Source organism: Esox lucius, chromosome 25 (genome assembly GCF_011004845.1).
Source record: "Esox lucius isolate fEsoLuc1 chromosome 25, fEsoLuc1.pri, whole genome shotgun sequence".
Classification (NCBI taxonomy): Eukaryota; Metazoa; Chordata; class Actinopteri; order Esociformes; family Esocidae; genus Esox; species Esox lucius.
Window position 1 is genome coordinate 14,591,112 of NC_047593.1, and position 57,103 is coordinate 14,648,214.

At 45.1% G+C, this 57,103-nt stretch overlaps 3 protein-coding genes across 6 annotated transcripts; all 3 read left to right on the forward strand.

Annotated features, from left to right (window-relative positions):
- The first annotated feature begins 12,640 nt into the window (after positions 1–12,640).
- abce1 (ATP-binding cassette, sub-family E (OABP), member 1) lies at positions 12,641–21,243 on the forward strand. Its single transcript, XM_010888310.5, has 19 exons — positions 12,641–13,123; positions 13,849–14,002; positions 14,210–14,295; positions 14,631–14,728; positions 14,820–14,937; positions 16,468–16,605; positions 16,756–16,825; positions 17,000–17,096; positions 17,275–17,364; positions 17,625–17,746; positions 17,949–18,022; positions 18,107–18,254; positions 18,869–18,928; positions 19,039–19,097; positions 19,218–19,328; positions 19,532–19,674; positions 19,893–20,015; positions 20,255–20,366; positions 20,698–21,243. The coding sequence occupies exons 2-19, from the start codon at positions 13,900–13,902 to the stop codon at positions 20,743–20,745; spliced, it is 1,800 nt and encodes a 599-aa protein (XP_010886612.1). The 5' UTR covers positions 12,641–13,123; positions 13,849–13,899; the 3' UTR covers positions 20,746–21,243.
- Positions 21,244–29,981: 8,738 nt separating this feature from the next.
- Positions 29,982–46,523, forward strand: smad1 (SMAD family member 1). Its single transcript, XM_013140626.3, has 7 exons — positions 29,982–30,088; positions 39,183–39,762; positions 41,627–41,908; positions 42,162–42,278; positions 43,794–44,015; positions 44,191–44,447; positions 44,686–46,523. The coding sequence occupies exons 2-7, from the start codon at positions 39,363–39,365 to the stop codon at positions 44,827–44,829; spliced, it is 1,422 nt and encodes a 473-aa protein (XP_012996080.2). The 5' UTR covers positions 29,982–30,088; positions 39,183–39,362; the 3' UTR covers positions 44,830–46,523.
- Positions 46,524–47,152: 629 nt separating this feature from the next.
- Positions 47,153–53,282, forward strand: mmaa (metabolism of cobalamin associated A). Of its 4 annotated transcripts, none has more exons than XM_010888307.4 (7): positions 47,153–47,420; positions 48,159–48,581; positions 48,777–48,899; positions 49,442–49,612; positions 50,018–50,103; positions 51,021–51,170; positions 52,699–53,282. In XM_010888307.4, the coding sequence occupies exons 2-7, from the start codon at positions 48,179–48,181 to the stop codon at positions 52,996–52,998; spliced, it is 1,233 nt and encodes a 410-aa protein (XP_010886609.2). In that variant the 5' UTR covers positions 47,153–47,420; positions 48,159–48,178; the 3' UTR covers positions 52,999–53,282. The 4 variants fall into 4 exon arrangements, with proteins under 4 accessions (XP_010886609.2, XP_010886608.2, XP_010886610.2 ...); XM_010888306.3 differs by lacking the exon at positions 47,153–47,420 and adding an exon at positions 47,427–47,720; XM_010888308.3 differs by lacking the exon at positions 47,153–47,420 and adding an exon at positions 47,427–47,569.
- Positions 53,283–57,103: the final 3,821 nt, after the last annotated feature.

Genomic DNA, 57,103 nt, shown 5'->3' on the forward strand with positions numbered 1-57,103 from the left:
TCCTCTACTCAATGTCACCTTCTTTCCTCTCCCTCTCTCGCTCTCTCCCTCTCTCCCTCTCTCCCTCTCTCCCTCTCTCGCTCTCTTCCTCTCTCCGTCAGCCACCACCAGGGCTCAATCGTGCTCTTTGAGTCGGCTGCCAAACCTCAAATTGTGTTTCTCTTGACCACAGTCCAGTTGGAAAATGTGGAGGCTTGACACTTGCACACAGGTCAGGATCATGATGCGACGAGAAGGAATGGTGGCCCCTCTCTCTCTCTCTCTCGCGCTCTCGCTCTTATTCTGTCTCTCTGTCTCTTTCAATCTTTATATATTTATTTCCCTCTCTATTTCCACTACCCACTTCTTTCTGTCTCCCTCCCTGTTCCCTCTCTGCCTCTCTGTCTCTCTCTGTCTCTCTCCTTCTCTCTGCCTCTCTGTCTCTCTCTGTTGCAATATAAACCACTGCAAGTGTATTGCTCTGTGCAGTTTCCTGAGACTCTGTGTGTGGCATGGCCTGCTTGCGTCAGATGATGAGGCATAAAGTGAATGTGTCTGGCTCCGTTGTAAATAACACCAACTCGGGATGGAGGTCTAGCTAACTAAACAAGCAGGGTTTTCACTGAAAATGTTACAGTGGATTGTGGAAGGGAAAGGCTGTGTTGAAAACAATATTGGTTACATCATAGCTCGACATTTATATATATAAAAAAAAAAAAGAAAAGAAAAAAGAAGCATGTCCTGGTGCAGTAGTATAATCTGTCTTGAGTGTTTACAGATACATTGCAGATGTGAAAAAAAGAGACTACTGATAAGGTTTAGCCGGCCCTGATGACTCGAACCTCCCTTAGGGAACCACAGAGGCCGCTTTCACACAAACACACACACACACACACATACATACACACACACACACACATGTTTGTTTTTATATCTTTGCTGGGACCTAGAAATTAACCTTAACCCACAAAATTATGTTCTCTATTCCCTATCCTGCATGCCTAAACATGTCCGTAACCCTAACCGTAACCCTATTCTCAGTGACCTAACCTTGTGCCCAAACTTAACATTGCCCCTAAGTTGGATAAAGGGCGTTCGCCGCAACTAGCAATCAATGCAACGGTTGATATTCCAGTCGTGTCAGGAACAACTGTAGCAAACCCTTGGCAAACCCTTCTCTAATGCATATCCTAACATTATCCAATGTTATCTGAGTCAATGAACCTGCAACACAAAATCACCTAACCTGTTATGCCCATTCATCTAAAATTCCTAATTTGTGTCTTCTAACATCTTTTTACAGATACACAGCTAAGAACTAAAATTTTCGTTGTGGTCCTCTTTGTAGACTAAGGGCAGTGGGGCAAAAATAAGTGTCACATGTTCAATCACAACAATTTACAAATACATGCAAATAGCAAATACACACACCTCGCAAATCAATCAGTGTGCTGGGGTTTCATCATTAACCAACCAGGAACCTAGTTTGTATCACAGCCCTAACGTTTCTGCTTCTCGCCCACTGACGAATATGCATGTACAATAAATGCGTTGCATTGTCCAATCAGGTAAGACGCGTGATACAATACGTCCTCTGCTACGTATGATAACTGTACGACCGCAAATCCTTTTCTACGTTAACCTAGTGTAACATTATATTTCACACATAGTTGAAGGGAACAGACACACGTACCAAGTATGACTAATATCCCTGAGAACAAGTTGCACAGAGAGCTCTCTCTCTCACACACACACACACACCAACAATGGAGGTTAAAGTATGATATCTGCTGCTGTAACATCACACCAAAGGTTACCATAATACTATAATTATGATTCACTTGACATATACTCCTTTCCCCTCCTGAATGGACCTCTGGCTATGAGCCAAGTTATCCTTTTACTTCTAATGAGGCCAACTGAAGGTCTGAGGAAACAATGAGGAGAAATGCACTCCTGGCCCAGTGGCACTCACCGAAAACAAAGTTCATTTAAATGTTCTAGTTTCTCGGTTGTCTTCTCTATATCGTTACATTGCCGAATCACTAGCTCGAGAGGTTTTCGCCAGACCAGCATGTTCAGCTAGCCGGGAATTCCAACGCAACCAAACTGCAATGGCGACAGAAAATGGGAACAGAATGGGAGGCTGCCGTGAGCCGCAAGCGATGGTATCTTTGGTTCCGAGTCAGCAAAGACTCAAAAGCCATTGTGGTGACTCAGACGAAACAAAGACCAAGAGGCGGTTGGTTATGGGGAGCGTCGTGGTGTGACACGGAGGTCACCGGACGGACATAACCTGAGGACTAGGGGGGGGGGGGGGGGGGGGGGGGAGTGGCCAATGTCCAAGAAGAAATCATGAAAAAATTTAAAAGTAAGAGAGGACGGAAGAAGAAAGAAATCCCCAGAGAGCTTCCTTGTGTTTTGTGTCATCTGTGTGGTAAACTAAGGAACAGAAGGGAGGGAAAAAGAGAGGGAGAGCGGGAGAGAGAGAGCGAGAGCGCAGATGGACCACACCGACTGGACTAATACGGACGTTCTCTCCGGCGGGGTCAGATATTTACTCTTAATTAGCCGGTGGAATGTGACGCATGAGAGCGGAACAGATACGTTACCATTTGGCTGGAATTTCCTTCCTCCTTGCTGTGGCATGCGCTGCTTTAACCTGATTAGGTATGGCACTTATCGGAAGATGAAAGGGAGACGTTGGGGGAGCAGTGACTGAACCCCCACCCCCCCCCCCCCCCCCCCCCGAGCCCACCCTCCCACCCCCCACCCCCCCCACCACCACCGTTACTGCCCCACAGGTCATTACTGGGAAAGCTATGTCACATCACTTCACTAGCTTACAGTAACACAAAACACCCTCCCACCATGTCCTTTTATTTTTGGGCACCGTCTACGGTTTTGTTGGGAATCATCGCCCATGACTGTCGGGAATGAGCGAGCAAAAAACAAAAAGATCTCCACCAGGCAGGGAGTTCCATCCTATTAAACATTATTTTTATGGAAGGAAACATAACAGGAGATAAACAAGTTTTACAAGGTTGTGTGAGGGCCATAGTGTGCTAAAAGAGGATAGGAAAAGAGCAGGAGAGACGAGAGGAGGGGACGAGGAAATAAAAGGAGAGGAATAGAGCGGGAGAGGAGACGAAAGGATGAGAGGAGAGGAGGAGAGGGGATGAGAGGAGATGGGGATGGCACAGAGCCCTCATGGACTGAGCCTGTTCTGGTGGCAATATTATAAAATAACACACACATGTCTGTTGGCATGTTGAAGTATGAAAGGAGAGGATGGGATGGGAGGAGAGAGGGCGAGAGGAGAGGGGATGAGAGGGGATGAGAGGAGGATGAGGAGGGGGAGAGGCAATGTAGTCAGAGAGGAGATATAGAGGAGAGGCAATATAAAAAGAGAGGAGAAGAGATGGAGAGAGAGAGAGAGAGCAGATGAGGAGTTGAGATGGGGAGGGACAGAGGAGGTGATGGATTGAGAGAGAGAGGAGATGGAGATAGAGAGGCGAGGGACAGGAGATGGTGCGGGAGAACAGCTTTCTGGCCTGTTGGACAGCAGGGCAGAGACATGATGCCATAGTGCCCTCATGGACTGAGCCCAAGTGCTGGTGGCAATATCATATCATAGCCTGACAAACCATGAGATCACTTCAGTGTTGGTCCGTTGGAACTAGCAGGCACAGTTAACTGGCTGGAATAAACCAGACTCCCGGGCCTCATGGTAATTGGGGCAGGGCTCACCATTGGTGATGTAATGGGAAATGTTGATTAGCGGGTGGGGTCGATGCGTATATATATGGACACACGTCCCATTTAGCATACAGAAACTGACGCCGAGAAACACGTAAAAGACGTTTGAAGACGTGTAAACCAGTGAGGTGGTCGCGGCGCTGACGCCACGCATCAAACCAGCAGAATCAGTCAGTCAGTGTGATCGGGGGACGCAAACCACCCTGAATGTGGAACACATCGAATTACACGGCTCTCCTATCACAACACACAACACAGAGCCTTGAAGTCGGCGGAAGAAAGACAAGAAAAAAAGAACTTAGATCACGAGTCTTCCTCTTTCTCCTCCCTGATGGAACGGCAGCGCGAGCTGTCTCCCTCCTGTGTCCCTCTGTCCGTCTGGACGCTCACTTCAGAGAGGAAATGATGTCAGATTCCCAGTACTGCTTTCATATGCGGGCTGGGGGCTATCACCTTTTCGATCCCATGGCTACATCGGTTGTAGCCCAAGGCACATCTGTGCACCTTCTGTGGCAGTCCGCTCTCTCATCCTGTCTGTGTGTGTGTGTGTGTGTGTGTTCAGTCACAGGTGTGTGCTCCCTGTGAATTCACCATTACAGAACCCTGTCTTTCTCCTCATGAAGCATGAACTTTGAGGGGGTGTCAGGTCACATCTACAGTAGGCCTACAGTTGATACAGTCTTACTGGTGTTGTGTGTGTGTGTGTAAGCTCCTCATCTCCACTTCTGAGCAGCCAAAACGCCTTGACTTGGATGGGCCATGTTGTCGTGCGTTACACTGAACTAATTCCCTCTGAAGTGCTGTCTGTGCCCTGCACACAAACACACACGCACATACACACATTTCTCTTTCTGTCCATTTCTCTTTCTGTCCTAGGTAAGGACCTGAGCCCTTACCTAGATCCAGATATCAATGTTCCCTATTCCCTAGGCTTTACCTTAACCTTAATGACCTATCATTTATGGATAACTTAACCTAGTCCTAACCCACTGAGAATAATTATTTGAAAGACATCTTTTCAACCAGGAAAACGTCTTTTCAAAGTCTTTTCAATGTCCTTTGCTCAGTGGAAACCCTGAACCTAACCAGTAATGCATAAACCTAAAGTAACACTATTCCCAATTGTGGGTTTTTCACCATAACCTAACCCCTGTGCTGTAAATCTAATTTTTCCCAGTCGAGACCAGCCCAAAATTCTTTGTAGGGACCTATTTTTTAGGTACTATAATTGTGGGGTCGGGACTTAGCCGTGCAGACACACACACACGCACACACACACACACACACAGCCCCACTGGCCATCCCGGTTCACCCAGCAGATAACCTTTCAGTATCTCCACATGGCGGGACCACCATGACTCTGGTTTGTGATTACTGCTGCGAGGGAAAGATGACAAGAGGAAGGAAAGTAGGAGGGAGAGGGTGAGAGAGAGGAAGGAGAGGGAGAGGAAGGAGAAGGAGAGAGGGGGACAGAGGGAGAGAGGAGTGGAGAGATTAAGGATAAGGGAGGACAATATGGGCATTGGGAAGAGGAGGCTATGGCAGAGGCTCTGCTGCACAGAGCTGTTGATAAAGGATTGATGGCCTGACACCTAGATACACAGACCCACAGGCATCCACTGTGGTATCATAACTCAGCCATTGAGCTTTCACTTACAAAACACGGGATGTAGTTCATACTCTTGATTAAGCCCCTCACACCCAGACCTTTTCGGGTTCTTTCTGAAGGCAGATACATTTACCAATTACCAATTAGTCTACTATAATATCCATATATTTTGTAGCGGGTAGTGAACACATATGATGTAGTATTGAAATATCTCTGTGATGTATTATTGTAACGTTCACATTCTAATGTACTATTGTAACATTCCCTCTGTAATGTGGTATTGTAACATTCCCTCTGTGATTTAGCATTGTAACGTTCCCACTGGGATGTAGTATTGTAACATTCACACTCTGATTTACTATTGGAACACTCCCTCTGTGATGTGGTATTGTAACATTCCCTCTGTGATGTAGTGTTGTAATGTTCCCACTGTGAAGTATTACTGTAACGTTCCCTCTGTGGTGTAGTGTTGCAATGTTCCCACTGTGAAGTATTACTGTAACGTTCCCTCTGTGGTGTAGTGTTGTAATGTTCCCACTGTGAAGTATTACTGTAACATTCCCTCTGTGGTGTAGTGTTGTAATGTTCCCACTGTGAAGTATTACTGTAACGTTCCCTCTGTGATGTAGTGTTGTAATGTTCCCACTGTGAAGTATTATTGTAATGTTCCCACTGTGATATATTATTGTAACATTCCCTCTGTGATGTATTATTGTAATGTTCCCTCTGTGATATATTATTGTAACATTCCCTCTGTGATGTATTATTGTAATGTTCCCACTGTGATGTATTATTGTAATGTTCCCACTGTGATGTATTATTGTAATGTTCCCATGTGTTTCATAACTTCATTCTGGGGTCCTGGAGGGCAGCCTGGCTAGAGTACTATCACTCCATGTGGCCTGTTCCAGTAAACCCTAAGTAAATACACACTACCCACAGACAGTCAAATGTGTGTGTGTGTCTGTGTGTGTGTCTGTGTGTGTGTTGTCCACAGACAGAGCAGCCGGTTACCCTGGGCCGGGACTAGCTACCCCCGGACAACCCAGTGTTCATTCCATGGAGACGGGGTTTAAATGGATCTATCCACCAGCTACAGTGATTTCCACATGTCATTGTCAAATTCCTCAACACAGTATTTCTTCCAGATTTTGTTTACAATTGCCTATTCTGTTATGATGTTTTTTTTTAATCTTTTTTGTAATATATGCTCAACTTTATAATTCAGTGAGACATAAACCTTATAGCACACTTATTTATACAGCATGTTAGGGGGACACACTGTTTGGCTCTACCTCTGATTATAATGATTGAAACAGTTTATTATTTGTAGTGAAGTTTAGTTCCCTGTCTGAATGAGGAAACTATGCCAATATAGAAAGCAGCAGGTTTCTTTTATCAACAGGAGTGTGTCTTTGTGTAAGTGTTTGTGTGTATGTGTATGTGTTTGCGTGTGTGTGTTTGTGTGCGCGTGTGTATATGTGTATATGTGTGTATGTGTGTGCGCGTATGTAGTGCGGTTGTGTGTGTATCCATTCAACAGTGTGTGGGTGGCATTAGGGTTCCTATCTTTTTTCTGGGTGGTCATATTTGGAGAACATAAAGTCCAAAAAAGGAGAGTGATACTCCTGCCATGTATTTTTGTCTTTGTGCGAACTCTTCCAGAACACTGTAGGTTTAACACATGCTACAGTTGTACATTAAACAGGCTTTATGTATGTACCGGTTCAAATCTTCTTAATTCATATGAACGATTTAATAAATCTTTCATGGACAGTCGACACGGCTGCCTCAAACCGGGCAGAAGCGAGAGCCTGGAAAGGTCTTGAAAGAACAGACTTACGAACGACCGGAGGGGGGAGAGAGAGCGAGAGAGGGGGGAGAGAGAGAGAGCTGGGAGGTACAAACGCTGCAGCTTCTTGACCTCTTCGCATTGGACCTCTTTTGAATTCATTCCCCAGTGATTACACACTGAGCTGGCATTTAAAACTGCCTGCCATCACCACAGGTCACTTACAGAGCTTTAACGTGTGACTAACACTGTACACGACGCCTTGCAGAAAGTATCGAAAACCTCCAGACGAAATACTACAATTTAACTGAATTACAAAGTTGTGTAATGTACATCTGTACGTGCCAGTGTGTTCATGTGGATGAGTGTTTGAGGGGATAGAGTGTTTGTGTGTGTGGAGGCCGGGGGGGGGGGTGTTGCCCTGTGCATTGTTTAGGAGGGAGAGGAACCAAAAGGGGGCCAGTATAGATGCTAAAGGTATTTCCTGGCTGGAGGTTGGGGTCAGCACAGCAGGTTCCTCAATGTGTAGGCTTATTCCCCTGGAGGCACCGAGCTAACGGAGGCCGGGAGAGGCGGAAAGTAATTACCGATGATATATAAGGACCGAAGGAGAGGAAATTTATCAAAGAAAATGGTTGACCAGGAAGTAGGCAGGGGTCTTTGTTTCCTCTTCAATTAAATAAAATATCCTGGTGGTCTTCTCTCTCCCTCCCTCCGCCGCTCTCTTCCTCCCTCTCTTTCTCTCAACTCTGACCTGCTTCAGGGGCAGGGGGGCGGGGGGGGGGGGGGGGGGGCGTAAAACTGTCAACATCATACACCAGCAGACTGGACCTCAAGGGAATGGGCGGCATCGCTGAGGTAGAGGTCCCGGTAGGTGTTCAGGTGTGGACGGAATGAAGTGGATTGATTTTGTGGGACTGCATGCTCCACAGCGAGGCAGAGAATGATCATGGAAGATATCCTACTGTGAGCTCGATACCTGGAACAGACATCCACAGGCTCATACAAAGAGACCTGGAATAGTGACCGTCACTACTGTCAGTTCAGTGAGTACACCGAGTTGTGTTCTTTGTCCGCTTATTGTGAGGCATTTAAAGCACGTCCCTTTTCAGTGTGGTCTTCAGAATGTTTATCTCACAGGAATGTCCACCCGAAATATTCGGTAAAACCATCCTGTAAAGCCGGGCAAACGTTTCCAATATTGTAATATGTGTGAATTTATATGCATATGGTGAAAACGTGTACCAATCCACCTGCCAACTGGGCCCACATCCCCCAATAGAACGTTCAGAATCACGCCCGCGCCTCCTTCCCTTTGCCTTGTTAAACTGTTCATACTGTATGCTCGTTTGCGTACCAAAAGGAGATAGAACGGCGGTGATGGTGGTGTGTGGGGGAGTGTGGGGGAGTGTGGGGGAGAGGGAAAAACAGGTTGTCAGTGTGGCTCGCAACAAAATGGCGTTTCCCCCCTCCAGCACAGTCTCCACAGATGTTTTATTCAGGCAGGGCCACTCTGAGAAGTGCTCCAGCCCCTGACACAATTCAGCCCCATTGTACTGCTGAAGGAGGGCAGCCCAGCCCGCTGTTTACTGCTAGTCCCCCCCCCCACCTCCACACCCCCCTCCCTCTGCCCCTCTGTGTGTTAGCCGGGGGAACAATCGGGGAGGGTGCGAGGGGTCACAGAATGGGCTGTGAATCTGTGTGCCTCTGAATCCTCCGGGTGGGTGGTCCGGCCGCCCCCACCCCCCAACCCACCCACCCACCCACCCCCACCCACCACGCCTCCTCCTCCATCTCCCCTCCCCAACACCTCAGAAGAGGGAGCGATTAGCTCATCCACTCGGTCAAGGCCGGCCCCCCCTCCAGCCCCCGGAGCTCCGTCCACACGGCATGGGTTTCTGATATGACGGTAAGTGGCCTGGGAGACCTGGTCGCTCTGGGGTCTCCATTCAGGCCTGGATTAGCAGGCCCCAGTCGGTCCACAAGCAGGCAGGCAAGCAGAGCCGGGCCGGGGCCTAGTAATCTACTGGAAGGCTGCCGGTGTCTCTCTGAACCACGCTGGAGACTGGGTGGCAGTTAACACTAATCCCCGCTGCTGGCATGGGGAAATAAACACTCGTAAATGAACCTACACCCCTCTGCTTCTGACACACAAGCGGGGACGTACAGGAACGTACGTACGCATGCACGCATGCACACGTCTCACACACACAGGGGAGCGTACACACGTGTTTCACATGCACGCCATTAACTCACACACAAACACACTCTCAAGACTAATTGCTTACTCAGTCCCGTGCCATTCTTGCTGTAGTAGGTGTCCAGAGAAAACACTGTTTCTCTAGTGCAGGACATTGTCATATTTTACAATGTAAAATAAATGTAGGCATTACTTTTTAACTATATAAATTAAAATTTGTACTGTGTTGAGTAATCTTTTTTTATATTTCTCGGTGGAGCTAAAAACTGAATTTACACAATACATACAAACCTCACTTGACTTAGACCTCCCGATAGCCACTACAATTTCAAACTAGAATACCACGTTATATTTACATTTCGGCTGATTTTCTGACTGTTGTTTTTACACAGCAAAAGTGACCTTGAATCCCGGGTTTGGAATTCCCGTCCGACCTACACATAAGCTACTCTCATAGACAACATTGAGACTGACGCCCTTTCACCGAGTAATGATGACGCATGTCTCAAATAGAACACGGAAGGGCTATGGCATATTTGCAGTACTTTGAATTAAAATTAAATCTTACAACTTTAATGGGAATATCGTACCTGTAATTACCTTTTGGCCAAATTAACAACGGGAAAGACTACCCTGGACCAGGATGGATGGTTTCCTTTGTAAACAGTGACACCTAGTGAGCAGAAAGTAGCATTGCACTTTCTGTGACTTCAAAGCAGTGAGGGTCCTACTAGCACAGTAGGCAGTACCTATTGTATAGTTTTATAGCATTTAGCTACCGTGCTAGCAATGCCACAATTCCATTGACCAACTTTGAACGGTATCCGCAATTTTTAGAGTGCATAAGGATCAAGGTGCGTGTACATTTGCCCTCTGTAATATCGGGAGAGTCATAACCCCCCCCCCCCCGCTGGAATTATAGACAAGTCCCATAACTGTAGAGCTATGTCAACAGTGGTCTTACCCACACGCTGACACATGACAGCAAGCTGTTCGGGGGACCGCTTTCATAACTTCCAGTAGTGCAGCGTGATGCTCATTGTGTAGCACTTTGCTTAACACCAAGGATACAATGGAGTCACATGGTTAAAAGTCATGCTGAGTCAGTTTAGAAAGCTATCATGTATACCAGTATCTCCCCTTCCTGGACCTAACACCAGTCCTTTCTTTTTCTCAAATCAATTGTGTCTCTCTCTCGATGTCCACATTACACAGCCGGATGAAGTGTTAGCTAATTTTGACGAAAACATCCGAAAGTTTGGACGAAAACATTCACTAATTTGTCAGTGACGAAACATTAAATGAGTAAATTGAGAATAAAAAACAATAACTCTGTTAATTAATTTTGGTTGACTTAAACGATACGAAATGATATATGTCATTAAATTGATTAACGTCAAGGTCTGTGATTAAATTGACTAACGTTAATGACATGTCTTTTTGGAATGAGAGAGCTTTTAAGTGCAATCAGCTACTTATTATCTAATTACATAAAACGCTTGCAAAACTGTGGAGCTCGACTTGAAATACGGGTTTGAGTGAGGTAGTGCTGTTTATCCTCTGTTATTCTCTGCGCAACAACAAAACCCAATTGCTGGAAGATTAGAGGACAACTGTCAACATACGAGTCATTAATTGACATGTGTTGAAATATCTTAGTCTTTGAATGGTTGCCATAGAAGAGTTACCATAATCTCTTACCATAAACTCGCCAAATCATTTTGTAGGGCTGAATTTAGATTTCTACCTACTGACTTTACCCGGATTTCGCGGGTGGCTGGGTTTAATTGTATTCCCTGAAGTCAGTGGTACATGTTTAACATAGGTTAATGATGACTAAAATGTAAATAAAATGTAAAGACATGTTGTTTACTAAAATGGCTCACTGCATTGCACTCACTTCTTTTAGAGTTCAGATATGGTGGTGATTATTTTACATGCTTTCAAGATTATTAGTCATGACTGGTTAATGTGTGTTGAGTAAATTAAAAGCTCATTAAGTGAATCAAATCCATTGTATTGTCATTTCAAAATACTCAAACATGATTACAAAAGTTGTGTCTGAAGTAGTACTGAAGTGAAATAGATGGATATCAGAAATAATTTGTCAATGTCCAGAAAAACTGAAATGTTTATGAAAAACTTGTGAAGCTATAGCTAGCAGGCAATGATGGTAGCTGTGGAACAGCCTAGCTCGGCAACCTCAGTAACTAAGTAAAAAATAATATAGATAAAAAATAATATATTAATACACAACCCATTAAAAACACTGCAATGCACCTCTAGCATGTACATATTTATTGTAGTTTTAGTATGCTTCTTAAACTCATAAACTGTAGCAAACGGTTGGAGCCACAACTGTCTGGAAAAGATGATGTTTAAATTTTTTTTTTGTTATTTAGGAAATTAGGTGCACTTTTCTCTACATCAGGCATGGGCAACTGGTGGCCTGCGGGCCGCATGCAGCCCCCAGCCCCTCTTTGTGCGGCCCTCAGATGAATTTAGAAAACTTTAAAATTATATAATCACATTAAATATCATATTTGACCTTAAATTTGTTGTAAAGTTAGTATTGGAGCCAACGTCTATGCTGGAAACAAAATATGAAATAGACTTGAAATAATTTCATATAAAACAGTAATATTGATCAATATTTTAAAATAGCCCAGATATACGTTAACTAGCATCAGACCTAGTGTACTTTTAATGCATTTGTTAATAATTACATATGGACGTGTATTTATGTGTGTGTGTGGCCCCCTGATGACCAGTATATAAATTCTGAGGCCCTCACCACCATCCAAGTCGCCCATCCCTGCTCTACATACTTTCATTGCTCCCTCTTTCAGCAGTTTTACTGATAGTAACACATACGATATAACCTTAGATAATATCCATGAATAAAACGTTCATAGATTGTTCCCGGGACATTCAGTTTCTAATAAGCAAATGGAAACCACAACGAAACCCTACATAACAGCTCACAAATTCATCTGAAAATAATATTATTTCAGTAGATTATGTGAATGTTCTCAAATACATGTGATTCTACCGTACCAAAATAGCAACTGCCAAGGTTCTCTTTTGGTTCAAATAAAAAATTACTTTCCCACAACGTTGTCAGAACGTTCTGTGAAAGTAATTTTTCTTAGAACCAAGGAAGAAACTAGGGAACATTCTGTGCTAGGTGGCTACAGGCTGAATCTCATGAGCTTGAAACTATAAACAGTTCTCGATCATCCGTAAGCATATCATTTAATTCTAAATTTTTGAGACCTTTTGCAAGAAGTGATGCCTCTAATATGATGAATACATTTCAGTATTGTTTGTAAATGTCAGCATCAATGGGCCTATGCAGTTAAAGGAATATATTTTAGATTAACATTTTCGCTATTAGTAAGTGAATGTATTGAGACTATTGATGCTAAGTAGAAATGTAAGCAATTGTATCTCACAGAAATAAAATGACACATTAACTTAAATTAACACAGAAGGCCTCAACTACATTTTTGTTGATGCGCTTAAAATTCAAAGAATTTGAAACAGATGTGCTATTACTTAGCTTGTTATCACCTCAAATAACCTACCCTTGCGTTTTATTCTACGTACGTCACACCAACGCATGGCTTGGACGTCGGCAAACTTGACGCATGGGCACGCCACATTCCCCCCCGGCGTTCGGTGCCCATTGAGAGCACGTTGTTGGTAACACCGTAGTAAAACGACAATTTAAAACCTAAAATATTATATCTGGAGGACAGAAACGTCCGAAGTGTGTTTAGGGGTAAGTTGGATTTATGTTTGAACGAGAGTATATGCAAATTGGTCAAACGAATTCTGTTGATTTGTCTGCGTGAATTCTCTAGCTGGCTCAAGTTAGCTAGTTGAGCTAAACGTGTTAGCACCAACGTCAGCACTGTTCATTAGCCAACTAGCTAGCTAACATGGCAGCTGTTCTAGTAGTAGTTGGAAAAAACGTTTGTAACTCCTCAAGACTGGTAGTGAGTTGGCTATTATTTTACAATCTGCTTATTTAAAACAGTTCGAGCCAAGACAAACTTTGCCCATCTCCTTTGGATGAAGTGACGTATGAATGCTAACGATAGTTAGCTAGGATAAGCGAAAAGCTAATGTTAGTTAGCTAACGAGCTAATTGAATCGAATATCTAGCTACCTAAAAACAATAACTTACGATTGTAAGCTTTCAACTGAGCAGTGTTGCTCTCAATACTACTGTCTATTGTTAATTTCTTTGTTTCGTATTGCTAAATGTTATTAGCTAGTAAGATGGATGTAACTAACGCGACCATCTGTCATTTTTAAGTGGGAGATTGTGGAGGTTATAAAGCCACATCTCTTGGCTTGGCACCCTCCAGAGTAACAGGGCCTATTTTGCTTTCAACCTAATTATCAAAATTACACTTGTGCGCGTGTGCTTGCGCCTTGCGCTGCATACTATACATGCACTAACTCTTGTCTAATCTCAACTGTATTATCTTTGTATTGCAGTGCTCAGGGGAGGGATTCTGCACTGTCTAGAGTCAACGAGCGGCAGGCAGAATGTCAGAGAAGAACACCAGAATCGCCATTGTGAACCATGACAAGTGCAAGCCAAAGAAATGCAGACAGGAGTGCAAGAAAAGTTGCCCTGTGGTCCGGATGGGTAAGACTTATGTTCCATCCATCATACCTCAAACAATACTTGAGAATATAGGCAATATCAGATGGAAACACTATATAACGTATCCCTCCACTCCTAAAAAATAAAAAACACTACTTTGAACAAGTCTTGAGACAGCTGACTATGTGCATTTGAAATGTTCTGTTTTCTCAAGACTCAACTGTCAATTGTCTTTTAATCTCCTCACAGGCAAACTGTGCATAGAGGTAACAGCTCAGAGCAAAATTGTGTGGATTTCCGAATCGCTCTGTATCGGATGTGGCATCTGTATCAAGGTAAAAGAAAGTGCCTGTAAATTCTCTTTCACCTAAATTGCCACCTCAGACCGTTCTGCCAACACTGTGTATGCGCGTTGTCCTCGTTAACATAGAATAACAGTGCAATGTCAAACAACATTCATACGTGGCAACTGTCAAAATACATGTCGCTACAGGCACTACCAAACAGGGCACAACGGCTACCAAACAGGGGACAACGTTAAGTAGCCTTTTCCCCAGATCAGAGCTGTCGTAGCCTACACTGCACATTAACTGGTGGTGCCCCAGTTGGTAGATCAGGACAGGTTGTTTCCCTGTATTGATTACATTACTTTGTCTTCCCCGAATTCTAGAAATGTCCATTTGGGGCCTTGTCCATTGTCAACTTGCCAAGCAACCTTGAGAAAGAGACCACTCACAGATACTGTGCCAACTCCTTCAAGCTGCATAGGTGGGTTCAGGCCACTGTTTGGGAACACTTGGCCATACCTTATCAATGTCTTGGTCTTTAACTCATGAACTATACTTGTGCTATATTCCAGATTACCCATTCCCAGACCTGGCGAGGTGTTGGGGCTTGTGGGCACCAATGGAATCGGCAAATCCACTGCGCTGAAAATTCTAGCTGGAAAACAAAAACCCAACTTGGGGAAGTATGATGTGAGTTTGTAAATGTTTTGCCACACCGCATTGCAGATATTGCAGCCAAATGTCCAATACATTATTCATATGATCTCGCAGTCACTTAGGTCCCTCTGGATAATTAATTTCACCTTAATCAATCAATCAAATGTATTAATGAAGGCCTTTTTATATCAGCAGTTGATAGTACAAAATGCCCAGCCTTAAACCCTAAGGAGCAAGCAACAACAGTGTTGAAGCACAGTGGCCAGGAAAAACTCCCTAAGAGTGGCCGAAATTTAGGAAGAAACCTGGAGGGGTGACCGGTAGGGTTGCACGATATTGGAAATAACTGACATTGCAATATTTTGTTTTTTGCTGCGATATATATTGCGATATGAAAAAATACAGGATGTATTCAGAAAGCTTTGGCTGTCAACCTGACCGTCTGTATCCTTCATTTTTCCCCAGCCCGATCCTCTACAATTAAAATGTATGAAACATCTGAATATTATTTCCGAACAGGTTGCTAGGTATATGTAACAGTAATAGTATAGCAATAGCAACAGTAGTAAAATAGAATGCGCAATATGGCATAACATACCAAATGCAGTCTGTGGCCAAAGCACTGCAATCTGGTCCACTTGTTCAGGTGCAGCCTTCACCATGTTCATGGCATTGTCTGTTATAGAGACTAGACGACTCATCTAGTCCCCAATCAGCTAAAGCTTCTCTCATCCCTGTTGCGATGTTCTCACTTGTATGGTCCTGTGGGAAGAATGCAGTTTGCAAACAGCGACTTTTCGGGTGGAAGTCCTCATTAATAAAGTGTACGGTCAGACTTATGTAGGGCTCCGTTGTCCGGCTGGACCACAAGTCTGTTGTTGCGGTATAATATTCCACCTTTGACAGCTCTGTTTCAACTTGTGCCTTGCATTTTTCGTACAGCTCTGGGATGGCAACTTGAGAAGAATAGTTTCGTGATGTCATTTCATACCTCTTGTCAAGCAACCGGATCATGTTTTCAAAACCCTCTTTGGTAACCGTGTTAATTGGTACCATGTCTTTGGTGACGTGAAATGTTATTGAACTACGTGTTTAAAATCAGCAACGAACTCCGTGTTTAAAATCATCATCATCTTCCGCTTACCCGTGGCCGGGTCGCGGGGGTAGCAGTCTAAAATGATCCGTGTTTAAAATTATAATTATAAATTGTGTATTGAATAACCCATAAATCAGAGTAAATTAACTTATGTCAGACAGATATAATGCTGGTTTTCCATTTGAAAAATATATACATTGTAGACTGATATATGTTTACCTTACTAAATCACACGGTCTGAGATGTGACTATTGCGGATGCGTACATCATAATGTTGATGCTGAAACGATATATCGTGCAGCCCTAGTGACCAGTCCTCTTCTGGTTGTGCTGGGTGAACATTTTAACATCCTGGGGCGGGGGTTCTGACAGTGACTGAAATGCAACTTGTTACGGAAACATTGTGCGGAGTTAAAAATCTGTGTTGTAACCTAGAAAATATACATTCTCTCCCATTCCACCTCCAGGTTCCCCCAGACTGGCAGGAGATCCTTACTTATTTCCGTGGGTCTGAGCTCCAGAACTACTTCACTAAGATCCTGGAGGATGACCTAAAGGCAATCGTTAAGCCCCAATATGTCGACCAGATTCCCAAGACTGTCAAGGTTAGCCATGCCCCTGCGTGCGTGCCCATATGTGTTCTAGTCATTTCTGTTGGAAGGGAAGAGGGGAGGGAACATGTGGATTCCAGTTGCGCTGTTTTGTGTTTTGTTTCAGTCTGAGGGGCTAATGGTGATGTTGTATTCGTCCACCAGGGGAGTGTGGGCTCCATTCTAAGCAGGAAAGATGACTCCAAGACTGAGACCATTGTCTGTGAGCAGCTTGGTATGTCTGATTTAATTTCTCAACCTTTTATCTTCCCTTCTAGCCTATAATGTGGTTCTGATGCATTTAATTTATAGCAATATTTTGCAGTTCATTTTCAGAGACCATTTTTTATAATTTTTCACCTGCCCTACTGTTTCCCATGAAATAACATTCGGCCATCTCTCTTGTCAGATCTGACTCATCTCAGGGAGAGGAATGTTGAGGACCTATCAGGAGGAGAGCTTCAGCGCTTTGCCATCGCTGTGGTCTGCATCCAGAGAGCAGACATGTAAATCATCTGAACCGACTGCAGCCTGACCCTGACTTAGGAGGGCTTTGATGTCAGCTCTGTGTTAATGCGATAGAGGCCTTACCTCATTAGTGGAGGCCATGTTTCACTGGGCATGTCATGTTTGTATTATTATTTTTTTTTTTTTTAATGACTCATGTCTTTGCTGCTATTCCAGCTTCATGTTTGACGAGCCGTCCAGTTACCTGGATGTGAAGCAGCGTCTGAGAGCCGCCGTCACGATCCGCTCGCTCATCTCCCCCGACAGGTCGGTGACTTCACACCGTGCCCTTGCTCTGTTCGCGCGGGTCCAGTGTAGCAGAGCGTTGTCCAAAATGGACCTTCCTTATCGCACCAGATCCCAGTACCGCCTTCCCGTTTCTTCTTTGAATAGGCGTGCCGTTGGGGTTACGTCCCTATTTTGTCCAACAAAATAGCCAAAGTGGAAGCGTGAAATCCAGATTCAACTTTCAACCTGGTGCTCCCTGTTCCAGTGGCCGTTGACATATGTTTTGTCTCCTCTGCCAGATACATCATAGTTGTGGAGCATGACCTGAGTGTGTTGGACTACCTGTCTGACTTCATCTGCTGTCTGTACGGAGTGCCCAGCGCTTACGGAGTGGTCACCATGCCCTTTGGAGTCCGGGAAGGTGAGACTCCCCTTTCACAACCCAGGCTAACACACAAACACTATGCTGTGTGCACGGAGTTGTTGCCTCCGAGCAGTCTGGAATCCCATCCGCAGCCAAGCCCGTGCAACCCCTCCCCTGCCACGGTTATTTCCCCCCTGTCCTAGTCCCTTGACAACTTCCCCTTTTAAACCCCTGTTGTCCTCTTCTACCTCCCCTACAGGCATCAACATCTTCCTGGATGGTTATGTGCCCACAGAGAACCTGCGCTTCAGGGAGATCTCGCTGGTGTTCAAGGTGATGGAATGGAAGTGGTCATGCACAAGCGGCGTGATACGCGGTTTTACCCAAGTCTCATACTGACCCGTGTTGCAATCCCAGGTGGCGGAGACGGCCAACGAGGAGGAGATCAAGAGGATGTGCCACTATCAGTACCCCAACATGAAGAAGAACATGGGCGACTTCTCCCTGGAGATCCACGAGGGGGAGTTCACAGACTCTGAGATTATGGTCATGCTGGGGGAGAACGGTGAGGAGGGGGAAGAGCCAAAGTGTGACGGAGGGAGTGTGAAGTGCTTTTTATTCCATGATGTTCATATCAGTACTAATGAACACATTGGTCGATGTGACCCATTCAGATTGGTTGTCTTAGTCTTCTATGGTGGTCGGTTTTTACTTGGCAATCGGTTAGTGATTCCAGCTACCTCCAATGTCCTCGCGTAACACTAGTCCTGTCTGAACCAACATCCTTCTGTTGTGAGATTCCGGAGTTTGTCAAGTGCTGCTTTTGGTTTAACAAGAACTAAGAATTTGAAAGATGTGCTTGTAACAACTTATGACAGGCTACATGAAGTGTACATGAAGGATGTACATGTTTCCACCTCATAGTGAATGATTTGGTTTATAGTCTGTGGTTTGTGCCAGTGAATGAAAGTCAGCAAATGTGTCCTAAAAGATGACTGCGTCCAACTCTAATGACGAGGTTATATTCAGGCATAGACTAAAAAAAGACAACTGGCCTGCTCTTTTTTTCTTCTCCCAGTTCAGTTCACTTCAGTACATTTTACTACTCTGTCCCTGGTGAGTGTGGCAGTTAGCCTTTGTCAGCTGGGTTTATTTGAATGTCTAAATCTACTCTCTCAGGGACGGGCAAAACCACGTTCATCAGAATGCTGGCTGGCCGTCTGAAACCAGATGAAGGAGGTACGTTGCAAACCTTTGGATTTATAGCCTTTGGCACACAACCCGCGCTGTGAATGCTCGAAGAATTTAGTTTAACAGTTTCTCTAACTGCCAGTGGTGCTTCTCCACAGGGGACGTTCCTATCCTGAATGTCAGCTACAAGCCCCAGAAGATCAGCCCGAAGTTCAAAGTAGGTTCTTCCCCGATCACTGCCTTGAGCGCCGCGTCCAACACCCCCCCCCCCCCCCCCCCCCCCCGACGCAGCGAGCGCTCGTGCCACTCATGTCCTGTGTTTTTATTTTTTTTGTAGGGCAGTGTGCGTGCCCTGCTCCACGAGAAGATCCGCGACGCCTACACGCACCCTCAGTTTGTGACTGACGTCATGAAGCCCATGCAGATCGAGAGCATCATTGACCAGGATGTAAGTCGTTGGATTTGGGGGAATGATTTTTGGAGGACTGCTTGCGCGATTTCATTTCACCAAAACATACGAACTGCATGGGTTATAACCGCGGAAAGAAAATGGTGGTGTTTGCAGCACGGCGTGCCCAAACCATCCAGCGTCATTTAGTTGTCTTTCGGTCAGCGTCTAACCAACACCCGCCCCCCTGCTTGTGTGTGCAGGTGCAGAACCTGTCTGGGGGTGAGTTACAGCGAGTGGCCATGGCCCTCTGTCTGGGGAAACCGGCCGACGTCTACCTGATCGACGAGCCTTCCGCCTACCTGGACTCTGAGCAGCGCCTGGTGGCCGCCAGGGTTATCAAACGGTAACCCCAGTCTGTCGGGTCCAGTGGTACCACCCCCTGGAGACCAGGGTTATCAAACGGTAACCCCAGTCTGTCGGGTCCAGTGGTACCACCCCCTGGAGACCAGGGTTTGATTCCCGTCTCTGCTCGTCCCCTGTCGTCCCCTGCAGAAACCTTTGATCCCGCAAACCTTGAACATCTTGGAAGCTAATTACTTCTATTCATGGTTTGTTTGGCAGATTTATCCTCCACGCCAAGAAGACGGCCTTTGTGGTGGAGCACGACTTCATCATGGCCACCTACTTGGCGGACCGCGTCATCGTGTTCGACGGTATTCCCTCGAGAAAGACCGCCGCCAACACGTGAGTGTGTTCTGTGGCCTCGTCCACCAACTTGCTCACCACATCCTGGCTACCAACCGAGTCAGATTCTGGTCAAACTCAGTCAAAATGGAGGCTCCCTTTGAACAGATACTGTGGACGGTGTTTTTGGACGGTCTGATAAACAAGTGTTTTTAAATGTGGGTTGTGTCTCCACGACGTCATCCACCAGCATGTTTCACTCACTGACGTGTAATGACACCTTTAACTTTTGACCTCAGGCCTCAGACCTTACTTGCCGGGATGAACAAGTTCCTATCGCAACTAGAGATTACATTCAGGAGAGACCCTAACAACTTCAGACCAAGGATCAACAAGATGAATTCCATTAAGGTACAGTGTCATAGTGCTTTATTTTGGTTCCTGTTGACGTTGTTTCTTGCAGCGCCAATCCAGTTTTTGTGTTGAATATTTATTCTGAGTCATGGAAAGTGTTGGTCTCATGTTTCATCTACTAAAATAAGTTGCCACACATTTTCCATGTGTTAGAAAACCCTTTTCTCTCATGTAAATTCCGTAGATTGTAACCTCATGAATTTTATTGCCTATTGACGTATTTCCTTATATGAACTGTAACTCAGGAAAATCTTAAATTGTTGCATTTTGCATTTATCTTGCTTATCTAGGGTTGCAGCTCTCTAACCCATCTATATTGTATGTCTAGGATTGTGAGCAGAAGAAAAGTGGGAACTACTTCTTCCTGGATGACTAGAGGACCAATACCTCCCTCCAACAGAGACCTCCATATCCATCCTTCTTAAGCTCAGAGACCTGTTGGGCTGCGTTCTAATATCCACAGTAGCGTTCCACGCAGAATGCATGCCCAGAACGTTGTTCTATTGTAGGTGGAATGCTAAAGTCGATATTTGGTTCACAGCCCCACCCTGCTGCCTCTCTTGAGGTCCCAACCTGGGTGAACCCCTACACACACACACACACACACACACACACACACACACACACACACACACACACACACACGGCGAGTTTGTTTTGCATCTGCCCATGTCCCGTGTGGACAGAGCTTAAGTAGGGCCGGTGGAATGGCCCAGAGTGTCATTTCCTCCCACACGGTGCGCTGAGCGATGCCCAACAAATACCCACACTAACCTTTGGGAGCTAAAGGAGTGTTTTATCATAGTCATGCTACCCAGTACATGTACTTTTAAAAATATCATCTTATGAATAAAAACAACTCCCATTTCCTGAGCATGGTGGCATTTTTGATTGGTAGTGGGCTTTCGTCCACTAGGCTGGCAGACTACAGCCCTTATTTGGTTACTCATAAAACAATGTGGATTTGGGCTAATGGGTGTATTTTGTTTGGAATGAAAAGCAGTGTACATCCATAATCCTGTAGATTTCCAATTAAAATGAAAACCTTCAGTTATTTTTTTAGGATTGTTGATAACTGTTAATTGTATCCTTTAGGTCAATAATCAAGCGTATATCCTCTGTTTGAAGTAATTCTGTCCAAAGTAAACATTTTCATGCTACGTTAAATTAACTGCATATCGGAAGTAAAACTGTTTTTCTACCGCACTCTGTACTGAAAGACGACCATGAACTCAACCACCAGATGGAGCTGTACATTCAAAATATAAAACTATGGAATACACATTTGCATTGAAAGTTCTTCCTGGTCATGTTATTGAAGGTGACTCAACAGAGGGAGATCCCGGGGTTTCCTCTCAGTATGAGGGGAGATGTTTGGACATCAGGTCTTGGTACTTGGACACGGCCACCCTATGTCCAAAATGGACATTTCTCATACTGCAGGAATGGTGTCTCTGCTCATATTGACTGTACGTTAAAAGGGAGAAAATAGCATAACATCAAACATAACTGGATGATTGGCCAATGGGGGCTGTTCATCTAGGCTCTCAAATGACCCTAGCCAATGGGGAAACGGTTGGTGGAAGAGCATCCAATTAGATTGGCACAGTTCACTGGGCTTGTAACCAGATTATTCTTGACCCTAATGCCACTGCCGCCTCCCTCTGAAGTCCCCCCCCCCCCACTCACACACACACACACCTGCCTTTGGGGTGCAGGGCAGTGGGGGCACAGCTGCGACCACAGAGCCCAAGGCTGGGGGTCTGCAGTGTGGCGGGGATCAAACAGTAATTTATCTTGAGGGGGGGTGATGTCATCAGCTTGTGTGTTGGGGGGGGTGCAGCCTGTCTCCGTTAAGTGTGGGAGGGGTCCTCCCATCTCCCACTTCTTTAACGGGTGTTCCAGCAGCTCGTCTAAATCTTGTGGTGACGCAGATTTCAACAGCTTCTTTTCGCGGTGGAGCACGTTCTTTGCAATAATGTACATCGAACTACTTGGTTTTGTGACATGTTTAATTGCACGTGGCTGCTCAAACTTCAAATGGTTTGACATTTTCTCATGACAGACCTCTGTGCTTGATGTACCCTGTATAAGTAAGCAGTAATGCGCGTGGGTGTGTTGTGTTTGTCTATAGGCTTGATGCATTGCAGTGTTTGGTGGATATTGGACATACACAACTACTACTACCCCCCCCCCCCCTCCCCAAATGTGCTTTACTGCTTATTAACCGGCTCATTTCAGCCAATCAGTGTTTGATATACTTTATCTGATAATGTTGGTCATGACCATCATTCAGTTAAAATAGTAAATATTTCCTTTTGCCCCAAATCTTTATTTGAAAGTCGAACGATGCTGTTGTTTACACAAACATTGGCTAATTCTCTCATTCCAATCACGCCCTCCGTGATTATTTTAAAAACACACAATCAGCCGTCATAGCTTTGTTTGGGAAGTGTGGTCTATTTTCTGCGACCCGCTGCTACAATCTGGTGTTGGGAGGCCAATCCAGGAAAAAGGGGTGATGTCATGATGCTATCGCTTACAGTCCTCTCTTCCAACTCCCAGATCTACACGTGTGTGTCTCATGAGAGATGACCTCATTGAGTTTTATTGAAGGAACATCTGTGCGGGTGAAACCCCAGATTTAGCCCCATTGTGATGAACTGTACTTCACCGGCAGGTTTAGCATGGTATTTTACTGTGCTTCCTCACAGTTACAGGATTTCTTATCACTGTGTTCTCTGTTTATTTCCAAGATTTGGTAGGCCTTGAAGTGTACTGTGTTAGAGATTTGCTTTTGGTTTACTGTCGTCAGAAGACTATGGTAACCTCATACATTTCTCCACATCTTCTCTATTGCAAGACCCGTTTAACTGGTTGAGGTGCCCTCACAGCAAACATTTTGCCACCTCTGACATCACTTTACAAGCAGATTGTGTAGGAATGGTATGACAGACTGTTAACCCCCAGTAAGTAAACTACAGTAACCATTTATTGGAACTTCTTCTGAATTCGCTTTGTGTGCTGTGTTCTCAAAGACTTTGAAGAATGTTCTGTGGTCTTCAAATCGTGTTCATTACCGCTATGGATGTGAAAAGAGATGTACACCTGAAACTGTCATTTCCTCAGAGTTAAGTATGTACAGTGTCTGTCAGAATTGGCACCTTAGGTGAACATGAATAAAAATCACCTTGATATTATGCTCAAAATATCAAATTAATGTATCCTTTAACTGAGCAAAACTGGTTTTTATTACCTTTGAAAACACTGGGAAAACGATTGATATAGTTTAAGTACATCTGTCTTTGGGAACAATTTCAGTGGTCCTCTGTGGCATCTGTTTTCACTGGGGTATAAATGAGTTGACACACAGCCTAAACTCTAAAACCCCTTAGTCATCCATTAATATGTGGAAGGCCAGACAACACGTATGAAATGAGACGAAAGATTGTTGACCTTCACAAATCAGGCAGTGGCTATAAAAAGATGTCCATTTCCACTATTAGGGCAATAATTAAGAAATGTACAACACAGGAACCTGCTTGAGGCTGCATGTGTGTTTTGGCCCCACACTCAGTGAGAAAGATGGTTCAAGTGGCAAAATCTCCCAGGATCATAGAACCTGGTTCTATGGTCTGATTAGACCAGAGGTGGTTTTGGCTGAAAAGGAGCAATGGTCATGCTGATGAAAACCCATCGTGATGAATGGTGGTGGATCTGTGATGTTAATGGTGGGGTTAACTTTAAGGAGGTGGAGACCTTTTTAGGGTTCTTGGGAACATGGAAAATCTGTCTGCCTCTGATGGGAGGCTAAAACTGGGCCGTTGGATGTTCCAGCTGGACAACAATCCAAAGCATTCCTTGAAAACGGTTCACCGACCATAGAATCAAGCTTTTGCGGAGGCCGTCAGAGATCCCTGACCTAAATCCCATTGGAAACCTGTCGGGTGAGCTGACAATGAGAGCGCACAACAGAGGACTGAGGACTCTGAAGTATCTGGAAAGTTTCTATATAGAAGAATGCTCTCAAAACCCTTACCATATGTTCTCCCACCTGATCAAACACAGGAGACCACTCAGATTATGGCAAACTGAGTGTGCCCCAAGTAGTAAATGCAGGGGGTGCCAATAATTGTGGCACATTTGTTCCTGAATAATTTGTTTTCAGTGAAAGGTTAGATTCAAAGATTAGGTGAGATTATACATTTTTTCAATGTACAATCAAGCTGATAAACAACAACAATGTTTTCACAGCCTTTCTGGTTTATATTTCCCCCGGGTGCCAATATTTCTAGAGGGCACTGTATAAGGTAACGGCTACCGCACGCTCATGGTTAGGGCAGGAAGAATGGTGTCACCAACCCTATTCTGTTGTAGCCCTGGACGAGTGGTTCTCAAACCTCTCCTGAGGACCCCCAATCGTCCCATGTAGACATCTGGGGGGGGTCCAGGGCCGAGGTTTGAGAATCGCTGGCCTAGACAAACCTATCCGGGAAGATCCTCGACCGGCAGCCGTGCACTGCAATCTGACGCTCACTCCATTCATCCACCAAATGGCCGCGACAGCTGATGCATCTTCACAAAACTGCCCCCCCCCCCAAACCCTGCAGGGACAGGGACTGCCCAGACCACCCTCGATGATGGCCGGCCTTTGGGATCTCTTGTGGGGGCAAACAGCCCCAACTGTTTTGGGGGGGGGGGGGTCTCGGTTTACATACGGCGGGTTTCACAAATAGCGCATTGTCCTCAGAGACGGACGCCAATCACCAGTGGACCGGCGATCAAACCACATCACAAGGATGAGGAGAGAGGAGGGGCGCGCACGTGTCGGTGCACAGTGGCGTGTGGGCTGCATTATCACTGGGCTGGTTTCTTCCACTATTTATAGTTTATTTCTTTATCGCGAAAACAACAATCCACAGGACAACCAGCACTACATTAGGGGCCACGGCTTTATTACCCAGTGAACCTTTCCAAAGCGTGGCGGTGGCGTACCGCGTGACCCCACAGTCTAGTCAGGGGGGGGGGGCGGGGAATTACAACAATCGAGTCACGACGGCAATAGCCAACGGTGGACGAGCAACACTGTTGTGGTCACTGTAGTGGCCCCCCACGGCTGGGAGGCTGGATACTCTGGGAGACTTGGGTTGTTGTGCCACGCTCAGCGAGTGGACCGGTGACTGCGAGCCAAGAGCCCTTGGAGACAGCATTTAAATATTACCACTCGAGACATTATTTCTAGAAGTGCTCGCGGAAAAGCCGCGCAGAGAGAGGCGCCCCGTTTGAAATGCGAGCGGGCCTGATAAGTTGCCTGCCGCGATTCCTCGCGTTATTGAAAAATCTGCCGCGCCGGCCAAAAGACTTCTGGTACAACTCGAGGGGCCAAATGTATCGCGCGTGCATGAGTGTGTGTGTAATTTAGAGAGAGAGGGGGAGAGGGCCCAGTCCCCCTTGGCGCTAGAGTCCCGGCCGCTCTCACTCCCGTCCAAACACATGCGTGTCAGTCATCGTTCGTCGTAGAGCATTCCGATGCCTGTGCCAATTCATGGAAGTCTGTGGAACGCCGTGCTGCAATCCAACCTTCCATCTATGCTCTTCCTCATGCCGGCTAGCCTAGAGACAGGCTGGGGTCCAATGCTTTTAAATGGGCCAATGGAACGCTGTCCTTGTGACCTCTGACCCTCAAACATGTAGATTAAATAAATGTTGCGGGCTACACGCTCACAGGATAACTTGTGTTAAAGGCACACAGTCACTAACCATTATCTCTACCTCTTGTTTGTTTCTATTGATTGTGTTTAATTGGGGTCATTTTTTGTCAGTATTCACTGAGGTTTTGGATGAAGGCCTGTGTTATGAGTTAGATCCAAGGTGCCACAACAACAGTGATGTCAGTGCCTCGCACTACTAACCATTGGTTCCCATCTATCGGCTTAATTTAGATCGGTGGTCACTAAGGACTGGACCGACATGTATAAGATAGAGACAGGTGTCGTAGGTTGTCTTAGGTCAGTTAAGCGTTTAACCTTTTCCCAGGTTTACAGTTAATGGGAGAGCTGATCGTGGATATATACTTAGTGAAGCAAAGTCTTCCATGAGAATGATTAAGTTCACAGGCTGTGTGGGTGTGTTGTTAGGAAAGTGGAAGGTGATGACCTCTCCAATCAATCTATTCTCCTCTCCGTCACTGTGATATCCAGCTGTGTGATGGACTAACAATAAGACCTGTCATAGAACATCTCAAGAAAAAGACCTACACACACACACACACAGATGCCTGTGGATGATGTGCAGCTCTGCTCTTATTTCTAGCAAGCATGGTGTTTAGACTCAAGCATGGAGGGTTAGAATGTTCTATATTTCACATCTTAGAATTTCTTTTCATGAAATCTCTATTGTGAATATGTTGAGAGTGCGCGAAAAGCTGGACACTTCAACAGTCTAAATAAATGTACAGCTTTTCTGATAACACTAGAGCTCCGCGGCTCCAGTGTTAACCAACTCGAAGAACTATGAGCTTGCATTGAAAACAACAGTTGAATGAAAATGCATACGGGTGAAACATTATGATGCAGTGTTGCACCGGTTTTAGTTTTTGTTCATTTACTCTGCATGACTCTCAGTCTGTATCCTGTTCTTTGCAGATATGTCACCAAATATTAACTCATTTCCATCAGTAACCTTGCAATCAAGCAACTGAAGTTCCCCTTACAAGACAGTTTTTCTGCTGTTTTTCATTGATTCTTATTCTGTCACTGAACACAAGGCAATATACAAATAAAGGTATTGTATATAAACATAATATATACTATATATGCTAAGCCAGCCAAGCTTTATATATATAAGTTGTGTGTATGTGTGTGTATGTGTGTGTATATATATATATGTATATATGTATATATACAGTATATATATATGTATATATGTATACATAACTTATCACTGTGCCGATATGGTGCCATAATGCAAATATTTGCAAAAGCTTGGCTGGCTTAGCATATATAGTATATATTATGTTTATATACAATACCTTTATTTGTATATTGCCTTGTGTTCAGTGACAGAATAAGGATAAATCAAAAACAGGAGAAAAACTGTCTTGTAAGAGGAATTTCAGTTGCTTGATTGCAAAGTCACTGATGGAAATTATTTAATATATGTCTGTGTATACATACATAACTTATCAAGGTGCAGATATGATGGTGATTATTTATACATATATATACACACACACAAATCATTAGTACAGAGAGATGGACACAGGTGGGACATTATGAAGACATGATGACTTGCTGGCTTAGCATATATATATATATATATATATATATATATATATACACACACACACACACACACACATATCACTGTGTAGATGTGATGGTGCCATAATGCAAATATTTGCAAAAGCTTGGCTGGCTTAGCAAAATAATTAATTTACCATGTTTTGACAGTGAGTTGCAGTCTGTAAAAGTAGGCAACCGCCTGAACAAGAGAGCCTACAGACACTATTACTGCTCTCAAACAGCAAAATAATCAAATTTGCTGAACCATTTCATTCTAAATCAAGTCTCCTGCTCCGATAATCCTTGTCTTTCCTCCACAACTACTCTCATCACGCTCCCTCATGATCGCACTGTTTTCCCAGATTTCACATTCACGTGCAGCTTGCTCTCGCCTCACTCAGACATTCTGTCGCCAGGCCCGTGACGTAACCTGCGCAAGTAGCTTCCACTTTCAGCGGTTTTCTTCCGCCGCTAGTGGAGCAGTCTTGGGGAGAATCTAGTTCCTCGAGCGTCGGTTTACTGCCGCCGGCGATTCCTTAGACGTTCGCTGATAGTCATGTTGAACTTGACCGATAAAAGTTGAACAAACTTCAATGAAATTGTAACAAAATTCATGTTAAAGAGAAGATGCTATGATCGCAAATTCCACATACATTGGGCCAACGGTCCTTTCGTGTTAACAATTTCATGTTTGAATAAGGTTCACTATGGGATTTTTTTATTTGTAAAAAAACATATTGTCTTCCAGGATTATATACATAGAGCACTAATATAATTGTAAACGAACAGTAATTAGTATTCGGCATCCAACCTATCATTTGAATCAATACAAATGGGTTTATGTCTGCAGTGTAATATCATCTCTCTCACATCCAGAAAATGACACTTAACGTTCCTGTGCTCCTGTCTATGCAGCCTGCCGGCCAGCCTGCCAGCCAGCCTGCAGCCCTGAAGTCTATTTTCATGCATTAGCATGCAGTATTAATGACACGATTTGATCTATTGTTGAAGCTTGATTGTCGATCCCTGACAATGCAAATATTAACTTGGGTTCATACAAACTAAACTATCTTTTCCCACAAGCACACGGGCCTGTTGTTGATAAATGTTCTAACAAAGCGGACTTTGTCCACTTAAAACACTGTTTTTGGCTCACAGGCCCTACAGAAAGGTGTGAATTTGAAATTGTATGAGGACATGAGAGAACATGTTCTTTGTGTTGACACACGCTCTAGACACTTGTTCAACCCCACAACATAAATAGTGCTTATCGTGCCACAATCAAAGTAGGGAAACTAAGAACAAGCCCAGAACAGTTCAAGAGTTCAGATCAATTCGGATAGCCACACCAGAGTTATCGCAATGTCTCATGTTTCCTTAAGATCAGTCGACCAGTCCAGAGACAACTCGTATATTGTTGATGATTTAGGCCTGTGGTCGCGTCTAGAGCAGGCCCGGGTGCACGGAGGCAAAGCTGGGCATTGCCCCCCTCCCAGATAAAATCTGTGCCCAGCCATTTTTGTTTCATCATGAACACTGCCAATGGTATATGAATTAGAAATGCCCCCCATTGATTAAAATCCCCCACAAGTAATTGTATCCTGGAGCAGGGCCTGGTTGGTTATTTGCCATTCTGTTTAAGTGATATATAAAGACAGTCAAATTGTTTTAGTCAGTTATAAGTACAATCAATTGTTTCTATTCAGTCCTTGAACCCATTAATTATAGGTGTAGCGGGAAATAGGCTACAAGCAGTACATTGAAAATTAACGGAGCGATCAGGTTATTCACCCATTACACACCCAGTTTTTTTTTAAATCTATCAGTCTTACAGTATGTTTTTGTTTAATTAATCAGCAATACATAAATGTAAATAGATTATATTTAAAGTAAATTATCTTTAAGATAAACATAATAGCTGTGTCAATCCATCTGCAAAAATATAGTTTTTCCACAATAAATGAATCCCTAAAAACATGCACGCCCCTAAAAAAATGTAATCGCTGTTGCCTAGTACTTTTCTCATTCATGCAGTTTTCTTTTTATTCAACAACAATCATTTGCTTAAAACATAGATTGCAGTGAGTAGCCTTTCGAAGCAGAAACAATACGCATGGCATAAATACAAACAAGTGTCTCCACTAGCAAAAACATCCCCCTTAAAAAGGTCCACGAAAGAATACATTGTTTCAAAGTTACATAATCCGTTCCACAGTCAGTGCATGAAAACGTAAGATGTGTGAAAGTAGGGCTTGTTGAACGGACGGCTTGTTATTCACGGACCGCCCCAAACTGTGTGCGGCGGCATGATACTGGCGCTTTGCGGAGGGTGCGACGGCCCGCGACTCCCTGACGCCAGTGCGAGTAGACCGGACCCGCGACAGGCAGCTGTGTAGCATGGAATCTTTGGGAGCAAGCTTGATAGTGGCATATAAGGTACTGTAAACTTTATTTTTCACTCGTCGAGACATGAACATCCTTGATGGAATGTGTGCATTTGTCCAACTCGATGTTGTCGTTGTAAGAAAGAAATATGTGCAACTTTTTGAAAGAGGCACATAGACCTTGAAACAGTCTTTTGAGGCTTTCAAACTTTCCTGTCTATCATGTGTGGCAACATAGATGGCTTGGCAGGAGGTAGAATGGTGGATTAACGTCGTATTTACAACATTGTATCATGCTGGTTGTAAGTGTATTCTGTTCTGCAGTTTTTCTGCATTTTTTCGACAAGATGTGCAGAAGGTGTTGATTTTCAACTGTATGCACTGAGGTCTTAAGTGATGCACCTCCGTGATGCGATGCATTGCGTTGGAAAGACGTTTGATATCTGTCTGGACTTCAGTGTAGGACTGCTACGGATGTGCATCTCTTCTAATCAGATATTGTATCAATACCAGACGTCCCAATTGCGATTAAAAAACATTCTGTAAATGTTTGAGGGATCGAAGGTGCCAAAGTGTAATTGTTTGAGTGATGTTCATGTATGTAACAGCGTTGCTTTTTGAATAGTGGTCTTCCTCTCAGCAGCTGTGCCCGTTGGGAGGGAAGCAGTCTTTTTCAGGGCCCGAATTACTTGATTTAAGTGATTTACGATGTTTCTCCATTTTCTTCACCCTGTGAGGGTGTGTTTGTGTGTGCACATGCATGTTTGTTTGTGCATGCGTACACACGTGTTCCCCATGTCTCATATAGATGCAGTGAGCGCGCGTGTGTGTGTGTATGTGTGTGTGTGTGTGTGTGTGTGTGTGTATGTGTGTGTGGGACGCAGAGCAGGCAGGGCCAGATCTCCTGACATCATTGAAGATGACATATCAGATTACTCAAAGGACGGGAATTTGTCCTTGTCCATGATTTAGTACAGTTGTTTTATCCCCCGCTTTCTTTTAAATTCAGCTTTGTGTCTTGATATGAGTTAACAATTTGCTATATAGTTTGGAGTCTGTCACTTTGGCCTTAATAGATGTTAAAATTCTTAAAATGCAGGTGACACCAGTGTTTGAAGAGTACTTTTGATCAGATTTATTCATTTCTTCTTTGTTATATTGTAATTAAGCCTACCATTTCAGAAATGTTTAATATTGTGTATAAAGGTGTGTTATTTCCAGAAAGGCCTGATGTTGATAACAGACAAAAACGGGGTAAAATTACAATGCAGGAGAGAGAAGCTTGTTCAGTTGATCATCTTAAACTGATTATATTGACATTCAAATATCACAATATACGATCTCGGAGAACAACAACTTTGTTTAATTACTGTATTACTATAGTTAACAACACTGTTAGTCCAGTCTTAGGCTGATGTAAAATGGAGCAACTTTCATGCAACTCTGGTTGCTCGCACCTGAGTTCCTGCTTGATGGCTTCGTTATAAGCAGCTCGTCTGCAAATTAGTTTCAGTCAGTTAACAGCCAATGAACAGCCGTGTTTGTCACATGGTTAGTCCGGAACTCTGGTCCAGTTGTCATGTCCCCACAGCTGGAAGTGCTGATGGAACTGTGGTTCTGGTGAACAGGATAGGGTATATATGGATATTTTATAAGATTTAGATGTCATAGAGAGAGAACCTCACATTGCTCAGTTCCTCGTCCGTCAGTTTGTGGGTTAACGCTTTCTGTGTTCAGTCTGCTGGCACACATAGCCAGACATGGCCCTCTTATTTAAACAGGAGTCAACCGCAATCCGGTCTACAGCCATAACACCAGTCTCAATTCAGCCATCCTCAGAATACCACTTCTCCGTAAGTCCCTGACCCACTCCACCTCAGTCCAATGTCCTCTTCACGATGGGTTGGGAGTTGTCGGACCGACCGCCCCATACACAACACCGGGCCAAGCCCCCCTGAGTGCCAGATTCAGTGGGTGACTTATGTCTGTGGCTAGTGTGTGTGTGTGTGTGTGTGCATATGCATGTGTGTGGAATATCTGACTGACACTAGATTTGTTTAGACCTTAGTGGGTCAATGCTCTGTCTGTCTGTCTTCTTGTCTGTCTGTCTGGGGTTATTTCTGTCTGCTGTTATAGACGAGAGACCTGTGTTTGTTTGGGTGTCGTGGTCTAGTTTGTGAGGACTTGCTTGCCGCAGCCTTCACTCTCGAATGTTTTTTGGAGATCATTCATATATAAGAACTTGATTTATATCCAATGTCACTCTTAGTGACCTTTTATTTTTCGGCGTTAGAGAACACGTAATTAATACACCCCCTCAGTGGCATTGGGTCAGGCCCACACAGAGTGAGATGAAGACAGCAAATCAAAGTCAAACAGTCCCTATTTGCAATGGGCGGGACACTAGTGTGAGCTTGACTCTATGTGCAACGTGTGTGTATTAACTAGAATTCACATTCACTACTCTTTCCTCCACACTTGGTCCTCTCTCTTCACTCGCATTCGCTCACACGCACGCGCACACGCACGTGCACACGCACAGCAGCTTACACACGCACCCTGTCGCCTCCCACCCCTCCGTCCGGTCCTCTTTATCTCTCTCCATCCCTCCCGCCATCCACTCCTCCCTGTACAGCCTATGACTCTATTGAGTGTGGGCTAATGGAGGCCCCCGTCCAGGCTTTGCTGATAAATAATGTAACTTCTATAATGCCCGGCCCCTAGGGAGAGACCAGAGAGCACCATTACTGGCTCCTCATCCTACAGCCCCGGACCCTAAATTGATTAACAGCGTCGACCGGAGCGGCCAGCGCAAAATGATCCATGGGTCTGGTAAAGGGGTTGGTAGCTAGCACGCTAACCGCACAGGTGAGGCTAAAGGGGCCAAGCGTTGTGTGCTCGCGGGTCACCATGACGCTCACCTGTTAGACCCTGGCTGGTTCCATTCGTTCTGCCTGGCTGTACGAACTACTTGGTGGTTGGCCCCTGCGGTGTTCAGCCCTCTATCTAAATGAATGGCTGGCAAGGCACTTCTATGGACCTCTCGTGTAAACGGCCGGGCGTTTCAGCTTTAATGGGTGGGGTGGGTGGGGGAGTAAAGTGGGACCTGTCCACTAGAGCTAGTTGTGTAATGCTTCACTGGGCCTGTCCACTTACGCTAGCTTGCTGCGATACAACACAGGGTTCTGGTTAAAAGAAATGCACCATTGTGGGACGCAACCTAAGAATGTGTTGGGTGAGAGAGGATGTGGGGGGGGCTGGGCTGGAATATGTTCAGGAGTTTAATGTGATTTACGTAAGAGAGTGTGCCAGGCTTATCTTCAGAATCGGATATCGGATTGTCACAGATATACTGGGTCGCATGTAGTAACCAATAACCATTAATCAATTAAGGATTTGTCGCGTCTTTTGATCAGATTATGTGATATTTAGCTTGGTACTACTTAGTCATTGTGCCTGATGACTGAAGGGAATACCTGAAAGGTTTACTTCAGGTGAAAAGTAAACCTTTAAATGGTACATGTGTAGTAAGAACACCTTTACCCATCACATTTGAAGGATTTCAGGAAATGGTAAGATCCTCCCAAGCTCCTATCCTAGCTCTAAACAAGCTCCAATATCCTATCCTAACTCCGACCCTAGCTCTAAACAAGCTCCAATATCCTATCCTAACTCCGACCCTAGCTCTAAACAAGCTCCAATATCCTATCCTAGCTCTGACCCTAGCTCTAAACAAGCTCCAATATCCTATCCTAGCTCTGACCCTAGCTCTAAACAAGCTCCAATATCCTATCCTAACTCCGACCCTAGCTCTAAACAAGCTCCAATATCCTATCCTAGCTCTGACCCTAGCTCTAAACAAGCTCCAATATCCTATCCTAGCTCTGACCCTAGCTCTAAACAAGCTCCAATATCCTATCCTAGCTCTGACCCTAGCTCTAAACAAGCTCCAATATCCTATCCTAACTCCGACCCTAGCTCTAAACAAGCTCCAATATCCTATCCTAGCTCTGACCCTAGCTCTAAACAAGCTCCAATATCCTATCCTAGCTCTGAACAAACACAGTGTTTGTCACACCGATGTCTGTCTCACCACCTCTGTAGGCTACTTACAGTTAGACAGTTAGACACAACGCAGGCGCCATTCAATTTTGCCGGTCCAAAGACGACCCCATACAAGCATTGTCTGTCTGAAGACTCAATACAATGCCATCTTGACCTTTTATATAGCGGTGTTGCTGAAATTCTGGTCGAACAGTGGTCATATAGCAGCCAGATATTATAGACCCTACTGAAAGTAGATTCTGATGGTGGTTGATAACATTTTCTGTTTTACCTGACATACTTTATAATTTTTTTAAAAAGTGAGACAACATTGCACCTATTCCCTTCTGATCTGGAGCTTTGTCAGTGTCGTTGTGGGCTCTGGCCTTTAAGAGATTAAGAAAATATTATCCAATTAGACCATGTTGTTGATAGTAGGTCATTGTGTGGAGACGCCTGTCCAGATGTTCTAGTCCTAGTTTATCGTTTTCGACTTTCCTGATTTTAAAATTTGTATTTTTTTTGCTGCTAAACTAAAACATGTGTTGTGATGGGCTGTAGTTGACTGACTGTGGCAGGGTTCCATTTGACATTTACAGACAAGGCACTTTAGTCTTGAGTTTGGTCTCTGTTCCACCTCTACCTAATAACCTACAACTCTGTTTCCAATAGATTTGAGATGCTGCATAAAATGTAAATAAAAACAGAATGCAATGATGTGCAAATCATTTATCACTACATTTTATTGAAAACAGACAAAGACAGCATACCAAATGCTGAAACTGAGAAATTGTATTGTTTTTGGAAAAATACATGCCCATTTTGAATTTGAAGCCAGCAACATGTTACAAAAAATTTGTGAGAGGGGGATGTTTACCACTGTGTTGCATCACCTTTTCTTATACCAATACTCTGTAAGCATTTGGGAACTGAGGAGACCGATTGTTGTAGTTTTGAATGTTAAATTTATTCCCATTCTTGATTGATATTGGATTTCAGCTGCTCAACAGTTTGGAGTTTCCTGTGTCGTAGTTTTTCGTTTTATAATGCGCCAAATATTTTCAATAGAGGACAGGTCTGGACTGCAGGCAGGCCAGTTTAGCACCTGGGCTCCTTTACTACAGAGTCATGCCATTGTAATACATGCAGAATGTGGTTTGGCTTTGTCTTGCTGAAATAAGCAAGGCCTTCTCTGTAAAAGACATCATCTGGATGGCAGCATATGTTGCTCCAAAACCTGTATATATTGTCCCGTATTAATCGTGCCTTCACAGATGTGCACGTCACCCAAGTCATGTGGACTAATACACCGCCATACCATCATGGATACTGGCTTTTGAACTGTGCGCTGATAACAAGCCAGGTAGTCCCTCTCCTCTTTAGCCCAGTGTCCATGATTCCCAAATTTTTTTTCAAATTTTGATTCATCAGACAGTTTTCCACTTTGCCTCAGTCCATCTTAAATGAGCTTGGGCCCAGAGAAGGTGACGGTTTCTTCTTTGCATGGTGGAGTTTTAACTTGTATTTGTGGATGCAGTGACTGCGTTCACAGACAATGGTTTTCAGAAGTGTTCCTGAGCACGTCCGATGTCCACTACAAAATCGTGTCCGTTTTTGATGCAGTGCTGCCTGGGGGTCTAAAGATCACGGCCATCCAATATTGGTTTTCGGCTTTGTCTCTTGCGTACAGAGATTTCTCCGGATTCTCTGAATCTTTTAACAATATTTTGTAGCATTTATAATGATAACTCTTAGCAATTTTATGTTGAGAACATTATTCCTTAAATCGTTGCATTATTTGCCTGCACGGTTCTTCACAGAGTGGTGAACCCCTACCCATCTTTACTTCTGAAAGGCTCATCCTCTCTGAATTGATCTTTTAATACCCAATCATATTATTTTGACATGTTGCCAATTGACCTAATTAGTTGTGAGATGTTCCACTTTTTTTCTTTCTTGCATTACACAACTTTTCCAGTCTTTTTTTGCCCTTTCTCACAACTTATTTGAAACATGTTGTTGGCATCAAATTCAAAGTGGGGATATCTTTTTCAAGAAACAAAAACATTTCTCAGGTTCAACAACTGACATGTTGTATTTCTACTATTTTCTATTGAATATAGAGTTAAAATGATTTGCCCAAGGACTTATAGAACCAGATGTCCTACGTCTTTGCTCAACCACTCTAATACAAACTGAGCAAGATGTCATTTGTAGACCTGAATGTCCAAAGACAAGTTTGCCAAATGTCATTGGAAATTTGGAACCAGGTTGTGGGGTCTGATTTCAGCTTTTTGGGCAACAAACACCAGAGTTGGGTTTGGTGTGAAATATGTGAAGTATGATGGCGGATCTGTGATGTGGTGGGCAGTTTTACTTCAAAGGACTCTGGGAAACTGGTTAGGATACACAGCAACATGAACTCCATCAAGTACCAGGAGATTTTAGGCCAAAATCTGGGTTGTTTTTAGATTTTCCAGCTGGACATCAATCCAAATCATACCCCCAGACCAAGGTTCACTGTGCACCAAAAGCAATCTCACCAATTGTATTTTGTTTTACCAGGTAAGTATGCTAAGAACAAATTCTTATTTACATAAACAACCTGGGAGCATTTAGAGTTAACTGTCGGGCTGTGGGACTGAATGACAGGGGTTTTCCTTTTGTCAGCTCGAAGATTAGAACCAGCGACCTTTGGATTACTGGGCAAACGCTCTTGAATATTGGACTACCCTGCGGTTGGCTAACTGGAGAAAGCAGTGTTCTCATAGGATGCTTTGCCGTAATGGCTTTCATGTATATACACCTTACCTAAGCAAACAGTTAAGCTGATACTAAAGCAGGCAGTAGACACACGAGAAAACACCTGTCCTTTAGAAAAGTGGGAGGGCTTTTGTGAGTGTGATGAAGAGCGCGCAATCAGAAGGCAGAGTGGTTTGCCGTGATTGTATCTACTGGAAACCCTCCAATTAGGTTTGGGTGTGATTGAATGGTGTGTTGAGGTAGTCACACTGTAACTCCATTACATTTTGCTCATGGTGCAGTATACAGAAGATGTCATGGTTTGTGAGTTACCAGAGACCTAGATTGTTCTTGGTAGACAGGGTTACCTGACCTGGTGAAGGTGAGAATGTCCTTGCCTGCCTGACCAGAATTCTAACCCAAACTGCAATTTGTGCTTTTATACTAAAGGCTAAGGATTGGAAAAAGGTCCCCACAAGGTTGAGTTGATTTTGTTTTAGTTAATTTAGATTTTTGATCATCACACACATAGTTAAACAAGGACACACACACACCCAGCTGTTTAAAACAGCACCTGTTCTGTCAGAATGACCACAGCCTGTATGCCTGTAGTAGCAACAGGCCACACATACAGATAGGAACGGCCATCACAATGGTTAAAAATAAACTTCTGCATTTTGTAAGAGGGAAAAACTGCAGCCTGGTGAAAAAAGAGACTGAGAGAACGAGCGGTAGATTATGTTTTTGTTTCTGGTAAAAGGAAATGTAATATTGCTGTATTTACCGTCATAGAGTAAGTTTGTCACTGGCTCTGTGGGTATTAGAATGGGTACCAGCATGCATGTTTACAAAGAAATAGAAGCTCAGTGAAGCAGATATGTGTGGGTATACGAAAAGTGGGTATACGAATATATAAACGGAGTGCTACTTACTAGCATCACTGCTAATATCTTCAATATCAGCAGGACCCATTCAGTCTCTGGTCTCGTTTCCCCTCCAGAAGGCAAGAGGGTGTGCTTCTCTGGGTGAATTAGTGCCTGGGTATCTCACTGAATGGCCCACATTAATCCTGAATTCCACCCTGTATTTCCTCCTTTATTGCCCTGGATGTCAACAGCTGGTTCCTGTACTTAAAGTTATTTGTTGTTAAATATATGCTTTTGATCACATAAAAACCCATTGTAGTCAAAGTGTCTGTGCTGTGTGTCCAAACACTAGTGACAATACCCTATGAAAGACCCTCCCACCAAACTTGTTTTGTAGACTAAGAATTGGCTTCAAATGTGCATGCTCAAAGTCATGTGAGATATGTATTTAGACTTGTTTTCAGACAACTTACCATGGTGCCGTTTTAAATGTATTTGGCAGCCAAAAGGTACCGTTCTGCGAGTTCTTAACTCATCCAGGTGCGTTCAAGCAAGCTGAACTGGACTGCACGAGTTGTAGTTGGAACAGTGGCACACGTGGCTAATGGACCAAGGCCTTCTTAGGGGGGGGGGGGATTTACTGAAAATCACTCATTAACTTTATGCGCACAACATAAAATCTCTGATCTGAAAGCATTGGGCATGAGTAAATCCAAATGAATTCCAGTTGTTTTACAATATCACTAAATACAGCATTTTAATTAGTTTTCTGATAACGTCATGAATCCCATTCCAAAGGACAAGAATGTAAATCTGGAAGTAGCTCTCTTTCAAAGGGTGTTCTGCTTTGTCAGTCCCTTTACGTTTCATGTGTACCTGGCTGATCGACCAAATCTTTTGGACGATGAAAGTTCTTCAGCGGTGAAAGGTTATCTTTACGCAGAGTTCCATGTGACCACTACTCGTTTCGGGCCGGCTCCCACCGTGATCTAATGCCCTTTCTGGACCGCTAATAAGAGCGCATGCCCAAGCGTGTGACTTGATTCTGTGTAGCATGCCAGTGTGAACATCGAAGCGGTGCCTTCGGTGCCTGTGAGCGACATCCGAGAAGGGTTACGCTATGGCGATGAACCTGTTTACAGGAAGTTATCTTGAGGCTGACGGTATTGGTGGGGGTGGGGGTCCGTGTGACTCCGCTGCCTGACAATTCCCTGAAGTCATAACAGAGTGACATAACTCGCCCTGGGCCCTCAGGCGGCCCAGGAATATTCTGTCAATAGAGAGCATCCCTCTGCCTGAAAGCTCGGCGGTGGCACTCAAGGCGGTATGTGTGTGAACCAGTGATACATTCTGAATGGAGCGCTTAAACACAGATTCTTCCAACAAACAGTCCGAATGAAGGGAATCTGTTAAAGAGTGTCCGTCTGTAGTATTTGAAAAACTTCATCCGTCTTGTTAGCAGTGGTTTAACGTTCTCCCTCTTCTTTGTCCTAGGCGTCCGGTTGAGTTATTCTATCCTGAAGCTTTTGAGGAACGAGTAGTAATCACCTGGCCGCGGAAATCGTCTGTACCTTTGACGAACGCCACAGCCTCTTGAGCCTTGGTGGGCCACTCGTCCATCCAGTCGCACTCGACCGCCAAATAACCATCGTCTTTTCAGCGACGAACGCCGCCATGAACGTCACCTCGCTCTTCTCCTTCACCAGCCCGGCCGTCAAGCGCCTCCTCGGCTGGAAACAGGGCGACGAGGAGGAAAAGTGGGCGGAGAAAGCCGTCGACGCGCTGGTGAAGAAGCTGAAGAAGAAGAAGGGGGCAATGGAGGAGCTGGAGAGGGCACTGAGCTGCCCCGGGCAGCCCAGCAACTGCGTCACCATCCCCAGATCTCTGGACGGGCGTCTCCAGGTGTCCCACAGGAAGGGACTGCCCCATGTGATCTACTGCCGGGTGTGGCGCTGGCCCGACCTTCAGTCGCACCATGAGCTGAAGGCCCTGGAGTGCTGCGAGTACCCATTCGGCTCCAAGCAGAAGGATGTTTGCATCAACCCCTACCACTACAAGAGAGTGGACAGTCCCGGTGAGTCCCCCCCCCCCCCCCCACATCCGCCCCACTGGGCCCCCCCTCCAGTTGACCGTGTGCTGTGCAATTGATTCACGGGCCTCCGCTTTTTGGCAAACGTGATTTTCGACGGCTCGTACGGTAGCTCCTGTGAAACCTTCGCATTATTGGTGAACACGCACCGACGGCGAACCGTGGCAAACACAGGCACAAAACTTAGTGTGTGTGTGTGTGTGCTGTCTGAGTATGTGTATGCTTGTGCAAATGTCCGTGCCTGCATGTGTGTGAAACCAAAAATATATATATATAAATTATTTTTTTTGCGAGGGTAGAGACAAGGGACATCAAATAGACTTTATTCTCTGACGAGGGTCAGCTAACCAGACAGAAACAGCTGTCCACAGGGTGTTAAAGAAGAGCGGGGAGAGTATGTTTGTGTGTGCGTGTCGCAGGAAATTCCAGCCGACGAGAATGAGGGCTTTGTTTTGGGCATGCTTCGTGCAGCCGGGGGAACACGCGCGCGCCTACACACACACGAGCACATGTGGCGTTTCTCAGAGGAAGACTAGTACAGGAAGTCTGTCACCCTCACACAATGGGAGGAAGAGGGGCGGGTTGACGCCCTGCACACTTGTTTTAGCAACCAGGGAGTGGGACTGAAACACCTGTCTGTACTGCACCCACCCACCGCCCTGCGCACACACGCACGCACACACACGCACGCACGCAGAGACACATACACACAGTTGCAGACCTTATCCCAAAGCAGCAATACCAGGAAAGGGATATGAAACAGCCTGACACAACTAACTGTACCATAGGGTTTTACATACAGCCTTGGGTGTTTTGGTTACGCAGTGGCAAAGGGTTTTCTAAACATTCTGACCAGGTACGTTAAGCAAATAGGCTGTGAGCACATTATCCTTATTTACATTTTGACCGGTAATCTTTCCACTCGTGTCGTTTTATTGCCATTTATTGCGTTCTGCGTTGATATTTATAGCTGGGTTTGCATCTCATTCCTGAATGTTTCCGCACGACAACACCCCTCCATCATAATAAGTTCTCCCAAGTGATGAATTCTTCCTACAGGGACTGGCTCTGAGATGTTTCCACTGTACAAAATATTCCACTGTACAAAATAACTGGTGCAGAGGCCAAATACTGCCGGCTGAACCAATACTCTGCATATTGCAATTCCAAAAATGCAGGGTCATCTGCAAATGGGCACAGTGAATAGATAGACCAGAGAGAGAGTGGGGGTGGTGAGGAGGGGGAGAGAGAGGGGGAGAGAGAGGGAGAGAGAGAGGGGGCGAGAGAGAGAGGAGTTTTATGATGCTGTAATTAAAGAACTGTGTGTGTTTGTGTGTGTGTGTGTGTGTTAAATGGACTCACGGGGCTTAGGAACACAAAGAGGGGCCTAACCCTGCCCTTGCCAGCAGGTCAGCCACAGCACCAATATATTAGCAGGTATTCAGCTAAATTGGCTCTGTGGCTGGCAATAAAAATGAGTAGTGAATAATACTAATACTTTAGAGAGATATTATGTGAGTGCCGTATTGATTACGAAAGTGGAGTACATGTGCCTTCTGTGTGAGGATCTCAAAATGGAAGCAGGCATCATTTCCCTTGAATGTGTTATGGTCCCTGCTGTACGTATTGCGGCCATTTTGTGCCGACTCTGGCCATAAGTTACCATTAAAATCAGTGGGGAGACCAAGAAACAGATGCTGTCCGGTAACTAAACATGGGGCGTATTAATCTGGCACCAAATGGAGGAAAAGTTATTAAAAGAGCGCGGACGATCTGGACTCAGTTGGTCTGTCATTGTTTAATGTGGTATGCTCTATGGTGCCCCTGATGTTCTCTCTTTTCACCTCAGTGCTGCCCCCAGTTTTGGTGCCGCGCAACAGCGAGTTCAACGCCAAACACAGCATGCTGCCGCGCTTCCGCAACCCGCTGCATCAGAACGAACCCCACATGCCCCAGAACGCAACTTACCCGGAGTCCTTCTCCCAAGCCAACACCCAGATGAACTTCCCCCCGACGCAGACGCACTCGCCCGGGGTCAACAGCTATCCCAGCTCCCCTGGCAGCGGGGGCAGTGCCACGTTCCCCCACTCCCCCGCCAGCTCTGACCCGGGCAGCCCGTTCCAGATGCCAGGTGAGACGCCAGGTCAGATGGCGACTAACTGGTGGCTAACGTTGTGCCGCCTCGGGTATGTGGTGTAAATGGCACAGAGGTTGCGAACGCGGCAATAGTCTTACTGTGTTATATGTTGGCAGAGCTAACTAATATGACAGGACTATGCTGGTAGCAGTGCTGTTTCAGTGAAGGCATTTTTATCACACGGCTAGAAAAACAGACACAGCTTTTAATGTAATGCTTGTAACACCACCACCATCACCACCACCAGAAACCCCGCCTCCAGCCTACATGCCCCCAGAGGAGCAGATGACACAGGACTGCCCCCAGCCCATGGACACGAACCTGATGGTCCCCGCGTTGCCCCTGGAGATCAGCAACAGGCCAGGTAACTACGGCAACCACATACGCCCACAGCCCCCCCCCCCCCCCCCCCCGCCCAGTCAGTCGGTTGTAACAGTTGTTACATCAGCTGTGACATCACCCACTTAGAGCAGGTGGCGGGTTGTAGGTCGCGGAATGCTGTCAGGATGGCGACTGACCTTTAAATACGTCCCCGGGCCGGGTTTGTCTTGCATGGACCAGAGGTCCTGATAGGTGGACAGTTTCCCTGAAGAGAAATGGAACAATAACGTAAGTTCGGAGCTTCGGGACATGCAGTACAAATTCACCCGTTCATTGCTTAAGGCCACACCTTCAAATGGCCGCATACCTTGGGATTTTTTCAAAAACCGACCAATGGCAAAGGTGGTGTTCAGTATCAACATTTCTGGTGTTCAAGTGAGCTGAACACGCCTCTAGCACACAACCGTGACCGACTCTGCTTATGCTTTGATGAGGTGACTACAGTCAGTTACGTCTGAGTTTGTTTCATTTGATGACCCTCGAAATAACACATTAAGTGTTATGCAAAGTTGTGTTTAACCAAATGTTTCACACAAGAATGCGGCGAAAAGTTTACATTAACAGTCCAGATAAGCAGTGTGCCATGTAACTTGTGGTGGAAGTGGCATCATGTCCCAGCGGCAGCAGGGGCGCTCTCCGTTGTGGGCCGGGCCAACGGTTCTGGGAATGACGGAGACCAAACACCTGCTGCCCAGCGGCGCTCCTCTCAGCGGAGGAAGTCGGAAAGAAGTATGCTGCTTGGATGAACATGATTTACCCACCCCCTGTTGGACGGGCCAGCTGGCACGGAACCCACCCGAGGCACCGGGTGGCCAGAGGGACAGGGCAGCGGCTTGGCCTATTGAGCGCCTCCTCGACAGAATGAAGACAGAGACCAGACGAGGCAGACCGCAGTCCGTCTGCTTGATAAAGACCGGCTCTGACCAGACTGACCACAATCCACTGGGCTTGGATGCATTTGTCCAAATTGATTTTGGTTTCCATTGTACTCAGATGTTCGTTCCCTCTCTGTGTACAGCCTCTCTTAACCTAACACATGTTTTATACACATTTTACACACAGATTTTCTCATTGATGTCATGTGTTATTTACATTATCTCATCCTAGTAAGAAAGAGAATGCAGTTGAAGCTTAACATCTGCTTCATCAGACAGCAGCTGATTAGTCATACTAAGCAATCAGGCCTCTTTAACTGTACCACACCACAGAAGTAAAGCCATTTATATGCTCCTAAGCTACTACACTCTGTGTGCGCTAAACACACCTCTAGTACGCAATCATAACCGACTGCTTATTAGCTGTTGAGGTGACGACAGACTAGTTTTAATAGGTCATGTAGTTATAACAGGCACTCGAATAGTTTCCGGGGTTTGATGCCTAGTTCAGTCAGGTTCTCATGGAGGTTGTAATGCTCATAGAAAACTGATGTACGGTAGGGGCCGAATACGTCTTTCATAACATCTCACTCATCCCCGTGCGTCTGACATTGTGTGTTCAGATGTGCAGCCGGTTGCCTATGAGGAGCCCAGGCACTGGTGCTCTATAGTGTACTACGAGCTCAACAACCGGGTTGGCGAGGCCTTCCAGGCCTCCTCCACCAGCGTCCTGGTCGACGGCTTCACCGACCCGTCCAACAGCCGCAACCGCTTCTGCCTGGGCCTGCTGTCCAACGTCAACCGCAACTCGACCATAGAAAACACCCGGCGGCACATCGGCAAAGGTAGGCATCGGGGTTCGGGCGGGGGGGGGGGGGTGGGGGGGCAAAAGCCGCGGTCGCCGTTGTCCTTCGGGGTGCCACAGGCTTGGCCCGGCCACGGCCTCAATGACCACACATTTCCGCTCGGGGTTTGATTCCCGGGTGCGTTACTCTGTGCCTGCCCCCCCCCTCTCGCCAGGGGTCCATCTCTACTATGTGGGTGGGGAGGTGTACGCCGAGTGTCTGAGCGACAGCAGCATCTTCGTCCAGAGTCGGAACTGCAACTACCACCACGGCTTCCACCCCACCACCGTCTGCAAGATCCCCAGCGGCTGTAGCCTGAAGATCTTCAACAACCAGGAGTTCGCCGAGCTGCTCGCCCAGTCCGTCAACCACGGCTTCGAGGCCGTCTACGAGCTCACCAAGATGTGCACCATCCGCATGAGCTTTGTCAAGGTAACCGCGGCGGCTGCAGAGGCTGGGGGATGGGGGTGGGGGGGATGTTGGGGGGTGGAAGGCTGGGCTTTGGGGCTCACCGAGTTCTGGGCTGTTCGTGTTGGCACATCCGTTACAGATAGACGGCTTATGGGGAATATTATTAGAGATAAAACGTGAAATTCTTTGCCATTTCCTGTCAGTGAACGACACCTCTCTCTAAAACAGAGACGGTTATTCTTTTCTCTTGTTCTTCCAGGGCTGGGGTGCAGAGTATCATCGCCAGGATGTAACTAGCACCCCCTGCTGGATAGAGATACACCTGCACGGACCTCTGCAGTGGCTAGACAAGGTGCTCACCCAGATGGGCTCTCCCCACAACCCCATCTCCTCTGTGTCGTAGACTCAACTGTACCCGGGCCCCAGGGCCATCCAAACCCAGCATTTAGGTTCCGATGGCGGGACGGGGTGGGTGGGTATTCAGGGTTGGGCGTCATTTCAAGTCAGGAGGTGAACTGATATTCCACGTTTTCCTCATTAAAAAGCATTGGAATTTCGGTTGCTGTATTGACTGACGTGACTCGACCCCAGCCCCGGCGGGTTCGTACTCTACTTGAAGGAGTGTGTCTGAAATTGGGCACACTGCAGACCGGCATGGGGAGCGAGGCGAGGGAAGCTTCTGGAAGATACTTGATCTTTGTGACCAACTGTAATAATCAGATCATTATAATTCATCATCAGTAAAACAATACGCAAAGTATCCTCCTCACCTGGGCTCATTTTCAAAAAGTCTCAGAGTGGGAATATTCTTTTTGGGGGGGATCCATTTGGCCTTTGTGAACATAGTGAGTAACATGGAAAGTAGGGGAGCTGTCTCTAGATCAGCACTCTGACCCTAAGACTTGAATGTGAGTCCCTGATATTCTTCTGTCAGTTTTCCTCTGTTTTGTTTTCCTCTCCTCCTCTCCTTAGGTTTACATAGCAGTATTCCATTGGAAACCCAATGTAACCAGTTCCATAGGTTGTTACAACTATAATAAACATGTACAGAATTTTAAGGACAGGAGGACGACCAATATGGGTGAATAAAACACATACATGTAGAATCATTATGTTTCTTACAAACATATTTAGAATGTATGGAAATACTGAGGTCAGTAAATATTATTCTCCCCCAGAATTCTAAGAATGTTATTTTATAGGTTTTTGGCCAATGAAAATGTAGCAAAAACTTTGGAGAAAAAGAAACCTATGAAAGAAAATCCCTTTAGATAATGTATAAACCCGGCCATGATAAGAATTCAGAAGAGGGCATCAAATGGAGTGGGGGGGAGGGTTAATGTGGGATTGCGGGGCGTAAAATAAGAAAAGAGAAAAAAAGTACATAAATATTGCTGTTCTTGTGTTACAACTGAATTAAATGATTAGTGTTTTAGGTATACTCACCATTAGAGTAAAGTGCAGTGCAGTCCGTTTTGCAAAGCGTAGTTTGGTTTAGCGTAGCAAATGACCGTTTGGCTGGATTAGGTAGTGATTGGAGATTTACACAGAACAGAGACCGGGACATTAGGATAGTTCACTTAATGCCTAGCTGTGTGCTGCACAGCAAAAAAAATAGTAGTTTGTCAACTGCAGTGTCACATTAAGGACTTCTCTGTGGCATTGTATTGCATCAACTCAGCAGAACTTTCTAAAAGACAGCTATTAAACAATGTTTTATTTGTGCCTGTGCCTGTTACATTTTGGCATCTTTTGGCATAATTTGTTGACTGAAAAAAAGGTATCAGTTTCATTGCTGAGTACTGATGGCCATAAATGTTTTTATTGTTTAGTGAAAATGCAGAAAATGCTTTTTTGCCTTTCAATTATTTTATGCTTAGAAAACCCCCTCCGCTATTAAACTGTTGTATTATTTTTTTCTTCCTTTTTTGAAAGTTTTCAGTTGTTTCTTGTTATCTGCACTTTGTCGTATTGTTCTCTCTTTGTTTTGTGTTTTTCTTTGTGCTGTTTTTGCTGAGTAGTACTCCCAGAAAGCAGTTTTATTCCATGAATATCAAGTCTCTACTGGAAGATTCAATAAATAAAGTTGTTTCATTACTGTGATCAAATTTTTTTCATTTTTAGGAATTGAATAAGTTTAATGTTAGTGTCACAAGCTCATGTCAGTTTCAAGGTGACACTTTATTCCAATCATGTATTTACTGTAGTAAGGTTCTGTACTGACTTTGCCTGAGACAACAGAAGAGAACACTTGGGTTTAAACTAAGTAACCAGAACTCAATAAACAATTAAGATAGAAGTTAGTAATATGAGTTTTGAAAATGTATTATATTGACTATTGTTGGCTGTCTAACCACATAAAAATGACCTAGTTACCAGTCTGTATGTGGGTGTCTTCTAAGCATTCCTGTGATAGTTGCTAAGGCCTTGTGGTAAAATCTTCTCATCAACCTATACCCGAGTATATAGGTTAATGTTTAGCTGCAATGAAAATTGAAGACACATTGTAATGTAAAAATGAATGGATTGTGAATCTATTGAGCCATACAGGGAATATTTTTAATACAGTTTATTTTCTTAGAAGTCATCTAATTTCCGGTGATCATTTTGTGCAGACCAGATTGAAATTGAAACATGACTATCTGATACCTCCTAGTGGTCATACACATTTTTCGAGAAAGTTGCGTTATTGACGTCACAGGAAGTAGGAAGTGAATGCGACAAAAAGGGAGGTTTGACCCTTTTTGGTTTTTACAGTCTATTGGTTTGACAAGGTGTGACTAGAGATTACAAACAACTACGCTTTGCTCATTTAAATTATGTTAGTGGGAGATGGAGAACACAAGCTTTACAAATAGGGCTGGGCGTAATAGTCCGAAATAGAAGGGCATAATAGTCTATCGACTTTTTTAGACAGACTTGTTCGATTGCGACGACATCATTATGTCAGCTACGATGTTTCTGTACATTTGAACTTGACGGCTACCTGAAAAGGTTAGTGGAGAGCGTGGTCACTGCGAAACTTCAGGGCCGATACGATACGTCTCATCACGTATAAAACGCAATCACGTCTTGCTTCCCATGATACCTCATATTGCGTGAACATCATCACGTCGTGACTTCCAAAAGCACAACACTAGGAGGTTAGCATGTTTTTGCTTACCCAGTGCCAAATTACCGAATTCGCCCTACGTTCTTTATTCGGATTTTAATATCCAGTTATGAAAGTGTTAAGAGCACGAATAGAGCTGAACGTGAAAGGCGAAAGAAGCGGTTTTGTCCACGAATAGGGAGGTTTGTTCATACACGTTTTTTAAGTACTGTAACTGTATAGTGTTAGCTCAGTACAGTAGCTAGTAGTACCTCAGTCCTCTCAGATGAGATTTGTTCAAGGTTTGCGGGATTTGCTAACCATGACATTGGGTAACTAACACTAAGAGACAAAACATTGATTTCCCCCTATATTTATGTTTATACACCCTTGCTCATTAAGTGTGCACCTGCAGTTATATTTGTTCTACTACCACTGATTATATCTAAAATAGAATCTCAGTGTATGTAGCCAAAACTAGCTTAAGATCACTTCAGCTCAGTACTTATTGTCCAATTAAATCACAGAATCTAGAGACCTAGGCTTACTGGCATAGTAAATATATACCCCCCCCCATGCTGTTTGTTTTGGTACTTTGTTGTTATACTCTACAGCCTTAACCCAGTACATCTTACCCCTAGAGGAGGGACCAGTGGTCAACATGGGAGTCTCGGGACTCCTCCCCTTCCTCCAACGCCCCTCCCACTTGCGACATGTCATTACAACCCCATGGGGCCGTTACCTCCTCCATCATTCACCACCACTAGACACACTGACCCACAGTCGGAGGCCTATCCATAACTCCCTGAACGCTCGAGGTATGTGTGTGGAATCCAACCTCGACAGCGCCATGGGACTAAGTCCGCCAGAGCAGAGGCTTTTGAACAAGCTGTATGAAGGACTCATCTCTGGCCAGCGGGCCTCTCTCGCTGAGTCCATTACCCTGGTGGAGACCCAGCACCCCAGGAAGAAAGAACTGGCACAGGTCCTGCTGCAGAAGGTGTTGGCCTACAGAAAGAAGCAGGAGAAAGAGAATGGGGGGAAACCCCTGGCCTTCAGAGTGGGTTAGTGTGCACGTCTGCTGTTGTCCCTGAGCTCAGCATGTAATACACATGACCTGACACTGACTGACCTTGTTCTTACACCCCTGATGGTGACTCACTGTACATTTCCATGGAATTAAGGATGAGAGAATGAAAAAAGGTGTGGAATGCCTGTTCATGTTTTCTGTTGTCCTCTGTCCTGAATGCCGTCTGCAGGTCTGTCTGGCCCTCCGGGGGCTGGAAAGTCCACCTTCATTGAGGTGGTTGGGAAGATGCTCACAGGACAAGGACACAAAGTGTCTGTTCTGGCGGTCGACCCCTCGTCTTGCACCACAGGAGGTACGTCTGCGCGGCGCCCGTGTGGCATCATGGGAAAGCTCCTCGTTCCCAATGGGAGTTTCACTTCCACAACACTCCCAAGTTTGAATTACAAGGGAAACCATTTTTCAACCTAAACATGACACTTGGTTTATCGACAATTTGCTATCTTTTAATATGCCTGAAGTGGATATTCTCACCATTGTCAATGTTTAGCAAGCCAGGTGACTTCGCTGTTTGTAATTTGCGATAACAAACTTCTAAAGTGCTCTTGAACACCGATCAATAAGGTTATATTTCACACTTCCCCGTTTCTTTTTCCAACTGGCACACAAAGGCTGCCATAGGTAAACATACAGTGTAATCAAACCAGTATTGCAGGCTGAAGTTGTGGCATTAAACAACTTGCAGCAATTTTGTCCTGCATGATCTTAATGACAACGTGTACCTTGCACATTGTCTATACATGTCCGGTTTACTTTCACGTTTTCCTTGGTAAGTCTTCCATGTCGCATATCACTTCCTGTTTGTGTTTGATTTAAATACTTCCCCTCCCTCCCCAGGCTCTCTAATGGGTGACAAGACGCGTATGACGGAGCTCTCCAGAGATATGAGTGCCTTTGTCAGGCCCTCCCCCACCTCCGGCACTCTGGGAGGGGTCACCAGGACGACCAATGAGGCCATAGTACTGTGTGAGGGGGCAGGTTATGACATAGTCCTGGTAGAAACTGTAGGTAAGGCTCCATGTATTCAAGAAACTGTTTGAGCTTCGAAATGGCGCCAACCTGGGATCGGCAAACGTATAATTTAGACAACAAAATGGGATGAGCCTAATTACTTCTGTTGGGTTTTCACTGATGTTTTTCCAGGTTTTCAGATGTAGTAGTGTTCATCATTCATTGTTTACCTCTCCTTTCAGTCTTTTTTTTTTCCAAGGCTTTCATTGACAGTAGGAATCAGGGAGACAGATCTTTTGGAGACACAGATGTGAAGGGTGTTGATGGGAATTGAACCCTAGTCTCCAGTGGGGAGCCACATATGTGCATGGAGTCAGGAGTGTTACCACCGCGTGCCACATATAATTAACCAAATAGTATAGAAAATGTGTAAAACTGATGCTATGCTATGTTTTTTATCAGGTGTGGGCCAGTCAGAGTTTGCGGTTGCGGACATGGTCGACATGTTTGTTCTGCTGATCCCGCCAGCAGGGGGCGATGAACTACAGGTCAGACAGACCTCGATGCAATCGATCATCTTTAAGGGACAGTGAAGGTGCAGCCCCGTTTATGTTTTTAGACACCTCCAGAACAACCTTATTAACCCTGTACTGCCGTTCAGTCCGCCCACATCCCTGCGGAACATTGTGGAATCCGTGCCCAGAAGAGTTCAAGCTGTTCTGGTGACAGAGGGATCTGACCCGGTGCTAGCTAGACGTGCCTAATAAACTGGCAACCGAGTGTTAATTGACATGTTTTAGTCATTCAGAGCGCCTTACAGTTACTTTATCTACATCTGTGGGCTGCACCCTCACTGTCCCCTGGTGAGATGCCAAGAACACATCTCTCTGTTTACTTCCACTGCATACACAATTGAATAATACGAAATGTACATTGCTGCAATCCAATTTTGTCAAATCCTTGATAACTAACCTTGGATAGAATGGGGACAAAAAGGTTAGGAAATGCGGTCCCCTGTTCTCCCAAAGAATATTTCTGCCTCAGGGACCGATCAGGTCAATGCAATAATTGACCAATATGAATTCACATGGGCGTGGTCTAGCACGTGAATACATCAACCAGTCAAGGATACTGGTATTTGAACAACATTTTGGTAAACATGTCGCAAACACTCGAGACACAACATATGCAGGAGCGTTCAAACACACAGCGGTGCTGTAAGGAATTCACGTTTAGTTCATAGCATCTAGTTTTGTGAAAACCCGATTTCTCCTCACTGATCTCTTTCAGATGTTAAAATGACAGTAACACTGCATTAAACAGTATTAAAGCCATTTCAAACGGAACACATTTAAAGGGTTGGAACGGCCATAGTAACAGCCTGCCATGATCCGATCGGGTGCCGGTTCTGAGGGGAATAAGTCTCGCAACAGACGCAGAATCTCAGACGTGCTGTTCACACCAGGGAATCAAGAGAGGCATCATTGAGGTGGCGGACCTGGTGGTGGTGACCAAAGCTGACGGGGACCTGTTGGTTCCAGCCCGGAGGATTCAGGCGGAGTACACCAGCGCTCTGAAGCTGCTCCGCAAGAAATCCAAGTCCTGGAACCCCAAGGTAGGCGTGCGTTGGTGTTTGTCTGGGAAGCACATAGTGAGTGTTAATAAACAGGGGAGGAAAAAAAACGGCCACAAGCATAGATGAGAAATAAAAGCAGACAAAAAGGACAGAAAATGCACGGGTTATGGAAACCACAGTTCCCATGACGTTTAGGGCAGGGTTTAAGCCCCGTCAAAACCCTCTGTCGTGCGAGGAGTAGCACCCCCACGGGAGTAGACAGGCCAGCCTACCCCACAGCGAGGTCAGCTGACTCTCGTTGAGGGAGGATGTGATGTCATTTTCGGGGGGGGGGGGGCTTGTCTGTCGCAGTGTTCTGTCCGGGCACTGCCAGCTCTCCTCTCTTCCCTCCCTGGTCCTAACATGGTGGCGCTGTCCCTTTGTCTCCGACCACCCCAGTAGAGCATCTGCCCACCTGGCGCCCTGCCAAAGGCCCATAACCACCCCTCTTCCCCTGACTCCTCCTCCACAGTGCCGCTCTGAATGGCGAGCTGCTGTGTCATGCATTTTCCTGATTAGCAGCCCACCCACTCAGATAAAAGGCTCCCTGGTCTGTGTCGCTGTCTGTTTCGCCCTCTCTATCTCTCTGTCTGTCTCTCTCACTCTCTTTGTCTTTGTTTTGATCATTTGTTTTTCTCTCTCTGTCTGTCTGGCTGCATAGGTCCTCTCTGTTTTTCTGTATTTCTATCTCTGTGTGTTCAATCATCTCTTTCGGTCTCTGTCTTTCTGGCCTGTTCTCTCCAGCAGTATCAGACCTGATATCACTTCCTGCTGGACAGGACTCGGTCCATCTGCCACAGGGATTTTAATGGCTCTACACAGGATTCCTCCTTTGCCACTGTTCAATATTAGGTTCAGGGGAGAAAGCATTTTAAGGCATCCTTGCAAAATGATATTTTTTTCAGTGACTTTGTCATACATTTCTACAGCATTTTCCCCATGCATGTTGTCGTTTATTAGCACACTTGGAAACAAGCCAATAAATATGTCCATAATACATTTTGGTAGTATGTTGCACTAAATGGTTACCCTTTAATAGGTACAGCTGGGGCCTGTCATCGGGGATGGGGTATAACTGGGCTCTGTCAGTATGTCTCTACACACTTCCCTGGCTGTGTGTGAGGACAAAAGAAACATTTGAAGAGAGGGAGGTCTTTCTCAACACAGCAGATCCTACATTAATGTGCTACTCACATCAGGCACGATTGGCTGAAACATCTCATACAGCTCACCATACAAGTCACTAGCAATTATCAAGTACTCATATTGTACATTATTTACTTCTCTCTTCCACTGGTCCAGAACCATAAAAACACGTGTGTCTGTCTCTCTGACTGTGTCTCTCTGACTGTGTGTGTCTCTGACTGTGTGTGTCTCTGTTTGTTTCTGTGTGTGTCTCTGACTGTGTGTTTCTGTTTGTGTCTGTGTCTGTCTCTCTGACTGTGTGTGTCTCTGTTTGTTTCTGTCTGTCTCTCTGACTGTGTGTGTTTCTTTTGTTTCCATGTGTGTGATGGCTTTCTCTCCCCAGGTAGTGCGTGTGTCATCCCAAACAGGCGAGGGCGTCCCAGAGCTGTGGAGTAAGATGGAGGCGTTCCGCTCGGCTGGGCTGTCCAGTGGGGACCTCCAGGCCCGGAGGAGAACACAACACAGGGTGTGGATGTGGAGCCTGATCCAGGAGAATGTGATCCGGCACTTCCAGGAGCACCCCGCCGTCAGGGGAGCTCTACCCCAGCTGGAGGACCAGGTCACCAGGGGAGCGATCTCACCGGGACTGGCCGCCGACCTGTTATTGAAGGCCTTCTCCTCCTCTTCGTCACTGAGACCTTGAAGCTGTAGGTGTTCGTACTGTTCTGCATCAGAAGGGGATGAGACCCTGGTGTGTTGTTATTGGATTGATTACAATAGTAACTGTCTCAAAGATCACTGACCCGTAAGGACTTCACAGTCTTTTGTCCATTCTGAACAACAGCTCAAACTATGTCTTAAACACTGACTTGAACACTGACGCACTCATACAAAAGTAGACATTGCAGTTTGTACTTGAACACTTTTAATTGATGCAGTTTTATTGGTTTTTGTAATGACTTGAGTAGAATAAATTGTTGAACGAGTGATTCCGTTGCGGACATTTTCTGTTCCTGAAATAATATTTGTGTTGGGAAGTAGCTGCTTCTAAACATTGCAACATTTAATACAGAGTTCATGTTTTATTCCCTTTGTCCTGGTGATAAACATTTACATTTAATAGAGAAACTATACAACTGCTGTGATTCCCCCGCTTGGCCTCCAGATGTCCCCCTAATTCCACAAACTCATCAGAGCTTAAACTGAAATGACTCTTGGCCTGGGTGCCGCCCACCCCTCCGCGCTCCTCTACCCCTCCGCGCTCCTCTACCCCTCCGCGCTCCTCTACCCCTCCGCGCTCCTCTACCTCGCCCCCCCTCCCCTCAGGATGTGCTGGGTGACAGGGTCACAGAGAAGCTGCTACGACACCAGATCCCTCTTCCCCGGAGCTCAGAGGACACACCACTGTAATCCTACCATCTTTCCGCGCCAATCTTCCTGCAGAACAACGGGCCACCTACCCGCTTACTGCGGGACCGCGGAGAATGATCAAAGAAACAACAGTGCTATCGTAAAGCGGCAGTTACGCCGGCCTAGGGCATGTTCTCTATTGGAGTCGGCCTTTGTGAATAAGGACACTGTGCGTGCCACTGGTGTCTACATGCGGCCGTCCGCGGCCACAGTCCTCCGCTGAATGTCTGGTTGGACTCCCAGTCCCCCACGTTTATTGCGTTTACTGTTCCGTGTCTCCTTGATCATTTAGGTCTGCCTTTTCCGTGGGAGCGAGCACCCTGCCTCCAGGGTCTCTCTCTCTCTCTCTCTCTCTCTCTCCGCTCCCAGGTCGGTGGTCGTTTGCTCCTGTCTGCGCCTGAAGGAAGAATGCCCCCTGAATACAGATGGATTAATTAGGCTTGAGTAACACCCTTCTCCTCGATCATGCTGACACACACAGACGCACAGACAGACACACACACAGACACACACACTGAGTCCAGTGTAAACACCCTGTTTTTCATTGGAAGGATTAACTCGAATGACGCTGTATCATGTTCGGTGTTCATCCATTTTGGCCCAAACAGACCCGGTCCACATGTGTTTACCATTGAGAAGCATCGCTTTAATGTAAGCACAGGACCGAAACACGATACTGGATGGGGTTGGAGGGGGATTTTTCATTGCTCAAGACCTCCATTTTAGGTCTCTGTCTGCACGGCGGTCCATCACCACATTTTTATCTGTCACACGAGTGTCTTTTCTTTGAAGCCGAGTTTGGTTTAAATCCAAAGCCTTCTCTCCTACTCGATTAATCTCCAAATCATTACTGAAGACCGAAGAATGTCTATTTTTGTTATTATGATGAATGGTAGTATGAAGTAGAGATGTAGCGCCAGGACTATTTTTTTATGTTCACCAGTCTACTATGAACAAAAATACAAATGTGTGAATGTAGCAATATCATAGATTATATTGAGTCCCAGTTCACATTGGGAAATCATTCAGTTGAAATGCTTTTATTAGTCCCTAATCTATGGACAAACAAGGCCCTGGTGAAAACAGTTCGTGCAGAAACTCTTTGGTTGTGCAAACCCAATTTTCCTCAGCTGTCTGGGTGGCTGGACTCAGATGACCCCACAGGTGAAGCAGCCAGATCTGGTGGTCCTGGGCTGGCGTGGTTAAACACGGCCTGCGGTTGTGAGCCTGGTTGAACGTACTGCCAAATTCTCTAATATGTTGTTGGAAGTGAGTCATGGTAGAAAAATTGACATTCAATTCCTTGGCAACAGCGATGGTGGTTTTTCCTTCAATCAGCATGTCAATGGCACGCTCCATCAAAACATGAGATGTCTGAGGCATTGTGTTGTGTGACAAACCTGCACGTTTTAGACTGGCCTTTTATTTTGTCCCCAGCACAAGCAGCATCGTTGTAATGATCATGGGGTCTAGTCAGCTCCTTAATAGGCCACACCATGGGTATCGAGAGGTGCTTACTGACATGGGTTGAATGCCTGAACAGCCGTCTTCGAGACATTCATTCTACAAGGTGTGGTAAAAGTTCCACTGGCACGTCGACCCATTCAGACCGTGGGCATCACACAGCTGCTGCATGATGGGACCATGGCACATTCCTGCTGCGGACAGCCCAATCCATCTCATCCCAAAGATGCTCTATTGGGTTGAGCTTCAGGGATTGTGTAGTGCGCTTAGATAAACTAAAGACTTGATGGTTAATTGTAGGGCAACATTTGAACCAGGTGTGTGAGTGCTAGGGCAAAAACATGCCCCCCTTGGGGTCAACCAGGACCAGGATACACTGAATTACTGTAGATCTTTTCACACAGAAAGACCCTGGGCAAGCTTTATGCCAAGAATAAGGATTCACACGTTTATTCCTAAGGGCTAACGGACAAATACAAAACAGGATCGTTTTACATTCTATCTGGTTTGACTGGAGTTTCTAATACCCCATCTTAAATTAAGCACTGGAACCACCGTATTTGAACTAGATAATTTTTAACTCAGGAGTTTTTCTTGCAGAGATTTGTCACTGACGTATGATAGTCATGTGATGAAAGACATCCGAAGCTTCGTTTCCTTTGAGCGTGTTGTTAAATGCAGGCGATGCCATGGACTTTCAAACACCGGCCTCTACTGGTCACCTTATTTAATAATTGAACTAAAACAAATGCAAGTGATTCCACTTCTGTGAAGGTGTAGCGGGTAACGAGGCGAACTTACGATCAGTTCCGGATAATTGTCTGACTTCGATTCCATATGAGTTTTAGTAAACTTTTTGAGTTCCAAGGATAATGTCTATTGTTGAAATAAATCGTTTAATTTTGTGTTATGACATTCTTGTCTTTATAATCCCAAACATGAAAACGCTTTCTGTAAATTAAGTCAAAGGGCTAACCCTAAAAAGTGTCAACACTGTTACTGCCGCAAGTGAGACAGTAATATGTTAACATGTCTGGTTCACAGTTGTAAACCGTTGCCAGGTTTAATTTTGACACATCTTGTCATTTTTCACGCCGTAGAATTTAGGTTTCTGCCCAGGTAAGATGGCCGCCATTCGCACGTTTGATAGACTGATCCTTTAACGAAAATAGTTATTTGACATTTGAGGTAGTTGTTCGGGAAAAATGTTTGGTGTCTATCTGGCTAAGAAAAGCAAAGGATAACAAATGTTTCCTGCCTCAAGTTTGACATTTTCATCATGTTTTAGACGCATCATTGTGGTTTATAAACTTCCCCACCAAGGATTACTATTTTATTGGTTTGGAACTCCATGGACAATTAGCTACACGACCACGGAATCTAAAGCCGGATTTCCAGCTTCAACAATCAGTTAAGAGCTTTCAAATTTTTTTGCTGCATTTGTTTTTACTTGGGCTACTTATGTTTGCATTTTGGGGGATTTATCTTTTGTTATATCGGAGTTCAACTGCTTGGTTTGGGCACCAATAGTATTGAAATTTTAGTTGGTTTGGGATTTTCTATGTGAACTAGCTTTGTTGCAACGTAGACGGGTTATTTTTATTTGGCATCTACCTTGAACGAAAATTCTCTTATGTTGGTTGAATAATATTGTTAAGTTAGTCATTGTTGGTTCAGAAACAGTTTTCTTTTTAACATTTTAGTAACATGGTTTTTGATTGCGACAATGCCAATTGAGGACCTGCTAATTATAGTTGACAAGTTGTATCAGGTGTGCTGGTCTGGTGCAATAATAAATGTGTACCGTTGGAGATACTTGACGAAACGGAATTTTCACTATCTGTGGATTTGGTGGCTGCTGACTGTGGTGTTGAATAAAGTAGGTGAAGGTTTGTTGTGGGTCCCGATGGGGGTGTATTCGCGCTTGTTTTTGG

Excerpts from the sequence above, each read along its gene's own strand:
- smad1 (XM_013140626.3), top strand. The coding sequence starts at position 39,363 with ATGAACGTCACCTCGCTCTTCTCCTTCACCAGCCCGGCCGTCAAGCGC. Across the intron at positions 39,763-41,626 it reads CAAGAGAGTGGACAGTCCCG|TGCTGCCCCCAGTTTTGGTG; the intron begins GTGAGTCCCCCC and ends TTTTCACCTCAG. Across the intron at positions 42,279-43,793 it reads GGAGATCAGCAACAGGCCAG|ATGTGCAGCCGGTTGCCTAT; the intron begins GTAACTACGGCA and ends TTGTGTGTTCAG.
- mmaa (XM_010888305.3), top strand. The coding sequence starts at position 47,804 with ATGAGATTTGTTCAAGGTTTGCGGGATTTGCTAACCATGACATTGG. Across the intron at positions 48,900-49,441 it reads CTCGTCTTGCACCACAGGAG|GCTCTCTAATGGGTGACAAG; the intron begins GTACGTCTGCGC and ends CTCCCTCCCCAG. Across the intron at positions 50,104-51,020 it reads CAGGGGGCGATGAACTACAG|GGAATCAAGAGAGGCATCAT; the intron begins GTCAGACAGACC and ends TGTTCACACCAG.
- abce1 (XM_010888310.5), top strand. The coding sequence starts at position 13,900 with ATGTCAGAGAAGAACACCAGAATCGCCATTGTGAACCATGACAAGTGC. Across the intron at positions 17,097-17,274 it reads TGCATCCAGAGAGCAGACAT|CTTCATGTTTGACGAGCCGT; the intron begins GTAAATCATCTG and ends CTGCTATTCCAG. Across the intron at positions 18,255-18,868 it reads GGTCATGCTGGGGGAGAACG|GGACGGGCAAAACCACGTTC; the intron begins GTGAGGAGGGGG and ends CTACTCTCTCAG.